Raw genomic sequence first — 71,890 nt, forward strand, 5'->3', positions numbered from 1 at the left:
ATGGTGAATGTTGTGCTTGTCCTGCTGGGACTTACGCAAATCTTCATAATCTGTGCATTATATCCAGTGTCCTCTGATTTCAGGATCAAGTGAGACAACAGGAATCCTGAATATTAAACAAGCCTGAACCAAAATACAGTGAATTATGCTAAGAGCACACAGCTGAATTATCGTAGGTCATGAGACTATGATTTGGTTGACATTTTGTCATTATTTGGGGGGCTCTTTTTTTTAAAAAAAAAATACTTTCTATAACAAGAGTTCGTATGAGATTGTCTCACTGAATTTCCACCTATTGGGGTAAACTCACAGAACATTAAAGACAGAATGAAGCTTAGTACTCATTTTTTAGTTTAAACTGAGACCTAAATATATATATCGATAAAATTGAGATGAATTAAACATTTTACAATCTAACTTAAAAAATATGCCATTTAAAGGGACCAAAATAAAAGTTTGCACAAAAAAATGGACAAAAATGCAAAGGTCTTCTCTATTTTTTAATAGGTCTGAACCTCAGAATTCAAGAGCCAATGAGAGAACTGTCTAGCTCATTTTGTCATTTTAGAGTGCCATCTGCCGATGGGATAAGTAAGAAGATGAGGAGGAAGAAGAAAAGGAAAAAAAACATGAGATGTTCTTTTCATCTCTTGAACCTGTTGACTGAAGGAAGCACCTCACTTAAAAACATCGGCTCTGTAGATGTTTTGTAGACGAGATGTTTCATGTTGGTTGTTCCCGGCCCTGAATATCAAACCTAGTCTTGTCTCATTTCTCTGCGATTGTATCTCTGACACTCAGCACCACAAGTCCAAGAACCGATCCATGGCCAAAGAAAAGGTGAGGGCCAGCTCATCAAATTTCACCCGACTCTCCTTTTAAGAATGGCCAGATTTTCTTAGACCTTCCTTAGATTTCCAACAAGGCGGCAGCCAGGAGGCCCAGTGAGGCCTGGCTGGGTTTGGCCACTCATGTGTTCCTTAGAGAGACTTCTGTAATGTCAAGGGAAGAGTGACATATTTGCAGTTAAAGGACCTGAGTGTGACTACCAGCCCTGTCACACTCCAATGTGGGCAAGTCACATACCATGGCATCCCAGGTAGAGCAAAGATGACAAGTACATCGCAGAATTCTGAGATAGTGTTGGTAAAATCACTAAACAACTGGAATTATTGTTTGCAGCTCTTAACTGGGATGTGAAAATGCATATGGGCCTTGTCTGTAAGCTTTTTATTGTTTAAATAAGAATGTTTTTAAAATGTGCTGGCCCCAGATTTGAAATAACTGACATCTGACAAGCAGAGAAAACCTCGAGATATCACAGGCAAAGAAGAGTCTGGCTTGGCAAAGATGTAATGATGTTTCCTAGAAAGAGATGAGGGGAGAAAGGTGCTGGCTGGGGAAATGACCTCACGTCTGAGTCTCTAGGAGAATGAAGAAGGTGCTCCTTGTGCTTCCTGTCTTCGTGTGTAGGGTAGGGCCAGGCAGCAAAGACCTCTGCCCGAATTGCAGAGCCCAGAGAAATGCCACCTGTCATTTCTCCCGTTGGCATTTTCTCGGGTTGCCTAGCAAGGACACCTACTCATTGGCTTGAGTTTAACTCACAGAAGGGAAGTAAATGTTCCAGACACAACCTAGATGGGACACAGATGTGAGAAAAACATCATGACTTCAGAATTTTCAGGGCATCATCAGTTGCTTAGGTTAAGGGAGAATGGAAAAGAGAAAGAGGGGGAAATGAGGCAACTTGATTATCAATTTTCTTTCCCTAAGAATCCTGATTAAAATTCAATCACAGAAGGTTTCCCAGCAAGTTCCAGTATATTCCATCCTATGGAGTGCATTCCACAGGAGATCTGGATAGTGGTTACTCGGAAGAAGGCAATGTAAAAATATATACGATATTAACACTCCCTCAGTGTTACTTAGTCGGAGTAATACAAGTCTCCGAAATGTGTGACACAGATTTCATTTGGAGCAGAAGCCCACAGTTACAAAATTTCAGTAGGGAGGAGAAAGAGCAGACAGAATAAAACTAAGTTGAATCATGAATCAAAGACTGTGTGTATGATTTACGCTTTTTGGACCTAATAAGCGTAAGTAAAAAGTAGGAAAGTATTCTCTTTTTTATGTGTGTAACTAATATACTAAAAGGACTACTGACCATAGCTCAAGGTGAAAGCTCCCTCTAAAACGAAAAGCAACCAAAATAAAACCACAGAAATTATAATCAATAATTAAATGCATTTTACAAAATAAAACATTCCCTCAGGAAGTTGATTTAAAAGAAAACATAAAAAGCTGCTGTTTTTAGAGTTAAAGCTTTTTAATCTCTGGCACATAACAATAATTGAAAGAATTCTGCAAAATTACACAAAAGTATTTGGTGGATTTGAATTAATGGGCCAAGCAAGCTTTTTTTCCTTGGCTTCTCTGTCAAATGAATCATAGATCGAGTCTTTGGTTATAGTTTTGGCCGTGGGAGGAATTTCTGAAATGCCAACGTAGTTTTTTTTGGCCATCCTTGAACTGGTTGTGATAGTATAGGCATTGCTTCGGTAACATTTCATTGAGGACATGCAAAAAGTCTCTTTCATTCCTCTCCTAAAATTGGCATTATAGATGGAATACAGCGTAGGTTTAGAGGCCGAAGAACTAAAGGATATCCACGTGATAGCTGTGAAAACAAGGGAACTTTTCTTAGAGTCTCGTTCGTGGGGGTGCCATAGCTGAGCTACATGGAAAGGCAGCCAGGAGAGCAAAAACAACAGATTTAAAATGAGGAACATCTTGATCGTTTTCACTTTTGTCCTCGGGACAATGTTCATGGTCCTCCTCACTGTTCGGCCATCAGTGCCTATTCTCCAAATATACTTCACGACCTTCTGGTAAAACAAGATGATGAGGACAGACGGAATCACAAAGCTCACCAAGAAATGGATGACGGTATAGGCAGTTCCTTCCCAAGAGGAAGGGAAAAAATAGTTGCAGTGATTGTCCCAGTTGGAGCCAAAGAAAAAGAACACGGGGGTCACAAAGGCGGCGTCGAAGATCCACGATGCCGCGATCATTTTTTTGGCTTTTTCTCTGGACACCTTGAAGCTCAGGGGATAGACAATGGTGTAGAACCGGTCTATGCAGATGGAGAGGAGAACGTAGATCTGGACGCCTGGGGTGAGATACTGGAAATACCGCACGACCTTGCACATCATGCTGCCGAGCGTCCACCTGCCAGTGGCGAACTGAAGCAGGACGAAAGGCGTGCTGGCCACGCTGATGAGAAGATCCGCACATGCCATGGAGACCACAAAGTAGTTGGTGGTGGACTGAGTCCTCCTACTTCTGTGGATGACCAAACAAACCAGGGAATTGCCAAAGATAGAAAACAACCACAGGGTCCCAAAGAAAATGCTGGCTGTGGCCACCTCGCCGGGTTGCAGCCCAGGCTGCAGGTCTGTTCCGTTGCTCACCCAGCCGTGCTCCTCATGGAATTCCGTCAGGTCATGGCTCGGTAGAGGTGAGGCTGTTTCCGTGCAGCTGTGGTTTTGGAGGGGCACCAGCAGTGTGGGAATAACCAAGGGCGGCTTGCTGTTATCCATTCTGTGAGCAAAAACCATACTCACTTGTTTCCTCTCAGTTCTGGATAAGAAAAGAAGAAGGAGGCCTCCTGTTAAAATGGTGTCATACAGAGCGACTCCTAAGGCTAACGATCTCATCTGACACTTAGATGGGTTGTCCTTTGCCAGAGAGGAGGACGTGTGCCTTGGCAGGAAAACTGGCCTACTATCCAGAAACAGCTCTGGCTCCATGTCTCTTTCATTTCAATAGCTGTTTTAGCTGATCCCGGCTCAGGCTCTCCCTGGCCTCCCCCTCTCTTGACCCTGCATCAAGTGAGGTAGAACTCGTGCCAAGCCCCACCCCCGAACATACCCGTGTCACCTTCACTCACTGGGTACCACAGAGGGTGAGGGTGCTCAGGTCTGGCTCATGGGGAGGGCGCCACCCCCTACATGAAGAGCCACGGGAATGCGGGGCGAGTAGATGAGAAGTTCCTAAATGTCGTGACACTAAAGCAAAGAGGCTGCGAGTGGAAAACATGGGTAGACGGAAACACACAGATGTCAGCTATGGAAATAGCACCCAGGAGTCTGTGCATACAGCCTGGCTGGCTCCTGGAAATGGCCCCGTTCTTCCTTACGCAGTTTCCAGTACAGAAGCATTAGGGAAGTACAGGGGGCCACTGTATGTAACACTTTCAGAGGAGCCACTATAGCGCCTAATGTACTGACATCTGCAAATGGCTCGCTCTTTTCCAAAAGATGATGTGCTTCATGTTCTAATAGCTTTGCACGTATCCATGACATATCTTGATGCCCTTTTGCTGTTACTGTTTCATAAAAGGACATATTGACGGGAGAACGGGAGAGCATACAAGATGTCCTCTGAAGAATGTAACCAGGTTACTGGAAAGCTTATTGGCCTCTGGATGATTAAAAGCAACCAACTATAACTGTTACTCAGCAACTTTTCAAAAGCTGATGATCCTTAGATAAAGAAGAATATTATAAAGTTTAGCCCCTATTTTAATTTTGGGGGGAACTATTCAGTGAGGACAAAAGTTATCCTTTTTAATAGGTAAAACAATTCTATAATTGTGGGCTATTCAGTTAAAACTGGGGTGACTAGGGTTGCAGTTGGCTTATGAAGGTCTAATTTGGTCTGACTCTATGAAGCAGAAAAGAGAAAGCACAGCACCTAAATCCAAAATAACCAAAGCAGTTCCGTGTGGCCTGCAGACAAGGGGAGGGCACTCCAGCAGCAGGCTCCAGCAGGGCCCAGCGTCCCCCCGTGGGCTCCTGTGACCAGCCTCACGAATAAACGTTTCTGAAGTTTTAGAGGGGGGATTAAAGAACAGGTGTTTATTTTTTTTTAATAAAGATTTCATTTTTTTAAGTAATCTCTACACCCAACGTGGGGCTCAAACTCATAACCCCGAGATCAAGAGCTACACGCTCCGCCCACTGAGCCAGCCAGGTGCCCTAAGGACAGTTCTTGATGAAAGAACAGTTCTTAACAGCTGCTTTTCCTTGAAGGACTTTTGAGGTAATTTGTGGCAGGGAGAGGAGTGTTAATATATACTGTCCTCAGCAAGAAACCACATTCAACAAAAATTTGGAGCTCAGGGCAGTAATGTAGTAAATGCCAGTCCCATATTATCTTCAGGCTTTTTTTGTCCCTGAGGCAACCCTACTTATTTCTCAAAAGAAATGTCAGATAATTAGACATTTGACTACTAGAAGACCTTTAAGCATGGCTGGCTGGTTGATAGTTGTAAGAATAGCAACCACACTTTCCATATAAAAAAATCAGGATATGCAGTCTGAAAACAGAACATAAGATCTAAAATTAGCACTGTCCTAGAAAATCTGGAATGCATGACCCTTGTACTTATAAAACTGAAATAATCTCTTCACCTTCACATGCGTTAAACTTAGAAAATGCCCCCCAACATTTTTTTAAAGGTTTAAACTTTAGGGCTGCCTGGCTGGCTCAGTCAGTAGAGTGTGTGACTTGATCTCAGGGTTATGAGTTCGAGCCCCACGTTGGGTGTAGAGATTATTACACACAAAATCTTAAAATAAAATAAAATAAAATAGAATAAAATAAAGATTTGAAGTTTAAAACAGATGAGCAATTTTCCCAGCCAGAAAGAGCTGTTCTAAACTTTCTGGGGATGGTTGTGGCCTAAATAAAACAGGAGTTGGTGGCACAGGCACTATTCTGTAGTGAATAAACATCTTTTGAAAGCTCTGAACTTACTTTTGTTTCTCTCTTCCTCTCATAGCAAAACCCTGCAGATGAAACTCAAGTTCACCACCACAACTAAAGCACTGTGAGGCCTCCCATCTGCCATCATTTCCTCCAGCTGCCTGTCACCAGTGACTGTGTCTGCCCACTCTTCTAGCCCCACCACTGGGAAGCAGAGGATCCCGCTCCTCAGAAATTGGACAAGGGGGCCTTGAGGAGCTGAGTCCAGGTCTCCCCTGATGATGGCTTGGCTGTTCCGAACTACCTAAATTACCACTGCAGCTCTGTTTATTCATTCAATAAACCAAGACACTACGCTAGGTGCTAGGGAAACAAAGGTAAGTAAGGCCACGAAGAGGGAAAATGTATAAACAAGCTGCCCGACCATATGATAACTAAATTCTGTAATAATTAGAACTGATGTTAACAAGTCAAGGAGCTAAGTGGCAGAGAAAAACAAGGATCCAGTTTTGCATGGGATAGGAGAAGGAAATGAAAGATGTCGCAAAAGAGGCGAGGTCTGAGTTGGGGATGTAGAGACCAGGACTTCTTCAGGAGGACAGGGGAGTGAAAAAAACATTCCAAGGGAGAGAGAGAGCACATGAATGATTGGGGGGGGCTGTCATCTTTCTGCGTTGATCTTTTCTGGGCCCTTTTCCCTTTAGAGTCATCGTTTTCTGCAAACCACACCTCCCAGAGTTTATCGTTTCTAAATGCCCTACAATCAAACTGACCTAACTTTTCCCCAAGGTGACAATGAGAGGTTACATTTTCTGCATTCATGGGCTGCACTGTGGTCAGATGGTGGATGAGAATATTAGCATATCCAGCATGGCTGTGGTATCTTGGTTCACACAGCACTTTCCTACAGCATTTCCCAAGTGTGTTTTGCTTTACAGCAATGGTTCTCTTAGTAATGCACTGGACTCTCCCAGGGAGCTTTAGAAAAATACCCCTGCCCTGGTCCTACCCCCCAGAGATTCTAATTTAATTGGTCTGGAGTGCAGCCTGGAGAGCGGGAAATTTCAGGGTTCCCCAGGTGATCCTAATGTGCAGCCGAGATCAGGAAACCCTGCTTTAGAACTGTTTCCATGTTTCTGTCTTCCCCCACCAAGCTGTGGGCTCCCAGGGGAAGAGTGTTATTCTTTTTCTTTACATGAATAATTGTTTATTAAGTATTTCCTGAATTGAATCCGTAAGGACAAAGAACTGAAATGCATGACTCCTGCTCTAGGGGGCTCTACTAGGAGAAGTAAACCCAGAGATAGACAGTGAGTGTGTCTTCTCAGGCGCTAAAACACTGGTGACCATGGAGACGGGCAAAACAGACTCCTGAGCAGAGCAGGACAGGCGAAATCGAAGTCACCCTGGACAACTGCTACCTGCAGTAGAATTCTCACTGAGGGGAGAGTGAAGGTAGCCGAGGAGGGGTCCTCAGACGGGCTTCTGCAATCCCCACTACAGAAAAAAATAGTCTGCCATATTGTAAGTAAGTTCTAGGGTCCCAAAGTAAAATTTCAGAAAGGTCTCCCCTGCTCCATTAATTTAGAAATAAGTCCTTCTTCGGGGAGGGGGGGGCTGTTTCTGAAATACAAGGGCTGCTTAAATAGTTATTATGTCTGGGTCATCCATATGCAGTAATTTTAACAGCAATAGGAAAGATTTCTTCACCTCCTTCCTGCTCAATCTAGTCTTCCCATCCAGTTCTGACACTGCCCCATGACCCACCCCATTGAATTGAGCAGTAAGGCCCTTATTAAAATATATCTCTATATAGGGGCACCTGGGTGGTTCAGTCGGTTAAGTGTCCAACTCTTGGTTTTGGCTCAGCACTGGGGTCATGAAATCAAGCCCCATAGCAGGCTCTGCACTGGGTGTGGAGCCTGCCTAAGATTCTCTCTCTCCTTCTCACTCTGCCCCTCCCCCCCCACTTTCTCTCTCTCTCAAAAAAAAAAAAAAAAGTTAAAAAAAAGTATCCAATACTTGAAAATAAGGCAAAGAGAGTATAGCATATTTTTTTAATGTCATGCTAGTACATTGTTAAATGGGCTTCCCCCAAGAATTATTTAATTCTCTGGGAGAATAATACATCTGTGCTTGGTTTTGCTATCTATTATATGACGAGAGCCCAGACATTGAAGGTATGTGTTAACGTGCAGATTTCTGTCCAGCAGAAAAATTAACTCCCAAGGTTATAAACTTATTGCTCTGTAGGACATTAACCAGTTTTGTGTCTATCTCGCAGTCTTATGTCCACCTTCTTTAAAAAAACAAATAACAAAAATAAAACCCTATAAATACCTATTTATTCAAATGCTCTTGGAACCAGCCTAATGATCTCACTGGTTCCTCAGTAGTAAGTTGATAAATCTCTGACATACATTCATCCTCTATTTGTGGAAGAGCCATTATTTTACTTATTTATTTATTTATTCATTTATGGGGGGGAGGGGCAGAAGGGGAAAGAGAGAGAGAGAATCTTAAGCAGACTCCATGCCCAGCACGGAATGGATCCCATGACCCTGAGATCATGACCTGAGCCGAAATCAAGAGTCAGACGCTTAACCGACTGAGCCATCCAGGTGCCCCAAGAGTCATGATCTTGGCTTTTTGAAAATCATCCTGATAGGTGGATGAATGTATAAATGATGAGAAACACACGAAAGGACCACAAGGAGGCACAGAGGGGCTCAGCCGACAAACTGTAGTCACAGTTCTGCCAGGGGTGATTCCTGGCCAAGCATATCAACTGCTGCTTAGGCTTGTTCTTGATTCAAAGAACCCTAACAACTGATTTTTTTCCCCCGTGAAATTATAAAGATTCACAGACATTCTCACAACATAGGAAGACTGTTTTTATTTCTGACATTTGTTCAAAAATTTAATGTCAAGCTAGAATTTTTAGAATGTTGAATTTTTACATGATTTGGTTGGAAAAAAAAAACTATAACATTTTCTGTAGAATGGTAAGCATCTGCTGGACCGAAGCCAACACGTAAGATAAGGCTGTTTACTAATGAGCAATAAGATTAGTTATGAGGACAGCAGTTATTATACTACGGAGAGTTGATAGTTATTTTGCGCTTATCATGGGTCAGGTACCTTTGAGGTAGGTAATATCATTAGCTCTATTTCACAGATGGGAAAAACTGAAGTTCCTCCCCAAGATCATACAGTTATAAAGGACTCACCCCAGGAATGCCTCACTCCAAAGCCCATGCTCTTAACCACCCCTGAGGCTCCATGTGTGGGGAGGCCACAAATGACGGGATCTGAAATCAGAGAGTCAAACTGGCTGTACACGGATAGGTCTTTCTTGACTCCTCGATCAAACAGAGGAATGTAAAATTATTCTGCCACAGCCTCTTGCCTACCCACAGATACATCTGTTCAATATGCTAGTTCAGAAATATGTGACATAGTGAACATTTGGGAAAAAAAATCACTCCCACCACATACTGCACAGAGGCTTGGCATCAAAAGTGCAGTAGACATGTTGGTCTGGAAATACAGCTTTTCTTCAGAATAAAGAGTATAAGACTATTGGAAATCCATTATGACAGATGATTAACTGTTGTAACCTTTAAACGCAGGATGAAAGCAGAACTCTAAACCAGTGTGAACTGAAGGGAGAAGTTTGATCAGTATTAGCCCAGGTAAGAAATTGTCTCCTTAAACTTTAATTGTTGTAACTTAGAGAATACAGATTTTCTCTTAAACCTTTCATGGTGATGTAGGCTTTGTGTATACGTGAAAATAAGAAATGCCCAGAACAGCAGTGGGCGACTGGCTTGCCTGAGCTCCCCAGAACCAGTTGTACGCATTTCTTCCCAACTCCAAGTTCAACGACATCATGTTGGCATAAATCAGCCACGGTAGGAACACAAATGAGGTTTTTTTCCCCCACCCCATGCAGCCATCTGTCCCACATTTACCAGCCTACCATTTCCAGCAGGACACGGTTTACAGTGCGACATCTCCTGAAGCCCTGAATTTACAAATGGCGAAGGAGGCCACAGAAGGCTTCAGAAGCTTCCTGAGTGGCTCTCTTGCTATCTGGTCCTGAGCTATGGCTCTGGTGTGCACACTGAGCTAAGTGCTTCATGGAACTACAGAAGACCCGGGCAGCCGCCAGCACGACTTTGGTGGGGGCGCAGGAAAACCAGAGAGGGTAAGACACGTTCTCACAATGTGCCACCCAGGTATGGCTGCCAGATGAAATACAGGATGCCCAGTTCAAGGTAAATTCCAGATCAACAACATTTTCTTAGCATAGATATGACCCATACAATATCCCATATGATATTCAACTGGTGTCCTCTATTTTTTATTAGCTAAATCTGGCAAACTTACACCCAGAATGTAACCTATGCTGAAAAACATCTATTCTTCATCTCACAATACACGAATATTGCAAAGTGGACATGTACGCAGGCTTTGAAGTCAGACAGCCGAAGTGTGAAGCCCACCTCTGTCACACACTAACTAGTTGTGTCACCCAGGACACATTATCTAACCCTCTTGAGCGCCAGTTTTCTTATCTGTAAAATGAGGATAATTAGTCCGTATCTCACTTGATTATTATGAAGGTTACATGAGATAATACATGCACGGGAGTTAAATGAGTTAACACAAGTCAATCTGCCTGGTATGAGAAAAATACTCAGTAAGTGTTATCCCTGTATAGTTCTATAAATTATCTAACACAGTGTCTGGTACATACCAATTGCTTAAACAATTAGCACTCTTGGGGTACCTGGGTAGCTCAGTTGGTTAAGTATCTGACTTCAGCTCAGGTCATGATCTCAGGGTCCTGGGATCCACCCCGAATCAGGCTCTGCGCTCAGTTCAGGGAGTCTTCTTGTCCCTCTCCATCTCTTTCTGCCCTTCCCCCTGCTCATGCTTGCTCTCACGTGCGTTCTCTCTCTCTCCCTCCCTCTCTCTCTCGCAAAATCTTTTTTAAAAAATTAGCACTCTTGGTGCACCTGGGTGGCTCAGTTGTTAAGCATCTGCCTTTGGCTCAGGTCATGATCCCAGCATTCTGGGATCGAGCCCTGAATCGGGCTCCCTGCTCTACGGGAAGCCTGCTTCTCCCTCTCCCACTCCCCCTGCTTGTGTTCCCTCTCTCGCTGCCTCTCTCTCTGTCAAATAAATAAATAAAATCTTTAAAAAAAAATTAGCACTCTTATGGAGGTTCCTCAGAAAGTTAAAAATAGAACTATCTCATGATCCAGCAATTGCACTTCTAAGTATTTACCCAAAGAATAAAAAAACACTGGTTCAAAGGGAAACATGCACCCCGATATTTATAGCAGCATTATCAACAATAACCAAATTATGGAAACAGCCCAAGTGTCCATTGATTGACGAATGGATAAAAAAGATGTGTGTGTAGAGAGATATATAGATATATAGCTATATATATTTAATGGAATATTACTCAGCCATAAAAAAGAAAGGAATTTTGCCATTTGCAATGACATGGACAGAACTAGAAAGTATTATGCTAAGCGAAATAAGTCAGTCAGAGAAAGACAAATACCGTATGATTTTACTTATATGTAAAATTTAAGAAACAAATGAGCACAGGGAGAAAAGAGAGAGAGAGAGAGACAAATCAAGAAACAGACTCATAACTATAGAGAATACACTGATGGTTACCAGAGGGGAGTGGATAGGAGGGTGGGTTAAATAGGAGATGGGGATTAAGGAGGGCACTTGTAATGAGCACCAGGTGATGTATGGAAGTGCTGAATCACTGTATTGTATGCCTGAAACTAACATTATACTGTATGTTAACTAACCGCAATTTAAATTAAAACTTATTAAAAATTTTTAAAGATTAACACTCTTACTATTGTTAGCCCATAAAAGTCTTAAAAGCCATATGACAAACACATTTCAGTAACCACATCACATATCACATACTATAGTGATGATACTAACATTAGTCACATAATTTAACTGTGTTAAGAGTGAATGGCTTTTGTGGCGGAGCCTAGGTACCTAATCATCATTTACATTGTTGGTTCTAAGGGAAAAAATCACTAAGATCCAAATAAATCAACACAACCTTTCTCCAAGTTGGGCATGATTTTTTTAGTGACATATTAGCCCATAAAACTTTTTTATACCCTAAACCAAAACATATAATACAATGAATTGAATATTTCTCAAAAGCATCTAAAATCCATTCTGCTAAATTACTTCCATCAGATAATTCTGAATACTTGCAAAAGAACCTCATATTTCCAATGAAAAGAACTTCCCCTCCACCATCTGAGACTCCTAGTATCACAGGCATATAAGCCTAGAATTTTCTTGAATGCCCTTTTCCCCTTTCCTACTATATCTTATATAATATATTCAAATATTCCTCCATAATATTTCCAGCTCTGTGCCTTTCACTCTGCTTCCTGACTGGGATCAAGCAGTTTCCTAAGATCAGACTGGGCACGCCATCTTTGTATTTGGGTACTGGTTGTCCAAGGACCTAGATCACTCTTCCACCACCTTTACCTTTCTTTGTCCTTCACGCAAATTCTAAAATATCAGAAATAAAGAGTCAGCATCGTAGGAGTGATTTCTGGGAAACGAGGAATGCTTCTATCCCAACTTCTCTTACCATTTGAGCATTAATTCTTTTAAAGTCAAGGTCCTATTAAAATGCAAATGCTTCTTTTTTTCTAAAAACTATTTTATTTATTTTTAAGATTTATTCATTTGAGAGAGAGAGAGAGAACACGAGTGGGGGGGGAGGGGCAGAGGGAGTCCAACACAGGGCTTCATCCCAGAACCTGGGATCCCCAAAATGTAAATGCTTCTTAAAGACTACATATTTTTACATATTATCAGTAGAATGGTGATCTCTGAGACCCCTTTCACCTCTGAGATCTATGATCTTAGCGGAAATAAAAACAGAAGAGATGCTGAAACGAAAGCCTTGAGGGCAGTCAGTATCTGGCAGAATGAGAATGGGCAGGGAGTGGGTAAAGGGTGAAAGACTGATGGTGAGGAAGCACCTACTTGACGGGTCTGTGCAGGGATGGCTAGCATTGGAATAAATGTCGTACCCAAAAGAATGTAACAGAAAGGAGCCCGAGCTTTACCCCACATGGTTTCTGTTGGCTGCAGTCCTCCCAAAATTCTTTACAGTGTTGCAGGAGAACATGTTAGATCATACTGGCACCCCCCTGTGGGTACAAAGGACACTGGCCAATATTTCTCACCCTACTACCACGTAGTAGAGTCTTGCGTAGGAGGGATGCAGCTTCAGATTTAATAATATTGAACTTTGTCTTCTCCCTACTGTTCACACAAAATAAACACCAAGAAACTTCACCCTAAGAAATAACTATTTTGTTATGATGATATATGTAAAAATCGTCTTCCATTATACATTTACCCCATATTCTTTTTATACATAGTATGAACCAGGACTGTGCTAACTGCTGGAAGTACAGAAGTTAACTAGACAGACAAGGTCCCTTGCTTTTGTGGAGCTTATCTCTAGTGGGGAAAATAAGTAACAGCAAAACAAATACATACATGGTAAAGAAATGGCTGGTGCTATGGAGAAAAGTAAAGCAGAATGAGGGACCAAAGGTCCAGGGGAAATGGAATGACAGGTGACTGGTTGGTCACCTAATGGCCATTCCCAACTTCTCCCTTGTCCTCCTCTCTCAAGAGGCTGAAAAAGCCAGATAACCACCTCCTGCCATCCCTTGCAGCTAGGGATGTTCACATCTGCTTCTGGAACTGAGACAAGAGGAAATCTCTAGGAGGGTGTTGGGAAGCTCTTGGGAAAATGTTTCTTTCTTGGTAAGAGGAAAGAGGCATGCAGAGAGTGTTCTCTTGTGGGCATGACTGCCCCTTGCTTCTTACCTTGGTAAACTGTCATGTGAAGATGTCAGGGCACTGGGCGGTATCTTAGAAGGTAAAGGGAAGTCCTGAGACTCACAAAGATACTATCCAGTGTCCTGACACGGTGGTGCTGCTAGAACAGACACAACTAGACTTATTAAATAAGCAATATGTTATGGCTTTAAGCCCCTTTGAGTTTTCTGTTATTTGCCTCTAAAATCATCCCGACTGATGCAGGGTCTTATTTCAGATGGAGTGGCCAGAGAAGGGTTCTCTGAAGAAGTGATACTAGAGCTGAAACCCCAGTGGTGGGAAGCCAGCCATGTGAAAATGAGAAGAGCATTCTGGGCAGAAGCAACTTGTGCAAAGACCCTGGGGCAGGAATAAGCTTGCTGTGTAGCTGGAGCAGATGAATGTGGAAGAAAATCGTGCCTGATATAATCAGAAAGGTAGGCAGGGGATCAGATCACACAGCATTGTAGGGCACACAGGTATCAGTCCTACTGCAGTGAAATCCATTGCAGGTTTTATGCAAAGGAGTGATAGGAATATGACCTGATTTATGTTTTAAAAATCCAACTTTAACTGCTGTGTAGGTGGCTAAGAAAAGTGGGGGCACCAGTTAAGAGGCTATTACAATAACGTAAGTAAGTGATAATGACGGCTTAGACCTAGTAGCGATGTAGGTGGAGAAAAGTAGATGGATACTGAATATTTTGGGGACAGCCAACACGATTTGCTGATGTGCGACAGGGTTTGGGGATAGGGATGACTCCCTAGGTTTGAGGGTCTGGGATGGGGGGAGAAAGTCTGGGGAACTGGAAATCAACAATTCTATTTTGGGTGAGTTGCATTCTTATTAGATACCCAAGTAGAGATACCCAGTTGGCAGATGAATATTAAAGTTTGGAGAAATGTCTATTCAGATTCTTTGCCCATTTTCATTAATTCATTCATCATTCCATAAATACAATTTAGGATCATACCCTGTGCCAGAATGTACTGCGCTAAGAACCATGTATACAGTGGCTAATAAAACTGTGTCCCTACCTTCATGAAGTTTACGGTCTAATTCCAACCACGCTGTGGAGGGATGTGAAGAGTAATAAAGAAGTACAAATAAAAACAGTAAGTTGTAATGCGTTCTGTGAAAGAAAAGAGCAGAGCATGGCAGAAGGGCCCGCTTTGGGGCTGGATGGTCAGGGAAGCAGTGGAAGCAGCAGGAGCCAAGACAGAGAAGAACAGGGCCATCTATGGTAGACTTTCTAGGACTCCTGCAGCAGACAGACAATAGGACAAGGAAACCGAGTCACCAAGCTGCCTTGGATTCCCAGCCACCTTTCAGATCCTGAACAATGTTTCAGGCTCCTTGAGGCCTGGCCTTAGTACTTGTGATAAGCTGTTTTCCTTGAGGCAACTCAGACTTCTCTGCAGTCCAAAGAACCTATCACATGGTGGGGGGCAGGGCAGGAAAGAGGAAAAAAAGGGGTAAGCGGGGCCTGGAGGAACAAAGTGCCCCTGGGAACTTCCTTGCTCTCTTGTACCAGATGGGTTCCCCTATTTTGCCATTGCACTCCACACTATGTCCCCACTGGGTCATTTAAGCAGGGAGCAAAGAATGCCTTTGTTTCTGCTTAGAGGAGGAAGGAAGCAGGGGAAAAGGAGGAGGTCTGACTCACTCACCTGCAGGCCACTGCTCCATGGAGTCAGTGCTGTCCATTGGTAACTGCAACTGGAAGACTCCACCACAACGTAGAGGTAAGATAAGTCATGGGGGTATTGATTTGTGCTGTGCTCCTTGCTGATTCTTTCCTATTCCCTTCTGAGTATGAACCCAGACCCTAAATGCTGCCTTGTCTTGGAGAAGAGTTGTATCACTGGGCCCAAGACAACCCTGTTTCCTTGGCTTTCATTTTCTGGAGGCTGAGCTCTCTGAGGGGATTTCTACAGAGCGTAGGAGGAAGAAACAAGGATGTCTGAACCAGGATGCGGCTGTGGCCCCTGGAGTCATGCAAAAGGCAGGCCTGAATGGTCACAAGAGATCTTTTTGGGGATGATGAAAAGGTTCTGAAATTCGATTATGGTGATGGCTGTGCAACTCTGTAAATATAACAAAAATCACTGCCTTGTGCACTTAATATGAGTGGATGTTATGCTACATGAATAGAGCTGTTTAAAAAAAAGAAAGAAAAAGGTAGGCCTGGGATCCTTGCCTCACTTCTCCACTGCACTCCAGGTAAGTGACAAGTGGTAATTGAGGAGTGCAGGTAGGGGGCTGGATCCAAGGCAGGGAGTTCCTAGCAAGGAGTATAGTCCACTGACCCTGGGCGGGGTACGAAAGCCACAGACCTCCCAGCTTTCAAGGACACACACCAGCTCAGACCATAATTACGTCTCTGCTATGATCAGAGGAGATCCAAGACTAGAGGGACCACCCCATACATTTTGCTGGGTTTACAAGCCCCAGGACCTAGGAAGAGTCCCAGAAATGTTTGTCACCAACTTTCCCATTAGCCTGGGAGGATGGAGCCTTGCCACTATTTAAGGAAGTAATGTACGTAGTAGGCAGAATGGCCCCCTAAAGATGTCCATGCTACACAGCAAAAGGGACTCTGCATATATAATTAAAGTTATGAAACTTAAAACGGGAAGGTTATGCTGGATTATCCAGGAAGGCACAAACTAATGAGCCCTTAAAAACAGAGGATCCTCTCTGGTTAGAAGCAGAGATGAGGCAAAAGAAGTCAGAGAATGATTCCAAGCATGAGAAGGAGCTGACATGCTGGCTCTGAGATACAGGGGCTCACGTGCACGAACCAGGGAGAGGCCACTAGGAGTTACAGATGGCCTCCAACTGACAGCCATCAAGAAAATGTGACCTTAGTCCTACAACCACAAGGCACTGGATTCTGCCAACCACTGTAAAGAGCCTGGAAGGGGAATCATCCTCTCAAAAGGAACACAGTCCTGCCAACACCTTGACTTCAGCCTTATGACACTCAAAGCAGAGAAACCAGCCAACCCACCCAGACTTCTGATCTGCAGAACAGTGACATAAGAAATACTCTTATCTTGGGGCACCTGGGTGGCTCAGTCGTTAAGCATCTGCCTTCGGCTCAGGTCATAATCCCAGAGTCCTGGGATCGAGCCCCACATTGGGCTCCCTGCTCAGCGGGAAGCCTGCTTCTCCCTCTCACACTCCCCCTGCTTGTGTTCCCTCTCTCGCTGTGTCTCTCTCTGTCAAATAAATAAAATCTTTAAAAAAAAATAGAAAGAAAGAAAGAAAGAGCTGTTATCTTAAGCCACTAATTTTGTGCTAATTTGTTCTGCAGTAATAGAAACTAATTCAATATAGCCATTTCTTAGATAATTCAGCATGAACATTAAAATTCACACCAGCCATCCTATCACTTTCCACTACCCCACCAGCATCTAGATTATCAGAAACCTTGAGAAGATTGAACAGTGTGGTGCTTTCTGGTTTACCTTAAACATGGGACTGGGGGCTAAGAAACCTGGGCTCTGATTCTGAATATAAGCACTGAACAGCAAGACAAGAGACACAGGTCTTATTTTTATATCACAGTAAGGACCTTAAGTAAATCAACCTTTTGGAATCTCTGTTTCCATGGCTATAATATAAATGAGTTGATCTAAATGATTTCTGAGGTCCTTGTAGTGTTATGAACTAAAACTGATAGGTAGACATTGTGATGAGCAACACACGTTTGTTTAATTTATAACTCACTACTTTCACCTGGCAGAGAGCTCACCCCAAGAATGCATTCTGACGGGAGGAGAGGGAAGCTGGTTAGGGCTGCTGGGGCTTCTGTGAGCTTCTGATATCCAAGATCAACGTATGGGTCTCCAAAAGAGGGATGCATTTTCCCTGCAGGCCAGGTAAGCATTCCCCGCCCCAATAATTTTCCTGGAAGTGCCAACAATCTCTTACTGAAGATTCCCTGCAAGAAGTGGTCTGGTCAAAGAGGACTTGACACCTGTATCTATCTTCCTTTCTATCTACTACCAAGCTTCTCAGAAGGGAGAGACACTTACTAGAACCCCTGGCTGTCTTCTACCAATTTCCCACACCTCTCTTCCCAATAAGGAGTCTTTCAAATTCGGAAGGAGACAGTTTGGCCAAGGGATCTGCACCTCCCCAAATTCAATTTAATTCATTACCACAGACATTTTTTGAATACCTGCTGTGAGCGCATTGAGTCTAAAGTAGAGGCAAACAGTTGTTTTGGAGGTTAGCATTCAGTTTCATTTTCAAGCTCAGATTTCAGTATCAACATCTCTAGTTGTGCAATTTAAACAAGAAAGAAGTGAGGAGGCAAAGACCAGACGCATCACACTCAAAGCAAAGAACTACACAGTAGGTACGATTTACAGCAATTTGAAAAGAAGGTGAAGTTTTCGTTAAGCACGGAGTACAAACACTAAACAGAGAGTTACTAAGAACTCTGTTTTTCAGAAGCATTTATATTCTGTCTCACATCAAATTCACAGCAACACTCAGGGTAAATTTGATCTGCACCACTGTCTTCAATCAGGGTTTTCTAATAAAGCAAACCTTTAAGTTCATGAAGCAAAAGTTAGATTTGAATTTGCATTAATGTGCATTTTTCATGGACAAATTATGCAACTGTATGTAGTCAGTTGTCACTGAAAATATGTTGAATGTCTATTTGCATGTTTCACATGGTTAATATATATTTTAGTACCATATATTTTTAGACATCTTGTAAGTTAAAATGATACTATCATCTCTCAGTGCTTCTTACTTTAATCCCCTCTGCACATCAGTCATGGTTGACCCAAATCACCAACACCAGCCATTTTTAGCCTTTCTTCCTTAGAGACAGATGTGACAAATGTGTTCATACATGTGACACACTCCTACAGATATATCCAGAATTATGTGCAACTCTAGGAGCTGACCTGTATCGTTAACAGAGTCCTCAACCTAAGAAACCATGTGGAGAAGAAAATAATTATGTAGATATTCTTAACTTTATTCTAATTAATTAAAAAATAAATCACTAGCAAATCTTGGTATTTGATTAATTAGCAAGCAATTATTTGCAACAGACACCCTTTGTTTAGGACATATTTGGACACCATGGTTGATAAGCTTTGCTATACTGTAAGTGTACACCTGAAATCTGAATTCTTTTTAAAGATTTGTTAATTTATTTGAGAGAGAGCACACACGAGCTCGGGTAGGGGCAGAAGGAGAGGGAGAATCACAAGCAGACTCCCCACTGAGTGCGGAGACTGAAGCGGGGGCTCTCAGGACCCTGAGATCATGAACCTGCGGTGAAATCAAGAGTCATATACTTAACAGACTGAGCCACCCTGGTGTCCCTGAAATCTGAATTCTTGAAGGCTAAGGGTGCCTGTCACAGAGAACTGAGGGAAAGACAGTAAGAGAGAGAAATATGGTTGTTTTTTCCAACTGGGCAATGGTGGGACACCATAAATCTGTTATAAAAGTCTACTAAGGAGAATTTTTCTGGAAGTAACTAATCTCCTACCTATGATCTATAAAGCCATTGATATTCCAGAAGGTTTCATAGGCTGCACCCAAACCTGAAGGTGTGTTTCCTTCTCTAGATGTGGAAGAAAATAACTTCTGCACATTTTAAATATGAAGAGGCTATATAATGCAGTGATTGGAAGCATGGGCTCTTAGAGCTGTGGTTCTCAGGTCATTTTGCCTCCCAGGGGACATTTGGCAATGTCTGAAGAAATTCTTGATGTCACACCTAGGGGAGGAGAGTGTTACTGACATCCGATAGGTAGAGGCCAGAGACGCTGCTAAACATTCTACAATAAAGTCGGCCAGTCTCCCACAGCACAGATTTGGCTGGCCCCAAATACCAATAGTGCTGAGGTTGAGAAACCCTCCCGTAAATCAACCTGTCTGGGTATCAGATCACTTAATATCTGCGTAGCCTCTACCAAATTACTCAACATCTTTGTCCTTATTGTCTTTACCAATGAAATTAGGATAATAATGGTACCCACTTTGTTGATTTGTTGTGAGAATAAAATAAATGACGCAAGAAAGAAGCTAAGAACAATGTCTGAAAAAAAGCCAGTGCTCAACAGATGTTTACTTTTGTTATCTCTGGATGAATTGAGAAAGATCTGAGAAAGAAATATACCAAAATTTTAACAATGACTGTTTCTAGGTGGCAAGATAATGACTGATTTTTCTTTTCTTTTTTTTTTTTAAGATTATTTATTTATTTATTTATTTATTTATTTATTTATTTATCAGAGAGACAGAGAGCTCAAGCAGGGGGAGCAGGAGGCAGAGGAAGAAGCATACTCCCTGCTGACCAGGGAGCCCGATGTGGGACTCGATCCTAGGGTGCTGGGATCATGACCTATGCCAAAGGCAGAGGCTTAACCGACTGAGCCACCCAGGTGTCCCGATTTTTATTTTCATTATGCTTTTTTTTTTTTTTAAAGATTTTTATTTATTTGAGAGCGAGAGAGCAGGCGAGTGGGGAGGGGCAGAGAGGGAGGGATAAAGAATCTGAAGCAGACTCCCCACTGAGCATGGAGACCAACGTGCAACGTGCAGCTCGTGCAACGTGCAACGTGCAGCTCGTGCAACGTGCAGCTCCATTCCACAACCGTGAGGTCATGACCTGAGATGAAACCAAGAGTCAGACACTTAACTGACTGAACCACCTAGGTGCCCCTATTTTTCATTCTATATTTTTCATTTCCCAAATTTTCTAGAACTGTATTTATCTTAGCCTAATATCCAAAAACATATATATTTTTAAAGAATGCAGAGGAAAGAACTTTAATTGTGATAGGAACGAGTACAGAATTCAGATCCTGGCTCTATTTGCTGCGCGGGACTTCAGGCAAGTTAGTTAATGTCTCTGAGCTTCAGTTTCCTGATCAGAAGTTGGGGCTAATAACCTGTATCGCAGAGTCTCTAACGACATTACACATGACAGACATCCAGTGCCTGGGAAAGCATGCCGAATGAGAGGCTCCATGAGATGACTGCTTTAAATGTTTAGCGAGGGAAAACAACTCCATAAACAGGAAAATACATTCATTACAGTAGGTCTCTTTTACTTTTGAAACTGTCCTCTTGGAGAAACCACCTCTCAGCTTGTGCCATTTTTTGCCTTGGTTCATAAAGGAGCAGTTGTGTCCATATTCTGGTTCTTCTATCCATTGCTTCATCCTTCCCGACGTACACATACGCTAGGAAATGATCCAGTCTTCGGGCCGGCAGGGCCTGACTCAGGTGGTGGGGTTTACTAGCAGCGGGCAAGTGACTATGCCTGAAAGGCAGGACCTAGGCCTCACTTTCTCATATCTGTCCCCCATGCTCGCTGCCCCCTTCCTGTCTCCTCTTTCATTCTGGCCTCCAAGTAGAAAGCACACTTGGCAAGGCCCCTCCGTAAGGGGACACCTCTCTACTTTCTGCTTGATCTTCTCCTGTTCAGCTGGTTGAGTGGAGCTGATAGATTCGAGAGAGATGAGCAGGAAGCCCAGAGAGGCTTCCAGACCTAAGCCTGCAGAGGACACCTGTCCCGCTTCTCTGAGGAGCCCTACATGAGTGTGGTGGGCATGCAGCTCATGCCCGGCCATACTGGGCTGCCAGCAGGGCTTGCTTACTTGCTTGCTTTTTCTTGAAAATATTTATTTAATTTTGTTTTGTTTTATTATGTCATGTTAGTCACCATACAATACCTCATTAGTTCCTTTGCACAACTCACTCAGCAGGTAACACTGGAGGCAAGGCAGATGAGTGGATAGGAGTCAAGGACCCACACCCTATCTACAAACCCTAGTCTTCCTTTCCTTCATGACTTAATTAGGTGGAAATAATAGAACAGGTTATGTTTGTGAATACTATCAAGACAGATGACTATTTCATTTTTTATTTTTATTTTTTACCATAATCTCTACACCCAATGTGGGGCTTGGACTCATGACCGCGAGATCAAGAGTTGCACGGGAGCTCTGAGAGAGGACTATTTTAACCCCAGTTAGCCTGCTAACTTGAATTCAAATCCTAAGCAACCTTTCCAGATACCCTGAGACAATCTTTCGCACTCAAGTCCTAGCTGCCATGGTTTGGGAAAGCAGCCAGGCTCCAATCTACTCTGACACTAATGATTCCAGGGTTCTCTGGGGAGGAGTCCTACAGTTCTGTGAGCTCCCGGTTCAGAATTCTGAGGACTGGGAGCCACAGCTGATTAGCAGAGGCCTGCCTGGAGCAGGAACTGACCTCAACACGTTCAGTCTCAACCCAAGGTGAACAATTTCAGTGTTGGGAGATGGTGCCAGGCAAACACCAGAAGAAAATGAGACTGTTAGGGTGCCTCTATATCCAGATATAAATAAAAATACCAGAAGAACTTCATTCTAAAGATAAATAAAATGTCAGGGGGATTCGTAATCCCAGGAAAGAATTCATGGATACTTCTTGAACTCTAATGTGCTACTGCTCCAGAGTCAGTCTGACTAGCATATATAAATTTCAGACATAATTTTGGCAGCTGCGAAGGTCTCTCCCACTACACATGTACCTCTTCATTGTCCTCCCTATGAGCACATGCCAAACAAAGTAGGGATGGGCCCCTACACAGGTCCCAGCAGAATGCTTTCAGAGCTCTTGCAAGTGGATATCAAGAGCCTACCATAAACCAGGACTGGTGCAAAGTGCTAGAAACCCAACGATGGAAGATATGGTCCCTTCACTCAAGAAGCTCACTTCAGGTGACTATAATAGTGTAAACGTGGTACTTGTCCCAGGGAAACAGAGATTCCAGCAGGGATTCAGAGCTTAATATAAAGAACTAAAAGTTCAGTATTGTAGGGGACACAACCACTCTTCAAAGTATTCTTCAGTGAAACCCTAAAGGGAAATGCCTCATTTAGTAAAGAATTTCACAATTTTAGATTTCTATCCCTTTTCTTCCTCCTTACATTTAACCTAGTAGCTTCCCTTAGTTTTCCCATAGCTGTAAGAATGAGATCAGTCATCATTCATTGTCAAGAGCCGGAAGGGAAACTACACAGACCAGAAGGAATAAATCTTTATATTTCAAAAATTTCTAGAGTTAAGAAAAAACTTCCTCTTTTTCCCTTAAAAACCTAAAATAATTTGCAAAGACAGTAATCTAGTCCCTTGAAGTATGGTAATATTATTTTAAAGCAACAAATGTAGTCCGTTTGACACCATAGTTTGTATTCATAATTTTTTAAAGTTTTTAAATCTATTTATTTTATTTTGAAAACCAAGTAAGTGCTTTTTAAAAATAGTATGTTTAGGCTGGTATTGTTACTAGGTTCAGAGGATGAAAGAATGTTAAGTTCAATTAAAAAAAAAATCAACCATGATGTAATTCTAGATTTCTTTTTTGCCTTTGGACATCATTTGGTCACCATAGTAACACAGTATTTTACTACCAGATATCTATACAGCACAAAGGGAAGAGAAGAACAGGCAATTACTTACTGGGTTATTTGGGGGGAACAGAAGGTGACTATTGGGATAATTTAAGATTACATATAGATTCCAATGGGGATCTGTTTCAGCCAGGCAAGCTGATTTGATCTTCTAATAACATCAGCTGAACAAAATTTGTAGCCAAATCAACTGTTGACATCATTTGAAATAACACAAGCAGGGAAGAAGTTAAAATCATGGACTCTGGGGTCAAGTTTCTTGGGTCCAAATCCTTTTTGTAGAATTTGTTAGCTGTGTGATCTTGGGAATGTTTCCTAACTTCTCTGTGCCTTAGATTCTTCATTACCAAAATGTGAGTACTAATACCTCTCCCAGAAGATTACTATAAGGACTAAATGACTGATGATTTGTGCTTATAATGATGTCTCGCACATAGCAAGAACTTTGTAAGTATTTGTTAAAAATGAAATAAAATTTAAATTTGCTAGCTTCCCTCTTTGTGCTGGGTAGAAATGGTCAAAGATACCAAGATTTGAGTACATGGCAGATTATTTTAACCTGTAACTTTGGAAAATTCCTTTGAGAACTTCCTGGGAGCCTTCTTGATAGCTATTCTGTAAGATTTGAAAGTCAGTTGCACTCTACTATCCCAAACCAGAGATGGAAATAATCATAAGCTCTCCTGGTATCAGGAACATCAGAAGGAAGACAATTGCACAGCACAAAGAAACAGCACGCCTGCCCACTCAGGCTCCCTAAGCCAATGCCAATCACCTCTGGGAACATGGGCACAGAATAAGCAACTGAAAAGGGAGAAAACAAGATTTTATTGCAGTGACAATGAAATTTAGTTGATTTCAGTAATATTATTTGTTTCCTCTTTCCAGGACTCAAAGAAAAAAATCATTTTCATCAATTAGTGCTTTGTTTTATTAATTATCACTATACACAATTTCCATCAGTTTTTCTTCAACAGGCACTTGCTCTGGTGAATAATTCATTTTACAGAACTATCTAGGCATCTTTTCTAGACCTGTATCAAATCTAAAGCCCCCTAACCAAATCTTAGCCAGGACAAAAATCTCCAAATTGCCTGGAAAAAAGAAGGTATCATGTCCTGTAAGCCAAATATCAGCCGCGATACCACGGGATCCCTAGCACATACCTTCATCTGGACTTGATTTCAGAGACGGTCTCCTTGGGTCTTCTCGGTCAGGAATAGCCCCTGCACAGGAGTTTGGAGAATGCCATACACCACCAGGAAAGCTTGGGAGCACATTCATTTCTGTCCTCTGCCTTCCCCTTGGCTCATAGCCTGCTTCCTGGTAGGAAGACAAGATGACGCTGTGCTGGGTTGACTGTTAAACCATCTTCCCGCCCCCAGCCCCACTCTCTTGGTGCCCCTCCCTTCTCCTTTCCAAGGCTCTGGAATGTGTCACATGGGAAATGGATCATGTGGCTCAAGGGGAGAATGTGGCCATCTTCTATCTCCCCTCCCCCACTTTTCCTTTCAGGAGCAAAGCAGCAGAAATCTCTGACCTGATTGGCTCTGACCAAAAATCTCCATATGAAAAGGAGAAAATTCAACCAAACCTCCAGCCTTCTCCACTTTCTTTTTTGTTTTATTTTTCATCTGAACATTTTATTCTGGACATTCAGAGTTGCCTGGTAGGGAGGGAAATGATACTTTCTTCCCAGTCTCTCTTTCTTTCTTATCATCAACACCCTAACGTGGCAAGGTGTTCCCTCACTCTCCTCTGGAGCCCCCTTAGCACGTCTGAGACAACTGAGTGTTCAGCACCAAGGACAGCATTACACCCCCTTCAGCGTTCATTAAAGTCATTTGTCTATTTCACTCTCAGGTAAATAAAAATATTTTAAAAATATTTCTCTGAGGTCTTATGTCTAAATATAAGTCAGGCCATATAATTAGGGCTCTGACTTCCCCTACTATCAACTTATTGCTACCTTATAAATATAAACATAATTCTTACATATCATTAAACCCAAAAGACCATACCATGCCTACCTACCACCCAGCCCTCATCCTACCACCCATCCCCACCCCTTAGATATGCTCCATGTTTTGGGGGGAGGGGAAATTCTCATAACATAGTTTACTATATGCCCATATATCTATGCTTATGGACAAAAAACAAAACACAGAAACACATAGGATTTTGTGTGTGTGTGTGTGTGTGTGTGTGTGTGTGTGTGTCAAGATGTGCTTAGCCCCATTCCTAGGCCTCAGGCAGGGTTGAATTAGAGAGGCAGGGAGGGAGCCTGGTAGAAGCTGTTTTGTGCAGGGTCTATCCTGCTTTGCTGACGTCCCTGTTGCCATGGTGCTAGGTAACTGCTGAAGGGGATGATTTCTTTCAGAACCGGTCACCATGGGACCCTGCTGACTAAAGAAAGGGAGAGGGAAAAGGACTGAATTGCTGAGGAGGACTTTCAATTAGCATTTTCAGAGCCAAATTTACCCTAATGGGCCCTTTCCTTACTGAATTGTTGCTGACCCTAAATCTTAAAAGGATTCTGGAAATTAGTATGGACACTGCAATGGTCACTCCCTCCATATTCCACTGCTTCTTTCCCCTAAAAATCTAATTAGGTGCAACTGAATGAAAATGCCAGCTTCACAGAATGACTGTGGAGTGCCATCCCAGAGTAGGGGGGAAGGACACAGGAACCGATTTCTCTTCACGTTGGGGCTTCTGACTTTTATGAAGCCATTCATCCAAGTCCCAACAGCCTTAATTGGGAGATACTTCAGAACCACACCTGACTGCTGACACAAGGAATAATTCGCGACTCTTTACAATGTTATGGGAGAGAGGACAAATATTTGTTAATGTGAGTTGCTGGATTATTTTGAATAAAAATAAATTTGACTAGTTTAAGGTCAATCCTTTGGAATAGAATTTGGACTACCCGAAATCAGGAATTTAAGCTAGTTCTGCGTTTGTCTCATTAGGCTGCCATAGAACTGATTGTTTCTAAATCAGAGTCCTTACCATGGCAATTCTAAATATTTATTCTGGGGGGCAAAAATACTTTCCATGTGCAGGAATGCAAATTCTGTTAAAAAAAAAAAACAGAGGTTGCACAGGGGAGCTGCAGTATAATTTCAAGAAATCAAAGTTCCTTCCTGGCTCAACATTCACAGCTTGAGACATATTTACTTCCTTTATTTTAGGAGAAGAATCAGGTTAATTCCAGTTTTTCTATATCAGACTCACAGAGAATTTCAACTCTGCTAATTCTGATACTTGCTGGGTACTATAACAAACTCTCCTGTTTTATAGATGAGACTGAGGCTTCCAGAGGATAAGGAATGTGCTCCGAACTGCAGAGCTAGTGTGGGAACAAGACTTTGGAACTATTTAATCTGATTCCAGAGCAGGCACACTATACTATACTATTCTGCATCGTGAATAATGGACTAGGCTAAAATAACTTGTCAAATGTAATGTGATGTGATTCACTACTAAGGGCCTCCGACAGGAGAAATCAAAAAGATTGCTTCAAATTACTTGAGACCAAAAAAAAAAAAAAGACCAAATTATTCATTCCTTTTAGGATGATTGCATGTGTACATCATAGCTTAATGATAAAATAGTAATAATTCTTCTAGGAATCATAATCCAGAATATTATTAAGGATTTTTATAAAACATGTGGTGTAATATACTAATTCTGCTTAAAAAATCTTAAATTTGTAATCACCTAACTTGTTCCTGGTCATTTGGAAGAAAAGAAAAGGACAGTGTCTTCCATCCAAACTCCTAAAACTCCACAATACTTGTAATTGGGGTAATATTTTGAAAATGATTTATGTGATTTTTTTTTCCTCCTTTGCCTGGGAATCAATTTGCCTTGGAAATAGGGAGTGTGGCACTGTTTCAAGTTACAAAAGGAGTGGAAAGAAAGAATGAATTAATATATTCAGCTTCTGAAATTCAAAACAGGAGAGTGCAGCAAGACAAAAGCCTTGAAATCCAGGCTGTTCTTTTGAAAGTCATTCTTGAAATTCCTGTATTTATGCCCTTACTTGTCATCAACCAAACATGGGAGAATTTGCTTAGAGTGTTTGGTACTCTAGAGAGGTCTTCAGACTGGGCAGACAAAAACTTTCCAAGAGGTCCAAGAGCATGGAGACAGTTTTATGGGAACTAACTTCTAGATCCTCAACTTCCACAAGTACGCTTTCTAAAGCTGATCTTCCTGAAAACCTGTGCAGTGAGGATGTCATACTGATTCTCGGTTCTCACCTACTAGTTTTCCTTCCATTTTACCATAGAACGGTGAACTCTCACCCACCTTTACCTCAAATCCTACAGTGGTGCACTGCCTGAATTTAAAAAGCTCCTGGGAACTGAAGGAACAACTAGAAATATTGGGGATGCTCTTGAGATACTATTGACCAGCCTCAATAATTGAGTAACAAATTCTTTTAAAAATCATGAGTTTTCTGATTTCTTTCAACAAAATTGAAAGCAAACCACTACCCAACTGGCTACCAAGAAAGTCATTAAAATAGTTTTCTTAAAAGAAAAGCTTTTTCTACAGCAGAATACCAGCTAATGAATGCACAGTATAATAGCTAGGGCACCATTTTTGCAGCCCCCAATGAAATAACCTATTCAGGCAAGGACTAAAATGGGTATTCAAACTCTCAAATGAAAAGTTGTTGAGAACAAGTTGTTTGTAGAGTATTTGCAAACTGCAAAGGGAAATGTATCCTTTTCCATGGTGAGACTGGAAAGGGGTAGGAGCCACCATTTTAACCAGGTGACCAAATTTTAGCATCACCAATAGTGAGACAACCTGAAATTATGTGCCTAATGTGGAACAATGTGACCTACCCAACACTACTAATCAAGTATTCTTTCTAAAAAATGTTTAACCTGAGTCTAATCAAACCTCTGTGCATAATGTCTAGTTTTTTTAAAAGGGCAGGGGTTGGAGAACAAGTTATAAGACATTATGAGGAAATAATCAGCCAAATTGAGAATACAGACTATTCTACAAGAGGACTCGTCTGGACTTATCAAAAAGTCAATGTCATGGGGCACCTAGGTGGCTCCGTTGGTTAACTGTCTCACTTCTGATTTCAGCTCAGGTCATGATCTCAGGGTCATGAGATCGAGTCCCATGTCAGGCTCCACACTGGGCATGGAGCCTGCTTAAGATTCTCTCTCCCTTTCCCTCTGTCCGCCCCCCCCCACCACTCACATGCTCTCTCTAAAACAATAATTAATAATAATAATAATAATAAGGCAATGTCATGAAATAAAAATTAAAAAGGTGTGCTGTTTGCAGCATGTGCTGTTACAGATTCAAAGAGACTAAAGACCACAACATAGGATTTGCTGAGATGCTGACTGGGGAGCGAGAGAGAATGGATATAAAGTAGCTATAAAATATTTTTGGGACAGGGGCACCTGGGTGGCTCAGTCGTTAAGCGTCTGCCTTTGGCTCAGGGCATGATCCCGGAGTTCTGGGATCGAGCCCCGCATCAGGCTCCACCGCTGAGAGCCTGCTTCTTCCTCTCCCACTCCCCCTGCTTGTGTTCCCTCTCTCGCTGGCTGTCTCTCTGTGTCAAATAAATAAATAAAATCTTTAAATAAATAAATAAAATTTTAAAAAAAGAAGAAAAATATTTTTGGGACAATTTGGGAAATTTGCATTGTGAAATGGATATTAGATGATATCACAGAATTGTTATTTAAATTAGGTGGGAGAAAGGAATTGTGGTTTATGGGAGAATTTTCTTATTCTTAGGAAATGCTGACATATTCAGGATGAAGTGTCAAGACAAATGCAAGTTGCCCTCAAACTGTTCAACAACAAGAAAATACATGTATGTACATATACAGAAAGGGCAAGTAAGTATGGCAAAACATTAACAATTGGTGAATCTAGGTGAAGAGTATATGGGTGCTTATTGTCCTTTAAACGTTGTCAGCTGAATGAAAAAGTAATAAATACTTCCCTATGGTAGAACAAGGACATGCCACATGGAGTCTGTCCCTTTCCAGCTCCGGTTTAACAAGAAAGACAGATAAAGGAGACTAAAGCTGTCAGAAAACCAGGCCCGACCCCTTTCTAGGCCAAAGTTGGATTTGAATGTATTCATTTTCTACCGTGGCTATAACAAATTACCACAAACTTAGTGGCTTAAAACAACACAAATGTATCATCTTACAGTTCTATAGGTTAGAAATCCGACATGGGTCTTACCGGGCTAAAATCATGGTGATGGCATGGCTGCATTCATTTCTGGAAGCTACAGAGAGAATTTACTTCCTTGCCTTTTCCAGCCACCCATATTCCTTGGCTCATAGTCCCCTTACTCCATCTTTAAAACCAACAACTTTGTACCTCTCTAACCATTACTCCATAGTCACATCTGCCTTTGACTCTGGCCTTAGACTAGAAAGGTTCTTTCAAGGACCCATGTCATTAGATTGTGCCCACCCAGATAATCCAGGGTAATTTCCCCTCTCAAGGCCCTTAACTTAATCATATCTACAAAGTCCCTTTTATTTTGTAAGGTAACATATTCATGGGTTCCAGGGATTGGGACTTGGATATCACTACGGGGCCCTTATTCTGCATGCCGGTGAGTTACCTCCGTGTTGAGAGGATCTCTGCCTTTGCTCCTCTTTTGGGACGACTGCCCAGGCCCCTCATACCTCACTCTATGCACTTTCCATGGCTGTCTGGGCCAATGGCAAGTTTCCAATAGTGTAGTCAGAGAGAGAGAGAGAGAGAGAGAGCAGTCAACTATCCTAAGCTGTTACCGTTCCCTTGAAGCATGGGTGGCATGGGTGCTGAGCTAACAGCCAGGGGGGCTGCCATGGCTAGGTGAGGTGACTCCACAGCAGGGGCCAAGGGGAAGCTGAGTCTGCAAGAGGAAGGAGCCAATACTCCCTGGGAGATTTGCCTACAGCCAAAAACGGGCCATGAATTCTCCAACTGCAGGCTTCAGCATCACAGACCAGCAAGCTCCCCAGCGATCAGGCCAACAAGGGGTATCTTGCCAGAAAACTGCCAGTACATACTCTAGGTCCAGAATGAAGCCAGGGGATACCATATCTCTCACCAATTCCACAACGATGTGTACATTACGGCTCTCCACCCCCCATATAAACAGATGTTATCTTTAGAGAAGATGTAGGACCTCCTTGGGAGGCATTATGAAACATGAAACATTTTTATCCAAAGGAGACTTATACTACTTAAAGGAATTGTTTAAATAATGAAATTGAACTATATTCGAAACTGAATTAGGGGCGCCTGGGTGGCTCAGTCGTTGGGCGTCTGCCTTCGGCTCAGGGCATGATCCCAGAGTCTTGGGATCGAGCCCCACATCAGGCTCCGCCGCTGGGAGCCTGCTTCTTCCTCTCCCACTCCCCCTGCCTGTGTTCCCTTTCTCACTGACTGTCTCTCTCTCTCTGTCAAATAAATAAATAAAATCTTTAAAAAAAAAAAAAAAAAGAAACTGAATTAGACACTTAGGGTTTTTTTTTTCCTGTAACCTAATAATTGTGGTGGGGTTTTGTGTGTGTTTGTGTGTATGTGTGTGTAGTGGTGGTTTTAAAATATGTCCACAAATCCTTCAATATGCCCCCCTTCAAATAGTGATATATAATGCCACTCTCCTTGAACATGGGCCTTACTTAGTAGCCTATTTCCAGTGAATAAAATGTGGCAGAAGGGATTCTGTGTAACTTCTGGAGCCAGATCATAATAAGGATAGTTTCTGCCTGGCTCTCTAACATCTTGGATTACTCATTCTGGGAGAAGCCAGCCACCATGTCAGAAGGACATTCAAGCCATCTTGTGAAGGGGCCCACATATGGAAAACAGGCCTCTCACCAACCAGCACCAAAGAGCAACCAGCTGAGTGAGTCGCCATGGCAGCAGATCCTCCAGCCCTTATCAGGTGACTACAGTCCTTGTCAACATCAGAACTGCAACTATGTTGCCAGACCCCAAGCCAAAACTGCCCAGCTAAGCTGCTCCCAAATTCCTGACCCACGAAATTATGAGATAATGTTTATTATTGTTTTAAGTTAGTAAGTGTTAGGGTACTTTGGGGTTTTTTTTTAATTGATTTTATTTATCTGAGAGAGACAGAGCACGAGGGGCGGGGGCAGATGGAGAGGGAGAAGCAGACTCCCCACTAAGCAGAGAACGCAACATGGAACTCAATCCCAGGACCCTGGGATCATGACCTGAACCGAAGGCAGACGCTAAACCAACTGAGCCACCCAGGCACCCCAGTTTTAGGTTATTCTGTTATGCAGTAATAGATAACTAATACACAGGTGAAAACTCTAGGAAAAAAAAAAAAAAAACAAGACACCCACTCTTTCTAGGCATAGCTTAGCTGTAATAAGTGAAATAAGTGTCCCTGGTACATATGTGTGTTCTTTATGTGGAAGGTATGTGGTTTCATGAGGCCAAGACATTACAAAGGGGAAAGCACAATTAGCCACTCAATAGTGGTGTCTGGGGGGAAGAAAGCTAAGTAGGTGGAAGAAGATTATAAAGACTCAGAAGAACTGTACAGAACTCTAGAACAGGAAGATGGACCTAAGATGGGGCTGACATAAGGGACCAGAAAGCTGTGGGAGCCGAGACAGCCACTGACTCTCTCTCTTTCCCTATGAGGCTACAATGCCTATTGTCTCCTATTCCCTCTTCATCGGCTACATTCACCCGCTTCTCTTTTGATATCAGCTCATCCTGCTTTACACTGCATTACTGGCCCCCAAAAGCTGCCCCCAACAGGCCGAGTTAGCTCTGAAACGTACATGACCTTACAAGTTCAATGCTCCTACCACAGTAACCCAATCTCAATTAAAAACTGAACCACCATATGATCCAGCAATCCCATTTCTGGGAATATCTCTGAAGGAAATAAAATCAGTAGCTTGAAGAGATATCTGCATCCCATGTTCATCGTATCATTCACAGTAGCCAAGATATGGAAATAGTCTAAGTGTCTGTTAAAAGATGAATGGATAAAGGAAATATGATACACACACAGAGATGAATATTATTCAGCCTTTAAAAAGAAGGAAATCCTTCCATTTGTGACAACATGGATGAACCTGGAGAACATTATACTAAGTGAAATAAGCCAAATAGAAAGACAAATCCTGCATGATCTCACTTATATGTGGAATCTAAACAAGTCAAATTCATCATAACTGTGAGTAAAACAGTGGTTACTGGGACTGGGGGTTGGAGGAAATAGGGAGATTCTGGTCAAAGGGAACAAACTTTCAGTTATAAGATATAGAAGTTCTGGAGACTTGATACACAGCATGGTGACTATAGTTAACAATAATGTATTGCATATTTGAAATTTGCTAAGATAGAGTTCACGTGTTCTTACCACACACATACAAATGTAACTATGTGATATGAATATACTAATTTGCTTGATATAGTAATAATCTCAAAATGTATATGCATATCAAAACACCACAGTGTACACCTTAAACATATACAATTTTTACTTGTCAATCATATTTCAGTAAAGCCGGGGACAAATACCTGACCCAGTCTCTCAATGTTCCGATCTATATAGGAGGCAGAGTCTGTCTGACTCAGCCTAAGTCAGATACACAGCTGGATCCAATCAGTTGTAGGCAGCGGGATGGAGAGGAGCTCCCATACTACCCTCTCAGCACTCTCTGATTGGCAAATTTTATAAAAGGGCAGGGCAAGGAGAGGGAGGAAAGGACTGATAGAGGAAATGACTGGCATCTCAGTGTGTGTGTATGTGTTTTTACAATTCCATTAACTCTCCATGGGTGAACCCAACAGCCCCACTCTAAACTCATAATACCTGTGGCCTCCAGCTCACCTCTATTTTAATCACCCACCTGGCTATGCATACCCTTCACTCTGCTTGCAGCTCTCCCACACATACACTATGCTGTTTCCATAGCTTAGACTTGACACATGGTGTCCTCTGCCCTGTCCACCTTGGGAACATCTATTCCTCTCTCAAATCCTGCTGGGTTTCATCTTGTGTGTGGTTCTATGCCTCTTTACCCCCACCCCCTCCAAAATAAGTTACTCATATCTTCCTTTTTACTATAATACTTCTTTAATTCTCACACATATTACTTCTGTGGTTATATATATTTTATATTGCAGTGTGTTCATAAATTCTTATAGGGAGAATGTCATCCAGTTCATCCTTATACCTCTAGGATTAAAAAAACAAAGGAGGTGCTCAACAGTAATGTTCCAGCATACTGAACAAACTGGATTTTGGGGACTAACTTAAGGCAACTTAATTTTTATTTTCCACTGTCCCTGTGAAAACACTCTGTAGGGGTTGGTTCTTCTCCCATCCCTGAATGAAAACTTGGGCAGTCCCATTCCTTTTCCTGGTCACTTTAGTTGAGAAAAGTAAGTAACTAAAATATCCAGTCCTGTATAATAGTCACAGTTTGCTGACAAAAGCCTAACTGAAAGGCTTTCCCCCTCCTCCCAGTTTGTGCCTGCTACAGTGGGAAGCTTACATTTAGGGAAAGAGTGTGGCCACTTTTCTCTCTGACTTGTTTGTCTAACAGCACTCCAGTAACTCCATTCAGATATCCTCTTTGAAACCCCTTTACCAGTATTCATCTTGACTTTTTATGCCCTTGACATGGGTGAGAGTTCAAAAATAGTCTAATCAGTTCTCACCCTCCTATAAACTGCAAGAGTCCTACACAGCAGTCTGTTTCTGGTATTTCTTGTCATAGAACCTTAGGCAGCCACAACAACCCTGATAGATTTCATTGTCAATGGCCTGCTGCTCATGCTTTCCCACAAGCACCTTCCCACTAGAGAGGAACACCCACATACATACACTTCAGTGATGCCATGATGCCCCTCCCCAACCAACAGAGCAGAGACAGTTGTAAAAGGTTGCCGCACCCCTCTATGGACATCAGACCAAGATTCACCACGCGGTAAAGCAATAAAGACATCATCTGAGTTGCCTGCTAGCTCATAGGATCAACTTGGGAGGCTCAAAGCCCTCCATCGCTACAGTAAGGCCCATATACTCCTGGGGCCTGTATTAATGACCTCATCACTTGCCTTTCCCAAATCCGGATGCTTACCACATTCTTATCATAATGGTCTCTTTTCCTGAATATAGCTCCCTATACCCTACTCATCTGCCCATCTCAACCACTAGCCTTTATTCCTCTAGAAATTTTTCAAATGTATAACTATACAGACGGTCTTAAACCACAGATCTAATTTTCTTCTCCCTCTTCTAGAGGAACTCGTTTTTTTTTTAAGATTTTATTTAGGGGCGCCTGGGTGACTCAGTTGGTTCTGCGTCTGTGTTCAGCTCAGGTCATGATCTCAGGGTCCTGAGATTGAGTCCCACATCGGAGTCCCTGCTCAGCGGGGAGTATGCTTGTCTCTCTGCCTCTGTCAGTCTGCCTGCTTGTACTCTCTGTCTCTCTCAAATAAATAAATAAAATCTTTTTTAAGAGAGAGAAAGATAGCGAGAGCAAGCACAAGCAGGGGTGGGGAGAGGGAGAAGCAGGCTCCCCAGGACCCCGGGATCATGACCTGAGCTAAAGGCAGACGCTTAACCAACTGAGCCACCTCGGTGTGCTAGAGGGAACTCTTAAAGCAGTGGTTCTAACTTCAGTAGCAAAATGAAGAGCTTTAAAAACTACTGACGTCCAGGCTCCACTATCAAAGATTCTGACTTAACTGATCTAGGGGGAAGCCTGGCCATTTTTCAAAACCTTCCCAGGTAATTCTAATGTGAAGGTAAGGTAGAGAACCTGTCTTAAATACAGGCGACTCTATGCTACACAGAGCTTCCATATTTGAGGGGTAGATGGCATGCAGAAATGTGGGAGACTCAGGGAAGAAACTTTCATTTTTTGATCATAAATTATACATCAAGTTCTATGTAGTAATTCATGCAGCCTTCTAAACAGTACTTCATTTCATCTTTACAATCATCCTATGAGGTAGGCACTGTTATCCTTATTTTACAAAGAGGGAAACTGAGGCACAGGGAAGTCACACAGAGTTAACTGGCATAACCAACCAAGGCAAACCCAAGGTCTTGATTCCCAATTCCACACACCTTCCGTGACACCATATTGAGATGTCATGCCTCCTACAGCTAGATGATCCCACTTCCTAAAACAAGACACGCAGGCTTTATCCCAAAAATCCTATTCTATTGCATCCACGAACTTTTTTTCTGGAACATTTTCCCATCAATGGCACACACAGAGCCCAGCTACTAGGCTGTACTTCAGGCTGCTAAAATGGAATGAAGTGCTCCAAGGGAGAACTTCTTGATAGGGGACTACCAAGTCTGGGTCTTTATTGAAGTACTTCCATTTTATAATTCCTACCTGGATCCTTTGTCCATCATTGCTAACTTAAATCCTGTGGCTTTCTATATTTAGTTTTTCTTACAGATGAAGCTATACTACTTACCTACAATCCACTGCTTTGGTGGGCTAGTAAAATTATGTACTCCATCCCTCTTCTGCCTTGTACTCCAGATGGTACACAAAGAATCAACATATAGTGGCTAAGCTGCATAACACTGCTGCCAGTATCAAGATGGACTCTAATACCTAGTGAACTGGGAAGCTAGAACTAGAAGTATGTTTTTTTACAATGCACCAGTGGTATGTCTAAGGGACTTCGTAGCTAAATTCCACCATTTCACGCCACGAAATCCACGTTTCATTCTGGCTGAGGTATAGGGTGGGCAGGAGGTGGCAGGAACCAGGGGACTTACTGGCAGAGAGCACTTCAGGTGTCTGGGTGGTACCTTTCAGATGTTGCAGGACAAAATCCAATGCTTGTGCAGGTGTCCCATGTATCCTGCAAAAGAGGTAAGATTACTCAGTTCTCTCAAGACAGTTCCCAAATTCCTGACTCCTGTGACCTTAAACCGTTTTTTCTAATCCTAACCTCAGCCCTTGTTCAGGACTACGGCTTCTAGAATCCTCCTTGTTCCCCTCATTCAGGGACTTCCCAATTTTCACCTTACAAATCATGGCCTAATCATTTCTACCTTTCTGTTTACAAGCATGCATAGGTTCACACTATTTTAAGGAACTTTTTCTACTGCCAACGGTTGTCTTTCTAGTCTCACCTCTCCCGTGTGCTGTCGAGTTACTGCCTTCATTTATCTCTCAAATTATCCCACCTTCTCCTTCCCACCGCATTACCTTAGTTCAGCACAGTCTCCCTGAGTCTCCAGTGAGAAAAAAAAACATCTTGGCCCCCTCAGATTTATTCCTTTAAGTCGCTCCCCGAGTTATCTCTCGAAACACTTCAACGACATCATCCTTATTTTAAAACCCGGATTCGCTCTCCCACCCCCACTCCTTTACTACTGGATTCGCTGAAACTTCCTCTCACACAGAATTCACGGTCAACATATATGAACGGAAAGAAGGGACGACCATGAAATCATGCAGAGTTGTGACTGCAAAGTCTCGAAGAATGTAGTGTTGTGTGCTTGAATCCCTCAGACCTTTCTGGAGAGCCAGGTTTGGTTTACTATTAACGCCACAGAGAGTTTCAAAACTTTTTCGCGCTAAAAAGGCTTAGTCAGGGGCATGCGCACACGTACCCTCCGAGGTTCCGCTTTACGCTCAGGCAGATCTCGCGTGGTTTGGGGAAGCCTCAAGATTGGGAAATTTTTTGTGGCGTTGTGCGGCCTTGCCCCACCCCCCAGCCCCCAACCCCCCAACCCGGGTGGATTTGTGCTGTAAACAAATAAAGGAGAGCAGAACTCCGCGGCGAGGACGAATGAGGCTGGTATAACCAGCCCACACGCTAGCCGCAGTTCTTCGGGGACGAGGAATTCTGCAGACTTCTCTGCAAGGCCCTGAAGGCCGCGCCTGTTCCTCAGAAACAAAAGCCAGAAATAAGTAAAAATAGAAAAAGCCCCGCACTTTATCACCTTAAGAAGCGGCGTTTTGTTTTGCTTTTCCACTTTAAGCTTTACGAAAAATCCCCGGGTGGCTACCAACCCACCGGTTTAGCCTCCTGCTGTCATTGCGCCTGCGCGGAGTTTGTTTACCAACTCGGGCGTCCGCTCGGTTCGGTCCCGCTTCCCCGGCGCCGGCGTTTACGGTCTTGATGGGTAATTCATAATGAAAGTCCTGCTTTCAGTCAGGAACACGGACTGGAAGTTAAGAACAGGACATTTGAAGTGTTCAGTCCGAAACTAGTGAAAATACGAACGGTAATGAATGCCCGGAATATATATTCAGAAATCGTTGCCTTGTCAGACCTGCCGTGGGACAGCTTTATAATGAACGTGACGAAGGTGATAGCACACTGTGACCATTACTAAGAAGTGACAAGCAGCGGCAGTAAACCCCAGAGCGCAGGTAGTATTTAGGTACCTATTTAAAATAAGCACTCTGTTATGGAAAAGATGCAAATAAGCCTAGCCCGAAAGCCATTTTGCTCGAGCAAACCCTGAGCAGTACCTGCCTGATTAAGACTGACTCTTGAAGCAAAGTCAAAAAGGCAGCCATGCAAATTTTGAAACTAAAAAGAGACGTAACTGTAGAAGCAGTAGCCATTAAAAGCACAGCGCAACAAGCAAATTTTAAGAGATGGTTTTAAGTTCCCTTCGGAATCCGTTTCAGGTAGTTTAGAAGTCTAAGATACTTAGAAAAGGAGAAGATCTGGTAGAACTTAGTGTTACAGATTTATGACTGAATCTGTTTGAAAACACACACAAAAAGGCAGGCAAGCTGATTTTAAAGTATCTTTATGGAAGAATTTCTAATGAGGCATTTTAATGTGCCCAGGAACAAACAACTAGTAAATTCAGTTAAATCTGAATATCTTAGAATTGAATAAAAGCATAGAGGTTAGCAATTTGGCAATTCTATTGCACTCTACTTGTTAAGCTTTAAATGATGACGGCTTGGATTTAGGATAGAAGAAAATTTCTACAAAAGAAGGTGAGATTTTTAGGTAGCATGAAATTCAGTAGAGAAAATATATGGACATGTGTGCAGGTAGGGCCAAATTTTGAAGGCTTTGGACGTTTGCAGTATGGTTCACATAGAGCCTTCACCTTAAAAAAAAAAAAAAAAAAAAAAAGCCTCTGGAGGCGCCTGGGTGGCTCAGTTGGTTCAGAGTGACTGGGGTGGTGATCTTGGGGCCATGGGGTCTGGCCCATATCATATGACTACCCAGTGTAGGACTCCACACTGGGAACTGGAGTCTGCTTGGGATTCTCTCTCTTTCTCCCTCTGTTCCTCCCCCCCAATCCCTGCTCTCACGGGTGTGTGCACGCACTCTCTCTCTCTCACACACACACATAAATAAATAAGCCTCTGGAATATTCTTACAATGTTCGATATGATATGATAGTAAAATTTAGTAAATCTGGCGGTTAGGATACTTACCTTTTAAGGCATATTTGTACCAAAGTCAGAAGTGATTTTAAAATCCTGCTCTGTTATCAAGAAGTACACTCATTTGGTTGAGGAAGGTGATAACCAGTTTTCTAAGCCAGGATTGAATTGACATTTTCTTCATGAAGGAAAAGAAATGTAGATAAGCTGAATTGATTCTTTGTTCACCTTAATGATTAAGACTGACTCATAAAGACGGCTGGCTTACTTCGTCAAGGCAATCAACAACTGTAAAACAAACTGAATACTTTTATTGCACTGGATGAGATGACTCTAATGAAAATTAAGTATGGGAATTGGATGAAAAGTTGATAAAGAACTGTGAATCCTTTGAGACGCCTGGTTCGTTTACATGTGATAAAAATGTTAGTGTAAGACTGGTAAGTGGTCAAATAAAACTTCATCTTTGTTCACTGGGGAAAAAAGTTCTTTGATGAGTAAAAGAAACTCACAAATGGACTGGTTACCTATCTAGTCTGTCATATGACTCAGCAGGAAATATGCTTACCCAAATTTCTACAATCGGTAGCTGAAAAAGTGACCCATACCATTTTTTTAGCAGCATTCTGGGCATTCTGGGCACACTGTCCTGTTATCCTGACACTATAAAGCAGTTAAAAAAAAAAAAAAACTGTCGCCATTTTTATCCACATATTTATGTGAATCTGGGTTCTTGAATTATTGTGACCCAGAGACAAATAAGAAATTGCCGAACAATGAATCTGATATGCATTATCAATTACTCAAAATTGGTTGAATCAAACACAATATTATCGTATTAACTGAGTCATGGAAATTTTTTTTCAGGATAGATAACTTTAAACATTTTTTAAAGTATTAAATACGTACATGACAGCCAAAGTGCAGTGTTTGTGCATGAAATCTTAACGATAAGGGACCTCAAGGAAATTTTGCTGCTGCTTCTAACTCTGCACTCTTTTAGGTGTTGGGAGTAATTCCAGCACTCTTGTCATACCTAAAGAAAGAATGTTCTCATCATTTAGCAAAGGAGAGAGGGATGGAAGAAAAAAGGGTAAACCTCAGTTGTGAATATTAAGCAAAGCCCACTGAGGACATCTTCTCTGCTAAAGCACTCTTCCTTCTGCTAGGGAACTCTGCCTCAGCTTCTCTCCCACCCCCATATTTGCATGGCTAGCTGCTTCACTGCATTTTCATCTCTGATAAGCAAAGATGCCTTTCTGTTCTGCCATCCTCAACATAATTAAAGAGTCTTCTGTCATAGTCACGAGATGGCGGCCATAGCTTCAGCCATCATGCTCTTATACCAAATGTTTCAAACAGAAAGAAAGGGATGGGGTGGGGGTGGGGGGCTGCTAAGCTTTCTCCTTGTGGCCTCTCTCTTCTTATCAGGGTGAAAAATTTTCCCATATGACTTCACAGACTTCCCTTTACATCGCTCTGAACTATATCATATGACTACCCATAGCTGAGAGGAAGGCTGAGAAACCATGTACAGGAAAAACAAGTGTTCTTGAAAATGGTGTGCTAAAAATGACAGGACTTACAGAAAATATAGGCTTAGGAGCAGGCCCTCAAAACCTATGCAACTTTGTTACTTGAGGACAATAAAAGTTACTATGCTAATAAAAAATAATACCAATTAAATCTCCACTGGTATTTGTGTTCAACTTCACAGTCATCCTCTAGAGCTATGCTGCCCAATATGGTATCCATTAGCCACGTGTGGCTCTTGGGCATTTAAATATGCTAATCCAAATTGAGATGTGCTATAAATGTAAAATATACAACAGATTTCAAAGACTTAGTAAGAAAAAAAGAATGTAAAATAGTTCATTAATAGTTTTTATATCGATTACGTGTTGAAATATTTCACCTGTTCCTTTTTACTCTTTAAAAATGTGGCTGCTAGAAAACTTAAAATTGTTTACATGTCTCATATTTCTATTGGATAGCACTGCTTTAGAACCTTTAACCCTGAAACACATGCTTCCTTCTTATACATATAGGTCCTGAAGGGCATTTGCTTCCAATTAAAAACAGTTTCATCAAAATTAAAAATATCCAAGATTTAGCCCTCTCAATCAGTGCCCCCACACACACATAGGAGAACTTTTCATTTACACTGTGCATCTTCACCATATAAGTTATTGTTGTGAAAAGTTTAAAGGTTCTTGAAGATGCAAACAAGCGTGTATTTGCACTAAAAAAAGGCATTCCTGAGGGATTGTCTGCTTTTTTCTTAACGTCTTTATATTGCTATGGTTTTCTACTTAATTTTGAAAAGGCTTGCCCCTGATCACTTCAAAATGTTAAGTATGTCAGGAAAAATAATGAATGAACCAATGTAATGTCTGAGTTACATAGACATTATTTCCCCCATTTACCAATTGCATATGCACTAATAATGACTATATCTGGCATGTAAAGCTTTTATGGTGGGAGGTAGAATTGCCAGTAGGCAAAAGGGAGAGAGAATTTCAATCTTATATTTTTAAAGGATTGGTATATGATTATGGGCTATCTTGAACAGTGCTAGTGAACTATAACAAGGGAATAAGGTGACTTCTTTTTTTAAAAAAAGATTTTATTTATTTATCTGACACAGAGAGAGAAAGAAAGCACAAGCAGGGGAAGTGGGAGAGGGAGAAGCAGACTCCCTTGCTGATCAGGGAGCTCGACTCCAGGCTCAATCCCAGACCCAGAGATCAGATCACAACCTGAGTGGAAGGCAGACGCTTAACCCACTGAGCCACCCAGGCGCCCCTAAGATGACTCTTCTGGTTACCAAGTTAACATTTAGTAAATTGTCCTATTTGATTAGCTCAATTACCACCACCACCCCACCCAGTTAAAATCCATTGAGTTTTTAAGACCCATTTCAAAAGCAACCTCTGAAGCCTTCCCTGATCTCACCTCTAAAAACTTCATAGCACTTTGCTTATGCTATTTTTTAAAGCACACATATTGGGCCTTGCATTAATGTTATTGTCTCTTCGTTTAATTTTTATATATAGAATAAGCCCCCCCGCCTTGAAGACAGTGATTGTATTTTACTAACTTTTCAAAATTCCTCTAGTGACTGGTCTTATGGGTCATACAAATTATGCACACTTAAGTATTTGTTGAATTTAATTGTACCATATCCTATGGTTATTTAAATAATAGAATATTTTTAAAACTTAAAGTATGAATTGGTATTTGACTCACATCTCTAGTAAAAAAAAAAAAAAGTACAACAGAAACCTCTCTGAGAATATTATTTATTTTGACCAGGGAGAATAGTATTTTTTTTTTTAAGAAAATCAAACTAAACATGTTAGAGGATGTACTGGTAGATTTTTTAAAAAATTATTTTAAGTGATTATATGACTAAACCACAGTAAATATAGACCTATGATAAATCCAGATCCATCAATATAGTGATGACTCATGTTTGAAAAGATTCTAGTTTTCTGATCTCCCTTCTTCTCCCTTTCGTCGGTGACTTTTCCCCTTCCTCCTCTTTAAACTCCCTGTGTTTTCTTTACTTCTCTAATTTGATAATCACGCAAAATAAGAAATCAGCAAGGGTTTGCTAACTCTTAAATCTAAAATACCATAACCACATTTAAAATCCTGAGAAGCCAGCATTCAGGTTAAATAATGGTCATGATGAAATGAGTAATTATTAACCCTGTCCATCTAATTATACCATTCTACATCCCGGTGATCAAGGCACTCAAGGATGATGATTTAATTCTGCTCTCATCTTTTCACTTTGGATACACAGTATGTTGACACAAATCTCATGTTGACGGATAAACTGGAATCCGGTAGAAGAGCTCTAGCCTAATGACTTACAAGCAAAAGAGAATCTACCATTTAGGCAATCAGTGTATAGTTTTCCTCAATTTTGTTTTAATTTTTTTCTTGTATAATGTTCCCAGGCCTTTCCTGCTGAGCTGGGAGCCCCACAAGTACAGAGAGCTTGGCTTATTTGTCAGTGTTGCTCATTTGTCTCTGTAACTCCAGAACCCATGTAATGCCTGATATGTGATAAGTAATTAATAGATACTGAGTGAATGAAGTACAGGTTGATCATATAAGCATATGGTTCCATGTGAGCTTGGTTGGGATTAAAATGTGTGTTTATACTGGTTATGGAACTTATCTGTGGGTGACGGTTGTAAGGAACAGTCTCATTTGTTACCCTGGCTAATGTGTGCAATATGTGTGTGCGTCTTCCCATGTATTATAGCAATCTTAGCCATACTGCCAAGTCCTTAGAAAATAGAAAGCCAAACTATGGGGCCTTGAAAGGGTCCCATGTACACAGGAATCAGAAGTTCCTTTGGGATGATGGGAGTTCTTGATAACTTTGCCATGGAAGTCCATGGCTGGTCATTCCAACATATAGTGACCGCAGGGTCTCTGCATGTCTTCTCTCTGTAGCTGTCTGTTCTCTTTTCACCATGATCTTCTGATTCTTACTATACTTCCCGGTTCTAAATCTTGAGTCAGAGTGTAAGATTGAATTAGCTAATTACCATCTTGCTTTTGGGCGGAGCTCTCTGTGTTAGGCCCCATCATAAATCACAGCTCTTGGTCAGGAGCCTATGCCATAGCCTGTAGGTGGGGTACTTTCTCTCGAAAGGGGCCGTAGACTTGATGGGTTCCATGACTGCCATTTCTAAGACCACCTAATAGAATGCAATGAGAGGGAGGCTCCCGGGTGGCTTTGGCTCAGGTCACGGTCCCAAGGTCCTGAGATCGAGCCCCACCTCGGGCTCCCTGCTGGGTGGGGAATCTACTTCTCCCTCTGCTTCTCCCCCTGCTCATGCTGTCTCTCACTCTCACTTTCTCTCTCTTAAATAAATAAATAAGTAAATAAATAAAATCTTTTAAAAAAAGAATGCAATGGGAGTTATCTCTGAGCTATCCTGGAACGTGTGTATTGGCCACTATTGGGTGCTATGTACTTTGCATTTATTTGTTTAGAGGATTAGAATTGGAGATACGAAAGATTAAAGAATGTAGATTTATATCCGAAGTCAAGGCGAATGTCATGGAGGCAGTATATGTGTTTGTGTGTGTTAGGGGGCTGTATTTCTGAGAGAGCTAAGTTCAATAGAAAAGGATCAGATTTACGTTGTTACCTTGACCTTACACCTAATTGTGTGTGACCATAGACAAGTCACCTTTTATCTTTATTTCTGCTTCCTCACTTGTTAAGGGTTACAATACTTACCTTGACAGACTACACAGTTATTAAAACACTCTGCTATGAGCGAATAAATGTTAAATTCAGATCAGTATGTGAGTAATGTACGTATCGTTAATGTATAAGACAATCTGAAAATGTTTCATAGGTAGAATCTATGCAGATTTAGAGTTCAATGGAATCTGGTGGGGATTAAAACTCTTGTGTATGCATTTTAAAAAGTAGACTACAAATATGGTTGAGGTTTGGGATAGTGGCAGGATTAGGGCTGACAGTTCTGGCCTTGTGCTGCCCTCCTGTGCTGTTTAAACAGCGCAGCAGGTCAGTCACATTCCTGCCTGATGAATGCTCTGGGGGGGGATTCTATCTTATTACTTACCCTCTTCTGTCCTCATGTGGCCACAGAGGGCCTAACTATTCTGGATGTTCCTGTTTTCTTCAGTAAAAAGATGGAAAACTACTCTGAAACATTCTAGGCCAGAAAATCTAATCACGAGTTAAGGAAAAAGGCAACAAATTGCATTTGACACTGGAGATCTAATTGGTCCACTGATATAGGAAGATCCTAAGCAGATGTTTGAGGTTTGTAGAAGAATACCATTATGACAGAGCGAGGAAAGGCTTTTTGTCAGGAATAAATAAAAATGCAACTCATTGCCCTCTTAATATGCTAAGAATTTAAAATAGAGCCTTACACTGTTTCTTTGGTAAATAAGACAGTCTATTATGGTGGGAACAGAAGATGCTGTTCTACAATGAATTTCAAAGAAGAACATTAGCTAGTTGAAATATGAGACTTACAAGCAAAGCTAATTCTGTGCTAATTCTCTTAGCACATTCTCCAAAAGTGATTCCTTTCAAAGAGGTTTAAGGAAGTTTGTCGACATGACAATTTTTAGGAAAATTCAGAAAAGATATTGAAAGAAGCATCATGAAACCATACAAAGAAACAAGTACAGACGATAGTCAATGGGAGGCACTTTTATAATGTGTTTACTCCCCATCTGCCAAAGCTTCCAGACTGGTTAACTGATATTAGAACCTAGTTACCCTCTGCTTACACTAGGTATAGGTGTGCATATTTTATTCATGTGGGTATATAGCCGTCAGGCTTTCATATCTTCCAGTCTACCAGAACTACTCTTATCAAGATCACCAGTGATCTCCATGGCAGAATCCAATGGTAGGTCTTCAGTCTTCATACTTCTTATCAGCAGCACTTGAACCATTTGATTTTTCTCCTTGAAACACATTCTTTAACTTAGTCTCCGGGTCACTTCTCTCTAGGCTCTCTTCCAATCCAATCAGTGGCTCCTTTCCAGTCTCCTTTGCCTAGATCCTTCCCATCTTCTTGATTTCTTTTTTTTTTTTTTTAGGATTTTATTTATTTATTCGACAGAGATAGAGACAGCCAGCGAGAGAGGGAACACAAGCAGGGGGAGTGGGAGAGGAAGAAGCAGGCTCATAGGGGAGGAGCCTGATGTGGGGCTCGATCCCACAACGCCGGGATCACGCCCTGAGCCGAAGGCAGACGCTCAACCGCTGTGCCACCCAGGCGCCCCCCATCTTCTTGATTTCTAAAAGTTGTAATACAATAAGGCTTACTTCTCAGTCCTCTTTTCTTCTCTAAATTTACTTTCTTGGTGAACTTACCTGGTTCCATGGCTTCTAGCCCCATCACATAAATGCTGAAAATTTCCAAATTTGTATCTCCAGCACCAACCTCTCTCCACTGAATTCCAAACTCATATATACATCTGCTTACTCAACATCTCCATTTGGATGTCTATGGATATCTCAAGCTTAACACATTCAAAGCAAAATTTGTCCATCTCTCAGCCAGCCCCATTTCAGCAAATGGCCAAACTTTTCTTCAGCTGCTTAGGCCAAAAAGCTTTGCAGTCATTATGGACTCCTCTCTCTGATACACACATTTCCAACCCTTTAGCAAATCCATTGGCTATGTCTTTAAAAACACCTCTATCAATTCTATCCTTTTTCTGCTTACACTACTACCATCCTGGTCTGAGCCGACATGACCTCCTTTTGGATTATTGCAATGGTCTGCTAACTGGTCTTTCTGCTTCTCTCTTGCTTCTTTGAAGTACTTCCCACTCAGCAAAGTCATCAAAGTTAGCCAAAGTCCCATCAAAACTCTCTGCTCAAAGGCAGCTTATCTTGATTGGAATAAAATCCAAAGTCTTTAGCATAGCTTATAAAATATACAACATCGGGGCCCCTACTTACTGTCTGATTTCATTTCCTACCTCCCAGCCCCTACTTTATTTCTGGCTTACTAGTTCCCTTACTGTTCTTCAGTCATTCCAGGCACATTCCTACCTCAGGGCCCTGGGATTTGCTACTTCCTCTGCCTGGAACATAGAAAATTACATAGTCAATGCCCTCATTTCATTGAGGTCTCTATTCAAATGTCACTTTATCAACGAATCCTTTCCTGTTAATATAGCATCTGCTGTCATTACTCTCTGTACCCTGAAGTAGTTTATTTTTCTTTCTAGCACTTGTAACAACATGACACACTATGCTTATTTGTTTGTGTATTGTCTGCCTTCCACACTTGAGTGTAAGCTCTATTCCATGAAAGCAGGACTTTGACTATCTTTGTTTTCTACTGTGTCCCCAGAAAGCCTGGCATCTGGTAAGGGCTCATTAAAAATTTAATGAATGAAGGAATAAACAAATATTCATGTGAACAGTTATTCAAAGAGTGGTCAGGAGTAGAAAATGAGCACTTTCTCTCCCCTCTCTTTTTTAGGTTTAAGTGTGCATAAACTGAAGACTGAGATCATAATCGAGGGATGTTTTCTCCTTCATGTTTTCTTAATTTAAAGAATAGAATGTAGTTGAAAATAGTGAATTGGTAGTGAACATTGTTTATTGTCCCAAATTCCATACTCTAGTCACAGAAGTTGTCCACTTACATTTCAATTTTGGAAACTGAATAAATCAGGTAAATAAATCACATAAAACAGGTATGTGGTCACGAATCCAGGTTTTTAAAAATTTATTTCCCATACTTACGAAACCAGCAATACTAGTAAATCTGCATTTGTTTGCTATGTTTTACTTGAAAATGATGATTTGTCTCTAAGTAGAAATGCTTGAGGTATTTTTTCTTTAAAGCATGACCCCACTTATCAATTTGGAACACTTCTTGAATCCAGTTTCTTTCAAAGGTGCTACTTTTCTTTCCAAGAATTTAATCCTCATTTCCCCCAGAAACTTCTTTTTTTAAAAAAATATTTATTTATTTATTTATTTATTTATTTGAGAGAGAGTGTGTGCACATGTGTGGTGGGGGGAGGGGCAGAAGGAGAGAATTTCAAGCAGTCTCCTCACTGAGCTGCTGAGCACGCAGGGACCAGCCTGGGGCTGAATCCCAAGACACACAAGATTATGACCTGAGCCAAAACCAAGAGTTTGGTTGCTTAACTGACTGAGCCACCCAGGCGTCCTCCTCCCCAGAAACTTCTTTTTATGAATAGTGCATTGTAGGTAAGTTTAGGCAATGATGCCTCAGTCATAAAATTCACAAACCCACCACGTCATTGCATCTTCTCCAAGTGTCTTCGCCATGCACTCTGGACTCTGCTTCACAAGAGCAGGCACACTTGTCTTCCTGCCTTTTCTGCTCTCTTCCGTGGCTTTGGAACACTCAGCCTTCTGTCTCAGGGCTTCATCTGTGAGAGAGCATAACAGCATTCGTCTCATAACTGTGGTCTTATGAGGGCCAAATGTGATGACACCAGAAAAGCTGCTTTCAAATATGTAAACTATTGTATTCATCAGGAACATCTTGGGTTCAACTAACAGAAACCCATTAACAAAGAAGCTTGGGGGGAAACAAAGGGGGAAAGTTGTTTTATAAACATAGGGCTGCACCACAAAACTTAACTCCAGGGAGTGGGACCTCATGAGCTGCAGGATCCAGAAACTGGGGAGTCTTTGGTTGCTAAGAGTTTTCTGTCTTTCTAAAACCCATGGTCTCTCTTCTCTGCTCCTCTTGGCAAGTCTGTTTCTTTCTTCTGACACGCTATAGGCAATCTTTATCTGCATATCCAGCATATAAGGGTCCAAGATACCTTTCTTAAAACAGCTCTTCAATTCCAAATCTGCATTACCGTATTAATCTCTAACTTACAATTTATTAACTGAAGTTTCTGAGACTTGGTTCCAAATTTTTAGGAGAGAGAATTTGGTTGCCCAAGTTTAAGTCAGGTAGGACGCCTCCTCTTCCCTCCTCTGGTCAACTTCAGGAGCAGAATGGGAACAGTGTCATGTAATCCGCTGTCCCTCAGCAGAAGAGGTTAAGGGAACAGACTGTCTGAGAAAAGAGCATGGGACAATGAAGAAACAATGAATGTTACATACTTCCAATGTGATACAAACATAAGGGATTGAGAACACCTCGTACATCCTTAGTCCCATAACTTTGTAACTTTTAATCTACTAAGTTTCTGATGTGGCCATATGATGAATGGCACATTTGTAAATATGGACAGGTCTCACAGAGCCTCACAAACCATGACTTCCCTTCACATCATGGTTCAGATTAATGTTTCTAACACTATCTCTGTTGCCTTCTTAACAAACGTAGCCTCTCTCTCTTTTCTTGAGGATCCAGTTTCAGTGCATATACTGACTGTATCAAATTCTTTTGTTTTTTTAAGATTTTATTTATTTGACAGAGATAGAGACAGCCAGCGAGAGAGGGAACACAAGCAGGGGGAGTGGGAGAGGAAGAAGCAGGCTCGTAGCAGAGAAGCCTGATGTGGGGCTCGATCCCACAACGCCGGGATCACGCCCTGAGCCGAAGGCAGACGCTTAACCGCTGTGCCACCCAGGCGCCCCTAACTGTATCAAATTCTTAATCTTCCCTGTTTCTTTTCTCCCCAACTTCCCCCTCTATATTAATTAGAATTGACTGCAAGATGCTACAGCAAATAGACCCCAAATATAACAGTTCATTGAAATAGAAATTTGTTTTTTCTTTCAAGTCAGGTCAGGGACCCAGGTCGATGTGGCTCTATCCCCTTCAACACGTGGTTTCCAGGGGCACCTCACTGGCTTCATCAGTAGAGCATGCGACTCTTGATCTTGGGAGCGTGCGTTCAAGCCCCACGTTGGGTGTAGAGCTTACTTAAAACAAAAGCAAAATGAAAAACATGTGGCTTCCAAAGTTGCAGCAGTAGTCACCGTTATAGCCCATGGGAAGGGGGGGAAAGAGAGAGGCAGATGTAGGAAGTTGATGTGACAGGTTTCATGCACCGGACCTGGAAGACACATAACTTTTCCTTACATTCTGTTGGAAAATACCTAATCACAAGGCCACATCTATCTGCACAGGGGTTGGGAAATACAGTGTGGCTGGGCAGCTGTAAGCCCAATTATAATTCTGAGACAAAGGGAGGAAGCAAGAATGGATTTGGGGGGATCCAAATTGTAGCCATCTCTGTTACACCCTCCCTCTGTGTCACTGCTCTTCATTAATGCATTACTCTCTGAATTAAGCAAGCCTAAGTCCCTATAGTCGTCCTCCATTTCTCTCTTTCCCCAACCCCCTTCGCTCTTCTAACCACCTAAGCAATCCTACATTTGTTCTGTGCTTTTCATTCCCTCCTCCACAGCACTGCTTCATGCTGTTGTATCCCTTGCTGGAACCACTGCACTCAGCCTCCAAAATTACCAGAATTACCTCCCTAAGTCAGCCTCTTCAGGCTCATCCCATCTTTTACTCTGTTGTCAGATGCCACTTCCTACTACACAGATCTGGTTGTCCAAGACAGTTTGGGCCCCTTAGCTGTTACCTCTCCATCTACCGTCGAGGCTGTTATCACCACATGCAAAGCATCTGCAGCTATGGCTTTAGAGCTCAGGTGATCCTGCCAGATTGCCTCCCACCCTCTGTTCCAAACCCTCTCACCCTGGTCTCATGACCCATGCTTCCACCCTCTTGCCTCACGCCTATACTTTGCCCAACAACCAGCTTCTTTTGGATTAATACCTAATGGGACTGTCTACCTAGCTTTCCACTTAGCTCTGTCCCTGGACACTGTCTCTCAGGGCCCAGGCTTGCCCTTGTCCAAGAGACAGACCTAGACAGTGATCACGTTATTCATTTCACCAAAAGCTCCATCAGTGCCCATTGCTTATTGAATAAAAGATTTTTTTTTTTAGCATGCCATCCATGGCCTGCCAACTGCCTGATCCCATCCCCCAATTACCACCCTTACCAATACATCCTTATAATCCTGACATTTTTCTCCTTCTTCAAGATCTGAAGATAGGTACTCATATATCACTTCCTTGAAGGCTTCCTCCTTCTCCCTCCTTTGTAGTCCACCTCTGTACCCTGTTCTTCCACGTACTGCTTTCTACCTCTGCAGTTTCTTGTGGACGTGGAGGCCTCCCACACACCTGATGTATACTCCCTAAAGGCAGGGATTGTTACTCAAGTCATCCTTTTAAGCCCCATGCTGCTGAGAACAGTGCTGTGGGGAATACCTGACACATGGTAAGAGCACATCATTCCGCTGCTTAAAACCTCCCAATGTCCCAGTGGCTTCCCCTATCACTCAGTCCATGACAAAAACTCCACATAGGCCTAGATGGTCTTGTATGGTCTGAGTTCCTGCTACCATTCTTCTTGCTCCTTGCTGTTTCTGAAACACATCAGAGGGTTTGCATTTGCTGTTCCCTTTATTGGGACACCCTTTCCCCAGCTCTCTGCATGGCTTGCTTTCTCAAGTCCCCAGGGCTTCTCTCCAAGGCCACTTCCTCAGTGAGGCATTTCTCTGCCACTCTGGTCACTTTGGGACCCTACAGCCCTCTCTGTTCCTTGCCCCTGCTTATCATTTCTCCAGAGCATGTATCGCTTCCTTACATAGTATATCTTTCCCTCCTGTGTTTTTGTGTTTCTTTTCTGTCTCCCCACCACCTACTAGAACAGAAGCTTCGCCCTAGTCTAAATCTGATTTTTCCTTCTGTATCCCCCGCGCCCAGATAATGCCTGATATACCAAAGGCAGTCGATACATATTTGTTGAGAGAAAAAAAGGATAAGCAAATTAGAAGGTGCCCAGTAGATTTTTGTAACTTTGAATGAAAATGACAGAAACAGTGCTCTGTGAAATTTTCAAACTCTAAAAGTATGTGAGTTTAGGAGAATAGTGAAATTGAGTGAAAGCTGCCTCATAAACATGCTCGAGGAAGGATTAAAATTGGGTGCTTGTGGTGGGAGGGGCCGCTGGGCCAGGAAACTAGTACCTTCGCAGAAACACTGGGGGCTGCTTAACTTCCCCCTGAGAGGACCGCATCTGGGAGGCCAGCTCGCCCTACCTCCCCATTTGGACACTTGACTACCACACAGGTGTTTGAAGTTATTTTGGGGTCTGCCTCTCTCGGTTTGTGAAGGACACGGAAATCTGGGCTGGCTTACGTGACACTGCTCAGTTCTAAGAAGGAAACTATCCGGAGTGAAAACGACAACAAAAACACCACTCAGGACTCGATTCTGGGTCTTGGGGAAGCAGAGCCCATTTTAGAGCAGTGCGAGTGGAACTTTCTGCCTTCTACCCAAGCTCCGCCTTCACACTGTTTTTCTGAAATTTTTCTCCCTGGCTTATCCGCGGGAGGATGGCGCTCTGATCTCCACGTTCCCTCTTCCCTTGGGGACTCCATAGTATTTTTTTTCCTGCTCCATCGCTACTACAGCAGACGCCTGCCTTCTCATTATTTGCCTTACGGATCTCCGGTGCCTGGACTGTAAACAAAACACTTTAGATCATAGCAAGGTCGATGTAAGCACAGCCTTCTGCTGGCAGCCAGTCGTCTTAAGGTGGCGTGACTGTGACTCATTTACTTTCCAAGATTAACAAAGCAACAAAATAGTGCTCCTACATATTACTCGAAGACAGACTCTGGGTGTGTAGGGGATGGGAACAATGATTTTCTACTCTTATGTAAGATATTAATTCCATTAATAAAATCAAACTCTTGTGGTATGTTGTAATGCTCCAGAATATCTCCATTTACATATATGTGGTAGTTTGTGTATTTATACATGTGAATTTATGCTTATATATATTATAGAATTCCTGTGTAGTCTAGCAATTATGTAAAAATGTCAACAATGACCTACTTTAAGGAATAGGGTATAAATTATGGTATAGAGGCCTACCCTAATTTTCCTATCCTTCTCCCCCCGCCCCCTTCTCCAATCCAATAAAGTAAGTAGTGCATTTGATTTGGAAAAATTAAGATGAGACCTCTTACTTGGATCTCAGGTGAAATGTTTTCTGTCAGTCAGGTAGGAAGTCCTGACTTTGAAACAAGTTTGGGGCACTGCCTCTCTCCTCTCACTGCTCTCTGGGTATCACCCTTGTCCTTCTGGAATCTGCATTTTAGTTGAACTCGTGCATAGTGATAGGAAAGGCCAGTGACAGCTGCATGTAAATATCAGTGACCACAGGCCACATCAAGAAAACATCTGCAGGCAGCCCAGGGAATGAGCAGGAGCCATTTTGAATCCCTTGTAAGAGAGGAGGACCTGCAGACTACAGGACAGGCGAATCCAGACAAAACCTGAACCATTAGGAAGGAGAGAAAGAGAAAAGGAACCAGCCAGAGAGTTAGGAGACCTGCCTCTAGGCCCCGGCTCTGCTATCAACTGGATACGTGTCCCTAGACAGGAAACCTCTCCTGCTCTCAATTTCCTCAGTGGTAAAAAGAGAGGGCTGAGCCACAGGGAGTTCTGCAGGGCCCGCCAGCTCTTACATTCTGGAGTGCTGAGGTGAGGCAGGCACCACACGAACAATATGTGGTTAAGAAAACAAGTTAAAAATCAAACTCATCTGTAGCAGAGATGCGTAAGAAAACATTGCTGCTGTGCACGATTAGAACTGAAGGAGATTAGTTTCCAGTAAAATGTACTGACTTTGGCCCAAACCAAGATTATACGTATGGGGGTGGGGTGGGGTGGGGTGGGGTGGAGTGAGAAGACAGGAAAAGACCCTTGGAGCTCCGTGTCACATATGACAGCCCCCACCAAACCGTTTTCAGTCCCACCTTCCTGCTCAGGGTCATACTGGTAGGTCAAGTTGCAAGGGGGAGTAGAGAAACGCCCGAGTAATAATGTCAGACGTGAGGATAGCGTTGTGGTGGGTTTTATGAATCATTTCATCATGTGGACTTTCAGATTACTTTCACCCTTCGACGACTTGTAGCCCTGTAAAGGCATTCACTTGCATCTAAATTTTGTTCTGGGAGGGCTGGAGCAGTGAATCTGGGGGGAGAGAAAGGTGGAGGAAGGAAAGAGCTGTTGTATTTGGCGGCGGACTCAGGTGGAGGAAACGGCTACAACCCGGGAAAGAATTGAAAAATAAAAAGAGACGAGTTCCCACACGCAGCCCATGTCCACGGCTTTAACTGTGCTCAGGAAGCCAGAACCTGGGTCAGGGGTGTAACCTCGCTTTTGAAACCTAAGTGTGTCTGAGACAGCTACAAAGTTTATTAGGGACTTGGAGACCAGTGGAGTTTTTGATCTTGAAATCCTTATTTTTATTGAGGGAGAGCCTGGGTTCAGAATACTCTGTAAGTGCTGAGCCTACGTTCGCCTTGGCTTCTTCCCAAAGCTCCCCGCCTCCCCTAGAACAGCAGAGACTTCTAGGTTAAGAGTGAGCTAACCACTGCTCATCCCCAGCTGAGGCGCCCAGGCAGGGGGGCTCCCAGCCCCTCGGCGCAGGCCACCCTGCCTCCCCGCAGTGCCAGAGGTGGGGGCCACCGGCGAGAGCCCAGCTGGGGGCAGAACTCCCACCGCCTGCCTCCGCCCCCAGCGGCCCGTACCCCAGGCTCGGCGAGTGCCGGGAAAACAAGATCGCCACCGAGGCGTAAAAGCAGCCGCCAGCCACCTTGGTGATCATCTGATCCTGCCCCTCCGTTCCCCGGGCGAGGAGCGGGCGCGCCAGGCAACGCAGCGCCGGGACCTGAACCCGAGGCCCCGCCGCCCCCGCCCCTCCCCGGCTTCCCGGCCGTTTGGCGAGTTTGTTTGTCTCGTTTTTAATTTCTCCGAGGCCAGCCGGAGCAGGTTTGCTGGCAGCGGCACACCTCCGGCAGTCACGCGACCAGCCAATCTCCGGGCGGCGCTGTCGGAGTGGGCGCGCGCGGGCAGGCGGGGAGGCGCCGCAGCCGCCCGGGCCACCTTAAGGCCGCGCTCGCCAGCCTCGGCGGGGCGGCTCCCGGCGCCGCAACCAATGGATCTCCTCCTCTGTTTAAATAGACTTGCGGTGTCAATCATTTTCTTCGTCGTCAGCCTCCCTTCCACCGCCATATTGGGCAACTAAAAAAAGGGGGCTCGTCTTTTCGGGGTGTTTTTCTCCCCCTCCCCTCTCCCCACTGCCTCGCCGCTCCGCGACTCCGACGCCGGCAAGGTTTGGAGAGCCGCTCGGTTGGCGGGACCCGCGGGCTCGCAGCAGCCCGGACTTGGACTGGCTTTGCCACCCCCTCCTCTCTCCTCTCCCCTCCCCTCCCCGCCCTCCCGCTCGCCGGTACACTTGATCGGCGGCGGCTCTCGGCTGCCTGGCCGGGGCTTCCCCTCACCCCTCCCCCAGAGCCAGCGCGCCCCTGACGCTCGGGCAGTTACTTGTCCGGGTTTGTTTCTCTTGGCTGCGAGCGCGGTCGCAGGGCTTATAAGAGGGGTTCGGGCTGGGTCGGGGCGTTTTGTTTTGTTCAGTTTTGTTTTCGGAGCGCGCGCGCGAGGCGGTCGTGAAGACCGGGGAGGAAGATGTCAAACGTGCGAGTGTCTAACGGGAGCCCGAGCCTAGAGCGGATGGACGCCAGACAGGCGGAGTACCCCAAGCCCTCCGCCTGCAGAAACCTCTTCGGCCCGGTCAACCACGAAGAGTTGACCCGGGACTTGGAGAAGCACTGCAGAGACATGGAAGAGGCAAGCCAGCGCAAGTGGAATTTTGATTTCCAGAATCACAAGCCCCTGGAGGGCAAATACGAGTGGCAGGAGGTGGAGAAGGGCAGCTTGCCCGAGTTCTACTACAGACCCCCGCGGCCACCCAAAGGCGTCTGCAAGGTGCCGGCGCAGGAGAGCCAGGACGTCAGCGGGAACCGCCAGGCGGTGCCTTTAATTGGGTCTCAGGCAAACTCAGAGGACACACATTTGGTAGACCAAAAGACTGATACGCCGGACAACCAGACCGGGTTAGCGGAGCAGTGCACTGGGATAAGGAAGCGACCTGCCACGGACGGTAAGGACCCCTCCCCAAGCAGAAAATGTCTGTTGGTCCGGGGCACCGCTTTGGCCCGCTGGAGGGTCTTAACCTCCGCGCTCTTTTCACTGCATTCCGATTTAGCTCTGGGGGAGCCAACTGCCCTAACCTTAGGTTTTAAATGCTGTCCGGCCGCCTGCTTGTCTGTTGATGATTTTTAAGTCAGGAGCCCGAGGTGGTATTATCTGATAATTTCTCCAACCGAAAACATCGCAGTTCCTCCCCGCTGGCCAGCGGTCAGGTCTTTGACTGCGTTGGGATGTTTATCAGCGGCCTCCCTCTTTGCAATGGAGAGAGAGCTTTGGGGCGTAGAATACACTTTCTGTTATGTGAAAACAACCTCATTTTGTGCCCTAAAGGCCACCGGGAATGACGGATTCAGGACTGTGGGTGGAGGTGTGGGTTTTTCATCCCCTGACTATTGTGCCAACTTCTGTCAGCCATTGTTTTTCTAATAAAGGTTGTGTGTGTTCTTTTTAAAATTCCCTCTTGCCCTTAGATTCCTCTCCTCAAAACAAAAGAGCCAACAGAACAGAAGAAAATGTCTCAGACGGTTCCCCGAACGCGAACGCGGGTTCAGTGGAGCAGACGCCCAAGAAGCCGGGCCTCAGAAGACGTCAAACGTAAACTGCTCGGTGGGTTGATTACTAGGAGCAAGTAACTGACACCCCGAATTGGGCTTTCAAACCCCGAGATACCCGATCTTAGTGGTTGCTGGCAGACTAGAGCTTGTGGGTTTTTGTTTTGTTTATATTTTCTGAGGTCAAAAAGTAGGAATGGGAAGGCTGGGAATCACTGGTGGGGATACTGTAACTTTTTCACAGTTTCTACGTCCTGCGATCATTTTTTCCTTGAAACACGGAATAACCAGAGCAAGTGTCCTAGCCAAGTACTTGTGACCGAGGCCCTGATGAGTAGGAAGGTCGGTTCCCAGTGAATCCCACCAAAACTTGTTGGGAACAATAGGTTCTTTCCCCCATCTGAACAAGAACTGGGATATGCCTCAGTCCCAGTTCGTGAGAATTCATTTCCCAGAGGTTCAAGTCAAGTCAGTAACAGATTTTGAGCCATACATGGGAAAATGGCAAGTAAGTGATTAAATTTAAAATTTGAGGGAAAAGTTAGGTACAGATAGGTCATGTTTGGTTAATCCAGTTGTTAACAATGTGAATAGAGAGGTATGTTACATTCTTCTATCATTTTCACAAACTGCCACTTTCCCTGTTTGCTTACAAATTTGGGGAACAGGAAAGGAACCCTGTGTATTAAAAAAAAAAAACAAAATGGAAAGCTATAAAATGGAAAAATACTAAGGTTCCTACGGAATTTCTGGTAACACTGAAATTGCAAAGCAGAAGTTAAATTAACTTTGCTGGAGTAAGCAATCCTGGAACACGTCAGCATGTGTATGCTAATTGTCTAATTGTGCTATAACAGGATGATGGGGATATTTGTAGGGAAAACGGATAACAGATATAAGGGCTCGGGAGGGTAGCTCTACCCCATGCAAGAGAAGTGGAGATTTTTTTCCACTTACTAAAATCTGATCAATATGAATAGCTAATTTGAATAATTCAGCCCTCAACTTTCCGTGGATTGGCTATCCATAATGATCAAAGTACATACGTTAATAGTTTGAAAACTTCTTATGGACAAGGACCATGACCTTTTTTTCCCCCCCCAAACACACTCATAGCTTCGCATATAAAGAGATCTTAGTAGATGTTGATATAAATATTTAAAATCCTCATTTATAAAAAAGTAAGAATAAAGAACATAGAGAATAAGGTGAGATTCCAGTTTGTTGTGTTTTTAGATCATGGTGTCCTATATATGATTTCTTCACACATATCTGACATTTTTCAAAGCTTATACAAAAGACCACTGTAGAACGTCTATAGTACAGCTATATATGAAGTGGGAAAATTGGATGAAAAAATTTTTCTGAAGCAACCTGCAGCTTGGGACTTGTGGTTTGTGACCTGTAGCCTAGCTCATCAGAGGAACCACAGTGAATCACACCTACTGGATTTTGTTCTGACCCCATTCTGACATATAGAGAGGCATTTGTTAGTAAATATTGCCAGTTCAGAGACTACTAGAAATAGTAGTAAGGACCTATTCAGAAGCACTCACGTGTATATTTTGCATATGACTAAGAAACGAGAATGTTTTGAAATAAATATTGATAGAATTTTCTCTGGAGAGCGTTTATAAATAATATTTCCAGTTACTTCTCAAATTTAGAAGATTTTAAGTATTACAGTTTCTTCATTTTCCTGTCTTTTCTTACTGTCTTGGACCCCGATTCTCTAGACCAGGGTTTCTCAACCTCTGCACTATTGACATTTTGGGCTGAATAATTCTTTGTTGTGGGGGCTGTTCTGTGCATTAGTAGAATGTTTGGCAACATCCCTGGCCTTTCCCAGCAGATGCAAGTAGCATTCCCCCCCCCCCACACCGGGTGACAACCAAAAATGTCTCCAAACATTGCCAAATGTCCCCTGGGGGGCAAAACTGCCCACTGGTGAGACCCAATGCTCTAAACAAAACTCCACGACACAGAGGAGAGTAAAAATCCAGCGAAGGAATCAGTGGATGGAGAGGACTAGAGTCATCAACGTTTAGTACACACTTTCTGTTCCATCGCTCAGGTATTTCACAATTAAGACAGTGACAAAATGATTCCTGTGCTTTATTGGTAATGTTATTCTAGTGCTTTTCTCCTAATACTTTGTTCTTTTTATTCTTTTGCAGAATTAAGAGCACGTTTCCTTGTTTATCAGATACATCACTGCTTGATGAAGCAAGGAAGATATAAATTAAAATTTTTAAATACATATCGCTGACTCCATGGAATGGACATCCTGTATAAGCACTGAAAAGCAAAAACACAATAACACTAAAATTTTAGGCACTCTTAAATGATCTGCCTCTAAAAGCATTGGATGTAGCATTGTGCAATTAGGTTTTTCCTTATTTGCTTCATTGTACTACCTGTGTATATAGTTTTTACCTTTTATGTAGCACATAAACTTTGGGGGAAGGGAGGGTAGGGTGGGGCTGAGGAATTGGCATGGGGGGGTATGAAGAGCTTGCTTCCTTTTAGAGCAAGGAGAAAAATATTGGGACTTGCATGGAGAGAAGCAGTTTTGGGGAAGGGTTTGAATTGTTTTCTTTAAAGATGTAATGTCTCTTTCAGTGAAAACTGATAACTTCATTTTTTAAAAATCATCCGAATTTGAACACTGGTTGCAAATAATGGCTAATTATTTTTACATGAAGCTTTTTCTCATTTGGGAGCTCCGATGATTCCGTTATATACTGGCAAATGGCTTCTTTTTTTTTTTTTTTTTTTTTTGTTAAACAGCAAAAAACTATCCTCAGTCCTCACCCCCACCCCCAGTTCCTCTTAAAATTGAAATTTACCAGTTAATTATTCAGCAGTTAGGTAATCATTCCAGGTAATTCTGGGCAAAAATCTGGGGTGTATGGGGGGAGTTCTGAATGCTCAGAATCAACCATCTAATTTTTATCACGTTTGTTGAGAAATTTTCTTTGGATTTGGGGCTGTATAGACACAGTCAAAATAATTCTAAATCCTTGGATATTTTTTAAAGATCTGTAATGTCACATAAAAAATAATGAAATAATTTTTAATTTAAAGCTTCTCATTCTATTTGTTAATTTGTCCAAAGGAAATGGTATTTTTAAAGGAAATTGTGTAGAGCAAAAAGCACACGTGGAATTACTGAAATGGATACTACATCTTTAAACAGTATTTTTACATTGCCTGTGTATGTGTATGAAACAAAACCATTTGAAGTGTACCTGTGTACATAACTCTGTAAAGACACTGAAAAACTATACTAACTTATTTATGTTAAAAAGAGGTTTTTTTTTTTTTTTTTTTTTTAATCTAGATCATATACAAGCCAAAGTGGCATGTTTGTGCATTTGTAAATGCTGTATTGGGTAGAATAGTTTTTTTCCCTTCTTCTGTTAAATAATATGGGTATGCTAAAAATGTTGCATACTGAGCCAAGTATAATTTTTTGTAATGTCGAAAAAGATGATGTATATTAAGTAATCAATAAAACTTCCCATAGCTACTCATTTGGTGAAATGTAATGTGCTTTATTAAGCTTGAGGTATTTGACCTGGCCTTCCAGTCTTACTTACACAAATATAACATGAAGTGGCAAATATCTTGATAATTTAGGCCCACGTCTGAGATGATGTTTATGAGGCTCTGAATGTAGTAGTCACTATTTCCCACTTAGTTTGTGTGAGTGAGCAAAGCTTTAGACATGTAAAGTGGGAAAGCCACATTTTCATATAAATAAGATGGTGGAATCTCCATTAGTTCAGATATTTAGGTCGTATAGGATATGTGTCAGAACCAAAAATTTTTACATAAGTGTAGGCTGGCTGATCACACATTTGCAGGATTGAAAATGAAAGTAACATGGTGACTTCTCTAAATTCTGTATTTACACATGGAAGTGGTGTGAGAAATGAGAGCAATTGTTCAGAGTATCTAATCTATACTTCTTGTCCAAAATATTAGGGTGTGTGTAGGTCCTCTAGAAATTGGCATGCGTTCCACACTAACTTAGATAGAACAGGTATTCTTCAAATTAAACTGATCATGACAAATTCCTCAATTTTGAAATTTCCTGGTTACAATCTACACAACCTAAAACTGGCTAATCTAAATACCAAATCTGAGGGTTTGGGGCCTCATATCCACATGGCAGAGAGAGATATTTTTTATTTAGATAAGAAAAATTAAAACAAGGCATTTTAAAGTCAAATTTACTAAGAAATGATTCCTGTTATTTCACATTCTCTTAAAAATGTAGGTAAGGTGTAAAAGTAAATTATTTTTTCTAGGCATCTGCAGATGGTTAGATTGCAAAAATCTGAATTTGGGTTAAACTGTTTCCCTCAAATACTTGCTTTTACATTACTGCACCCCAAAAGGGGCTCTAAACAAGATAGTTTCAGCTTATTTTGACCTGAAGTTGCTTTAAAAAAAAAAAAAGGCAAAAAAAAAAAAAAAGGTGGACTCTTTTCGGCTGCGGGGAAGGGAAAATAAGGTCCTTTGGTGGCTGGGCTACATCTTCCAAGTAGGTATTATTTTAATTAAAGGCTAAAGGTGTTTTTGTGATTCTATTCAAAACACGCAGATGAGGTGTTTTTCAGGAAAACACTGAGAAAGCAAGAAAAACAATTCAAAACGGGGAGGAAGGAATGGAGAGTCAGGAAATAATGAAATAAAATTAGTTTCTCTGAGCCAAAAAGAGTACTTTAAAAAGTGTCTCTGACAGAGGAAAAACTCCTCTTAATTGCTGCCTGTACCCCGTTTTCCTCTCCTCGAGAGGCATCTTTAATGTGAATTTTTAGAGACTGCGTTTTAGGCGTGCTGGGCCAGAAAGAAGTGGATGCTCGCCGCGCCAGGCACGTTCACAGGAACGCAGCCCCCAAGTCACCGGATCGATCCTTTACACGTTCTGTGTCAGCTCTCCAAGTGCGTCCCCGAGATTCGGAGCGTCCTCTTCCCAGCCCCGGACGGCGGGGCTCGCCGCGGGCGTCCCTATGAGGGGATGCGGCCGCGGGCGCCAGCCACCCGCTACCCAGGCCAGTGCGCCGTCGTCTCCCCGAAGCGCCCCGAGGCCCCGCACCCTACCGCCCCGGCAGTTGCGGGGTCCGGCTGGCTGGCGCCCCAGGACGAAAAGCTCATCGAGTCTAGCTGCTCCTGTGCCACTTGCAGCGCCCGCGTCGCCCGGGTCACTGTGCGCAGTTCCCGCGCCCGGGGCGCCCGCAGGCCGTGGAGGGCGGCTGCGCCCCGGCCCGCGCAGTGGCGCGGGACGGTTTCTCACAAACTTTCCTCCCTCATCATCTCTCCTCTGGGCTGAGAAAGAAGCGGAAGCCCCCACTCCTTTCCACAGTCAACCTCTGCACCAGCACCTTGCCAATTCTAGAGCGGTGGGGGGATCTGAACGAAGGGGAGAACCTTTCAGAGTCCGTGGACCCTTCAGGGCAGCAGCCCGCTCCCACCCCCACGCTGGGCTCCAATGATCCGCAGCCCCGCGCATTTCGAAAGGCTTCTCGGCTCGCCGGCGGCCAAGGAGGACCGCAGCGACGCGCAGGAGGGGCCGAGCGCCACAGCCGATTGCGGGGTCGCTTCCAACCTTACAGCCACTTTGCAAAGTACCCCCCACCCCATTGCATCCCCCGCTGTCCAGCGCGGGGGACTGGGGCAGGGAAGAAATAGTAAAATGTGGGGCCAGGGGCATGACCGGGGGACGGAGGGGGCCGTGGAAATCCACAGGACTGGAGCGGGACTCGCGGCCTTTCAGGTTCAGTGCGCCCACCGCCCCGGCCGCGCCTAGCGACCTTTCCCGGCGGCCGCGGAACGCTGCCTTCGCCATTTCATCTTCATCATTGTGAGCGTAGACACTTGCTCTTCATAAGCTTTTTTGGATTGAAAAGGTGTTTTAAAAGCACGTGTGGGATCTCCAATCTGTTTTTCAGAGTGTGAATGTCTTTTTTTAAATTTGCCATCTCTTTCACCTGAGCCACACCCTACGCCCGCTCTTCTCCCTCCTCGCCAGCATTAAGGTAAAAATCGTGCAAACGAACTGGGGAGGGGGGACAGGGAAGGAGGGCCCACGGTCCTACTAGATCCCCTCCACCCACGGGGGGGGGAACCTCCCGGATCTCGGCTCGCGTGGGGGTGGGGCGGGGTGGGGTCAGCCTCAGACCCTGCAGAAGCGAAAGTGGAGTATTTGCACGGACACTCAAATCCCCGTGCAGCCGTTCGCGTCCCAAGCCTGTCTCGCGTGGGGACACACAGTAGGCAGTTATCAGAAAACACAAAATACAAAAAGAAATCGATGCGTGTTGGGCGCGAAACGTCGACGCGCCTCAAAGGAACGCGAAGAAAAGGCAGGGAGAAGGGCGCGCAGCCGGGACGCGGGGCCGGGGGATTGCATCATTGCAGCTCCCCCTCCAGAAAATGGGCTCCGAACCGCGGCGACCATCATGGCGCTCGGGTCGGGCCGCGCTTCCCGCGCGCCTTCCCCGAGCGCTCGGGCCGCGGGCACTGAGCCCCAAACGAGCGTTTTGCAAACATTTCCCCCCCTCACTCGGGCGCCTGTCCCCCCACCCCCTCCTTCCTTTTGTGTGCCTGTGTATGTGAGTGCGTACGTCCGTCTGAGTGTGTGTAGGACTAGAGAACTTTAAGATGATTTTTTTTTCCTCTTTTTTTCCCTCCCGTGCTGGTGGTTGTAAACTTGATTGGCATTGGCTGCGCCCACTGACCCCGGCGCCGAGTCCACTGAAGATTTAAGGTGGATCCGAAAGGCTGCAGCTTCAGGCGGAGTCTCGCGCTTCAGCTGGTTTGGGAGGAAAGGGAGGAAAGGGGAAAAAAAAAAAAAGAGCCCTAAACCGTGCGCCCGGCGCGTTTTCACGAATCCCCTGCGGTACCAGCCCCCGCGCCCGCCCCGCCCGCCACGCTCTTCCTCCGCCCACCTCCCGCTCCTTCCCCATTGGCCGGCCGGTGCAGTTTGAATTTTTTTTTTTTTTTTGGATGCTTGTTTTCTTGTAAAAAATACACTACCCCACCTCGTACAACGAAACCCACTTCGGTGACCCGAGGTGGGGTGTTTTAGCTGATTTTGGGGAGGCGGGTGGGCGGAGCATCTGTGCCAACATTTTGCCCCGAAGTACGGTTGATATTGGTGCAGGCGGGTGAGGGAGCGTGGGGCCGCGGTAAACAAACTGAGTAGCTTCGGCGGGGCAGAGATGTAGTATAAAACGTTAATGGATGTCCAGGGCGCGCCGTTCCGCCGGCTGCTGGCCAGAGGTGCTAGGGAGGCGCTGACAGGAGCTCGGGAGAGGATGCACCTTCCCCTGCCTTGGAAAGGTAGACTTGGGGAGGGCTGGGGCTGGGGGCGAAGGTGGCCCGGAAAAGAACACCTCCTCACGACCCAGGGCGGGGAGGGGGGTGGGGGAGAAGAAAGAAGCAGGGGAGATGTAAATACAGCGCAGGTCTATTATTTCAAGCGCCACTTAGCTACCATGCATAATTCAACCAGTTGCTGTCATTTTTATTGCATTTTTTAGAAGAAGTTTTCTCTCTTTGATGTCCAGAGCGCTTTTGAGTAAGGAAAATGTTAAAATAAAATTGAGAAAAAAAAATTGAGAAAGGGAATATGACTTTTAAAGTGCCTTTGGTTTCTGGGTCTGGAAATTCTTTTGATAAAGTCCTTTAAGATTTAGGACAATGTTATTTGTATTATAGGTCTAATAGAAAGGCTATCCCTTACTAATTATAACCCAATTATGTTTTACTTTGCTGTGAAAATTTCAAAAGTTTATAATAATTCAAAGTGTTATTAAAATCACTCCATCTTCAGATTAGCGAAGCCAGCATATATACATACATTTTGGGGGTCTGTTACTCTTCTTGCAGTGTAGCTGATGATTTTAACCAGACGTCCAGCCCAGCCTTCAGCCCAGCGTTCAGTCTTAACAGTTCTTAACTTCCCCGGCCATTTTTTAGTTCTTAACTCACCCCTCCAATCCTTCCTAACCCAACTAAGCCTTTACTTACTCAACCTAACTAAGCTCCTTGGACCACCTATAAACCAATCTGCCTGTGCCCTTAGGAAGGAATTTGTTTGAGTTAAGAACGCCCCGGGATGGACGGGCTAGCCTCAGGAAGCAGTGAGCTCATCATTCCTGAAGTGTGAATCAGGTACCAGTCTGGATGACCCCTTGATGGGGACATTGTAGACAAGCGACATATATCAAGTGAGTGTGAGGACTAGATACCTCCAAAGTCTGTTCCAGACCCTTGAGATACTGTATTTCCAATCTTGAACTTTATGGATATCCAGTAAATTAAGCTATTTTCCTTGGTCTTTACCATCTTCTAGAGTTGTACTGTCCAATATGGTAGCCAGAAGTGGTATGTGGCTGTTGAGCATTTGAATGTGGCTAGTCCAAATTGAGATGTGCTGTAATTGTGAAATACACACCAGGTTTTCAAGAATTAGTATGAAAAAGAATGTTAAATACCTCATTAATAAGTTTTATGTTGATTACATATTGAAGTGATCACATTTTTGATATATTGGATTAAATAAAAATATTAAATTTCATCTGTTTCTTTTTACTTTTTTTAGCATGGTTAAATGGACAATTTTAAGTTGCATATGTGACTCCCATTGTATTTCTATTAGACATTGCTATTCTAGACCAACACCTATGATAATCTGAAGCACTATCTTTGAGAGTGGAGACTGGTAATACTGAGAAGTACGTGACTTCCCTCTGCCATCCGAATTTCCCAACTGAAAGTGAGGCCCAAACAGCCTCTGGAAACTTTAAAAAGATTTCTGCCAACACCTAACACCTACTGTTTCATCTTTAACACCTAGTATTGGGTTTGAGCCCAGACTATGGAAATATGGTACAGATATGTCTGATGAAATCAGACTTGATAACAGCTTTCCACATTATGTAAATAGAGAGATTGAGGAGTCCAATATGTTAGGAATGACTCGGGAAAACGATTTAGACACAAAGTGTCCACAGGTAACTTTTTACGACCACTCTGTAATGGACAGGAAGGCAGGGGGCAGATGGAGAAGTGTTCTCTCTCTGTGGATGTATCTCTAATGGAAAACTTGAACGAATAAAAAGGTGCACCATATTCTTGGATAGAAATAATGTGATAAAGATGGCAATTAAATTTATACTTTTACACTAAATTCTGATAAGTTCTGATTATCCTATTCCATTCCATTGTTCTATCAGTTTATGAACTCAGGACTATATTGTTTTAATTACTGCAAATTTAGAATTATGTCTTAATTTCTGGTAGCACTAATCTTCCATACCCAACCAGTCCCTTCACTCTTCTTCTTTTTTTTTTTTTTTTTCCGGAACTTTCCTGGCTGCTTTGGCTTGGCTTTTTTCCCATTTGGATTTAAAATGAATTTGTCTAGTTGGAAATATATTTCCTATAGGCATTAAAAAAATGGAGTGGGATCCTTATCTCATACTTTATGCCAGTATCAATTCCTGGAGGATTAAAGAGTGAAGTGTAAAAAAAAAATGGAATTATAGCCATACCAGAAGAAACTTCAGAGGATTTTTAAAAAACGTAATCTGAGAGTTGGGAAGGTCTTTTTAGGGATGAAACAAAGCAGAATCTATCAAATATAATATTGTTAAATTCAATGACATAAAAACAATAATATTCTGCATGGCAAAAGCTATCAGCAAAGTCAGAGACAGTGACATAGGGGTGATAGTTGTACAACAATGTGAATATACTTTATGCCACTGATCTGTAATTTAAAAAATGGTCAGGGCACCTGGGTGGCTCAGTTGTTAAGCATCTGCCTTTGGCTCAGGGCGTGATCCCAGGGTTCTGGGATCGAGCCCCGCATCGGGCTCCAGGCTCCACTGGGAGCCTGCTTCTTCCTCTCCCACTCCCCCTGCTTGTGTTCCCTCTCTCTCTGGCTGTCTCTCTGTCTGTCAAATAAATAGATAAAATCTTTAAAAAAGATAAAAAAATTAAAAATGGTTAAAGTGGTAAACTATATGTGTTAAACCCTAATAATAAATACAGACCTACATGCACACATACTTATATATGTTCATACATACATACATACACATACACTACTGGAAAAATTTTAAAGTTGTCCGTATTTGGTCTAAAAGAATCTCACACACAGTGTCGTGGGTCCCATCCTTTGTGAAACCCTGGTTGCATTTCAGGCTCAAATCAGACTGTTTGTGTTTGCATCCCAGTCATCTAATTCATTGCCTGTAAGAGCTTTTGCAAGTTACTTCACCTTTTAAAGTTTCTGTTTCTTTGGCTGTATAATGAAGATGCATTTAGCTCCCTCATAGGGTTATTAACCTATTCAGTGGGATATTGTATTGCAGTACTTAGCGCAGTACCTGTTATATAACAAATACTAATCATTATATTTAAAACAATATAACATCCAGTTCATTTTTTGGATTCTCGAATAACCAGATATTAACCTTGTAAATATGTTTCTCGGTTTTAATTACTGCTATTATTATCCTTAAGAACAATATTTACTGGGTATTTAATAAACACAATTAATATATTGCAAAAAAATGGTTAAAATGGTAAATTTTATGTTATGTATATTTAACACAATTTTTAAAAAATATTTATTTGAGAGACAGAGAGAGCACAAGCAGAGGGAGTGGCAAAGGGAAAGGGAGAAGCAGGCTTCATGCTGAACTGGGGAGCCTGACACAGAACTCCATCCCAGGACCCTGAGATCATGACCTGAGCCGAAGGCAGACACTTCACTGACTGAGCCACCCAGGCACCCCTATTTAACACAGTTTTTTAAAAAAAAAACTTAAATAAGGCATTGGTTGAGTTTAGGGCCATTTCTAATTATCTCAGAAAGGACCTGGTATAGATTTGCTTGTGGTACTGAATCAATAACACACACAAACAAATAGAACAGCGAATTGGGAAAAACATCCACAGCCCATATATTGAAGGGCTAATTACCCTAATAAATACAGAATTTCTACAAATCGATGGGAAAAAAAGCAAACCAACAGAAAAATAAGCAAAGGATATGAATGCACTTTTCAGAAAAGGAAATATGAAAGGCTCTTAAAATTTGAAACCATGCTCAACTGTAGTTTAAAACAACTGTAGTTTAAAAATATAAATTCTATTCAGAACACATAAGTCAAGACATACAGTCACAATTAGCGTCACTCAGCTACAAAGGTGGCCATTATCCTTTCTTGATAGTTTAACCTTTGATTCCCTCCTTTCTATCCAAGGCTCAGTGATCCCCCCCCCCCCCATCACCGGTGACCAGAGAAGCAAAGAGTTTGCATGTGTGGAAGTCACGACCACCTTTCAAATTCAGGGTCAAATTCCTCTCATCCAAACTGGCTAGTCTTTAGCTTAGTGTCACCTTTTTGCCCATAGAAATTCCCCGAATCAGCCTCTTAAAGTGAGTCCAGCCACCTTTCTTGACACATCTCATCCATTCCCACTTTTAATTCCTGTATACCAGCTGATAATCTGAGCCTCTCCCAAATCACCACCCTATCCTGGCTTTTCCTTTAAGTTCTCTATTCTCTTAAAAGCTTGACGCAGAATTTATTATATGATAAGCACAACATATCAAATCAGTAGAGAGAGACTGTATTATGGAATAAATGGCATTAGGTTATAGGATTATAGCCAGCCATGTGGGAAAAATGGGAAATGTCTCCTACAAACACATATATGCACACATTGCATTCTACATTATGGACTATGGGTCTACTTTTAGATTTAACAATTCCTCTTCTACAAATTTACTTTTGGGAACTAATCAGATGTATGACTAAAGATATATTTATCAAAATGATCTTTGTGAAGTTATATATTTGATTATAAAAAGAAACAAAAAAGTAAACAACCAAACATCTTCTTAGACATGGGGATATGGGATTGATTATTTGAACCAACTATAATATATCCAAGAATGACACGGATTGCAGCCATTAAAACACCCCGGGTTGCTTTATCTACATTCATAGGAAAAGTTGTCAATAATATTAAAGCAGGCACAGAGCAATGTTTATGGTATGACCCCATTTTTGTAAAAAAATTTTTTTATTATTAATTTATTTTTTAAAAAGATTTTTTTTTTTTTTTATTTGACACAGAGAGAACGAGCACAAGCAGGGGGAGCGGGAGAGGGAGAAGTAGGCTCCCTGCTGAACAGGGAGCCTGATCCTAGGGGCTTGATCCCATGGCCCTGGGATCTGACCGGAGCCCAAGGCAGACACTAAACTGACGGAGCCACCCAGGCGCCCCCCCTCCTTTAAACAATTTTTAACAAGAAACAACCACAAAGATATTTCAAATTTGAAAAATTATTATCCTTAGAGTTCTCGAGTGCAGAATAAGTTTCTCTTCGTTTCTCACCTTCTCTTTTCTCAGACGTCAGCAGAGAACAACCATTTCTATAATTCGTTTCCCCTCTATTTTCCTGTCTATTTAGTTTCAGATATCATTAAATCCATATATGAATTACGAGGAGTGTGTGTTTGGGTATACGGTTTTGCTTCCAGAGCACATAAATGAGGTATAAATATCATTCCCATTAACTCAGGAATATCTTAACAAGCCATGAAAATTGAGCCTATTCCATCTTTTTGGCACAAGGGGTCCTGTGGGTAACATTATTCCTAACCTCACATTCCTTGATCTTGGCATTTGGCACACCCAGAGATTCTGCCCAGAATTCAACAGATTAACTCCCTGTCTTAGTTTTATTATTTAGGATATAGTGCTGGGGAGATTGTTTTAAATTTCTAGTTAGCAGACCAGTCTTGAGCTGTCACTCTCCATGGGACTGACTGGGGGCAAATCTTAGAATCTAAGAATACCAGGGGTGGGAGACCCCTGCATCCAGTGTCCATTTTATAGGCAAAAATATTCTAATCCTTGACTTCCTGGAAAGTGGGGAAGTTAAACAAGATGATTTATAGGTTCCTTCTGGCTTACAATTCCGTGATTTCTGTTTCCTACTCAGAATCACGTAGTCCATCCCTGTGGATCAGGTTATTTTCCAGGGAAGCTAGATTCCTGATTTTTTGGCTGAAAACTGCGTATTCACAGGCATCAAAGGAAGACGATCATACAATAATGCAGACTGAACAGCGAACATCTATTATCTTACTAGAAAAAAGCACGTGATAACTTAGCGGCTGTTTAGAGGTGCCAAACACGGCTTCGTTGTTGCACACGTACTCGTCAAGCCCCTGCTAAGGGCCAGGCTCTGTGTCTTCAGTGAGACAAACACGAGTATTGCCCTCTTCAGGCTGTTGGAGGAGATGGACAGGGAATCCCAGCTGTAATTATTAAAATGGATTTTACTTGCATGTTCGGAAGGATAAGAGTTATGAAGGGATCTCAAAGCTTCTGTTTTATGCTCTAGCAGTTTGGGCCCCATACAAAGGTGTCTAGCTGAGGGAGCAAAGCAGAGGCTGAAATCCAAACTCTTTCCCCAAGCCGGCCTGTGTTTGCCAAAGAGCCAAAGAGAAACAAGCCTTTAAAAATCCAGCTCTCCCCTTGGGGCCTTCCGTAGTTTGCTGAAAGTCCCCTGTGTTGTAGCACTGCCCTGTAGGGTGCTGTAAGAGTTTGAAACGGGGTGCCTAACCTAGTGGCGGCGAGGAAATCTCTCCGAAGGAAATGACCTGCAACTGAGATCTGGAGACTGAGCAGGACTTAATCAGTCTAAGGGAGGAGGGGAAGGAGAGTGACCCAGGCGGAGCCGGTCCAAGGCCCCAAGTCAGGGAAGGACTTTGAGGAAGTGAAAGAAGGGGCTTGTGGCTGGGATGCCGTGAACAAGGACAGCGGGAATGAGTACCCTGCTGGACCCATGGGGAGGTCCAGTCGTGACGGGCTTTTTAAGCCACGTTAGGAGTTCTGGACTTGACTTTAAGAGCAATGGGAAAGCTATTTCTTCTGAAGCCATTACTTTAGTGAGTGACTTGTACACGTTCAATTAGACTTGCTTATTTCCTCCTTTTATCTAATTCTAGTCAAAGCCCTTAGGCTTGGCCAGGATCATTCCCATAGGATGTGGGGAAGAATGTTCAGGCTGGCACCTTTATGTTTCTTTGTGATGCTGTTTAACATACACAACAGAAAACACGTTTTAAAACGCTGCTTTCAGGCGTGCCTGGGTGGCTCAGTTGGTTGGGCGTCTGCCTTTGGCTCCGGTCATGATCCCAGGGTGTTGGGATTGAGCCCTGCATCAGGCTCCCTGCTCAGTGGGGAGCCTGCTTCTCCCTCTCTCTCGGCTTGCCTCTCTCTCTGCTTGTGCTCTGTCTCTCTCTGTCAAATAAATAAATAAAAATCTTAAAAAAAAAACAAACCCAAACCCCAACCCCCCCTGGTTTCAGTAAATGAAGGAGATCTGCAGTTTTTGGACGATCAGGGCAGATACTGGCCACAACTGATAAATTGCAGGTTCGATGGGGGAGCCCTCCCTGCCCCCCCCCCCCCCCGCCCCCGCAAGTCCCATCACCTGGTGTCCTGTGTTGCGATGGAAGCTGAAGACCTTAATCTCCCTACTTGGGCTCCACCCACTACCAGTTGCTTTCTCTTTTCATTGCCATGATGAGCCGGTTGCCTGTCGTTTTAGGTGACAGCCCCTCTTGTGTCCTTTGCAGGGAGAGTGGGTGTGAATCTTCCAAGCAGGCAAATGGCTTAGGGGTGAATACTGAATCATTTTTCTTCAAATAGCTCAACTTTTTTTGTCTTCCATTTTTACTGGGCTACTGGCTGGAATGTTTACAAATACTTTGGCCAAAAGGATTCACTATTTATTTGGTTTTGGAAGGAGACTTCGGAGGAGGGATGAGAAAAATTGGCAACCCATGGAGTTCTGTTGTTGGTGGGTTTTTTTGTTTTTTTGGTTTTTTTTTTTAAACAAACCCTGAAGATTAGGAAACGAGAGACCTCTGCTGGCTAAACTGAGATAATGCCCTGCACTTGGTCTGTGACTTCAGGAGAAGCTGTCCCTTCAGTGGGGGCAGATGTCCGCAGATTCAGAGCTCATTGTTCATTTCCTCCATTATCAACTCAGGTACTTTAGGAGCGAATCCAAGTGACCTATAATTCCCAGGCCCCGTCCCGGTTGCTTCTGTTCCAGTCTCTAGGAAGAGTGTCAGTCTTTTCATAGTTCTCGAAAACAAAAGCTCTAAGTAGCAGCACCGGCGAAAACCCAGGCCTGAAACAGCTCCTACATCTTCTCTTTGTTTCCTTTCTCTTTTCTGCCCTTGGCCTCCCTGCCTCCCCTCTGCCAGGAAAACAAAATCAAACAAATCTTCCCTCAAAAGGGAGCTAGTGCTGATGGAAAGGGAGAGGGAGGAACCAACCTCCGATCTGTAGCCTAGCCTCCACTGCATATGGCGCCTGGGGGCCCAGGGTTGGGGCGCTACGGCCTTGTGAGCAGAGCTGTGAGCCTTGTGGATGGCGCCGTGGGACTCCATCAGTGGGAGACCCACTGCTCCTCTGGAGAAGGTGGAGGCTGGTTATGTGGGAGGAGGGAGGAGGCCGTCTCCTTGAGCCCTTTTGTTTGTCGGCAATGAGGACAAGGATGAGTGCCCAGGGCCAAGCCCTTTACGTACCTTAATTCTGTTTCTTGCTTTGCCTCTCCCTTTACAATCTTTCTCCAGAAAAGAAATTAAAAACAAGTAAACAATTTAGAACAAACCCTGCATAAAAATAATAGCTATGTGTGTGTTCACTATTTTATTAGGGTTTTTTTGTTTGTTTTTTGTTTTTGTTTTTTGTTTTGTCTCTGGACTATGCCTGGCCCACCCCGCATATGAGAAGAGGCTTTCCCTGGGCTCTGTGCTCGCTGGAGTTAAGTCCTAAGCTCACTTTCACGTCCTAAGATGACACTTCGGGCCTGTGGTGGAGAGCAGCAGAGGGGCCTCTTCTGTCTTTTTGCTTCCGCACGATGGTTCCACGTCCCGTCTTCCTGTGTCTAACCTGCTCTCACTCTTTCTCCTGGGTTTCAGCAAACTTTTCCCCATCGGCTAACGCAAGAGCTATTAGTATCAAGTAATGGTCATTTTAATGCTGGCAAGGGACCTTAAATCATCTAGTCCAAGCCTCTCTCTTGAGACAACGGAGGCCCAGAGGGGTTGTCAGCTGCCCAAATTTACCCAGCTGGCGGCTGGCTGAGGGGCTGAAACCCAGAGCCCCTGCATTCTTGA

The 71,890-nt window shown here is 43.0% G+C and overlaps 2 protein-coding genes across 6 annotated transcripts; one reads left to right on the forward strand and one right to left on the reverse strand.

The window, feature by feature from the left end:
- Positions 1-2,307: 2,307 nt before the first annotated feature.
- GPR19 (G protein-coupled receptor 19) lies at positions 2,308-37,608 on the reverse strand. Of its 4 annotated transcripts, none has more exons than XM_044385222.3 (4): positions 37,115-37,608; positions 35,939-36,024; positions 24,297-24,453; positions 2,308-3,639 (listed from the first exon to the last, which is right to left on the reverse strand). In XM_044385222.3, the coding sequence occupies exon 4, from the start codon at positions 3,615-3,617 to the stop codon at positions 2,370-2,372; it is 1,248 nt and encodes a 415-aa protein (XP_044241157.1). In that variant the 5' UTR covers positions 3,618-3,639; positions 24,297-24,453; positions 35,939-36,024; positions 37,115-37,608; the 3' UTR covers positions 2,308-2,369. The 4 variants fall into 4 exon arrangements, with proteins under 4 accessions (XP_044241157.1, XP_044241159.1, XP_026358181.1 ...); XM_044385224.3 differs by having other exon boundaries at positions 35,972-36,024; positions 37,115-37,604; XM_026502396.4 differs by lacking the exon at positions 37,115-37,608 and adding an exon at positions 36,375-36,818.
- Positions 37,609-54,023: 16,415 nt separating this feature from the next.
- CDKN1B (cyclin dependent kinase inhibitor 1B) lies at positions 54,024-59,185 on the forward strand. Of its 2 annotated transcripts, XM_026502395.4 has the most exons (3): positions 54,024-55,048; positions 55,569-55,704; positions 57,827-59,185. In XM_026502395.4, exons 1-2 carry the CDS (start codon positions 54,574-54,576, stop codon positions 55,694-55,696), a joined length of 603 nt encoding a protein of 200 aa, XP_026358180.1. In that variant the 5' UTR covers positions 54,024-54,573; the 3' UTR covers positions 55,697-55,704; positions 57,827-59,185. The 2 variants fall into 2 exon arrangements, with proteins under 2 accessions (XP_026358180.1, XP_057174957.1); XM_057318974.1 differs by having other exon boundaries at positions 54,091-55,048; positions 55,569-57,897.
- Positions 59,186-71,890: the final 12,705 nt, after the last annotated feature.

Source organism: Ursus arctos, unplaced genomic scaffold, assembly GCF_023065955.2.
Source record: "Ursus arctos isolate Adak ecotype North America unplaced genomic scaffold, UrsArc2.0 scaffold_26, whole genome shotgun sequence".
Taxonomy (NCBI): domain Eukaryota; kingdom Metazoa; phylum Chordata; class Mammalia; order Carnivora; family Ursidae; genus Ursus; species Ursus arctos.

Excerpts from the sequence above, each read along its gene's own strand:
- GPR19 (XM_044385222.3), bottom strand. The coding sequence starts at position 3,617 with ATGGTTTTTGCTCACAGAATGGATAACAGCAAGCCGCCCTTGGTTATT.
- CDKN1B (XM_026502395.4), top strand. The coding sequence starts at position 54,574 with ATGTCAAACGTGCGAGTGTCTAACGGGAGCCCGAGCCTAGAGCGGATG. Across the intron at positions 55,049-55,568 it reads GAAGCGACCTGCCACGGACG|ATTCCTCTCCTCAAAACAAA; the intron begins GTAAGGACCCCT and ends TCTTGCCCTTAG.